The sequence below is a fragment of the Pseudoliparis swirei genome, chromosome 19 (genome assembly GCF_029220125.1).
Source record: "Pseudoliparis swirei isolate HS2019 ecotype Mariana Trench chromosome 19, NWPU_hadal_v1, whole genome shotgun sequence".
In the NCBI taxonomy this organism is placed as follows: Eukaryota; Metazoa; Chordata; class Actinopteri; order Perciformes; family Liparidae; genus Pseudoliparis; species Pseudoliparis swirei.
The window spans coordinates 4,693,385-4,756,538 of NC_079406.1; the positions used below are offsets into that span (position 1 = coordinate 4,693,385).

Below are 63,154 nucleotides of genomic sequence, written 5' to 3' on the forward strand. Positions count from 1 at the left end.
CGGCAGCCTGCCCGTGGTGCGTTCAGAGCGCCCCCTCGGATACCATGGGGTCGCTCTGACCACGTCGGTCTCAGGCTGCAGAGTCCACTTCGCATTTTGAGCGACGCCCCCAAATTCCGTGCAGAGTGTTTGCAGACCCTCCGGGACGGAGAGGTGGAGGAGGAATCGGCAGCTCCGCCGTCCATAGACGCCACAATCACCACGCCATTAGTTCATGACTTCATCATATGTTTGACAGGAGAGTTCGGCCCGCAATTCGGAAGGTAAGCCCAGACGCTTTTGACAAGACTTCCCGGTGGATTCGCGTCCGTTTTCGTGGGCTTTTTTTTTTTGTCGCCTTTTTTTCTCCCTTTTGCTGCGCGCGGCGCCGTGTCGCAGCGACCACTCGGACTGTGGTCAGCCCCGTCGTGGCGTCGCTCGAGCGAACCGTCTTCCTCCGGGTAAAAAAAAAAAAAAAAAAACTCTTCATCGCGGCGAAACGGATCGACCGAGGCGCAAAAAAACGATCGATCCGGAGAAAAAGGAGTCCGCGCCGCTGACGCGTATAACAACATATATGAGCCGCGTTGGAATCGCCGGGGGTACGTTTGCTACAAATGTGGACATGGAACACAGCCTGGTCTTTTTTTATCCACAGCAACCGCATCGTTGCGCACCTCGCTCACTCGTCGTCGATACCCAGACAAAAGACAGCCTGTGTTTTTTTTGACGGTCCTCTATTTAGTCCTTTCTCCGGTCGGCTTAGGCTTTAGCTGGCACACATAACAGCAGTCGTCAAAATGTATTTGAAAAGCGCGCTCCACATTTGACCTGCGCATATGCGCATATCTTTGCATATTGTTGTCGCTCTGTTATTGATTGCATTGATATACCGTGAAATTCTTAAAGGGATACCGCCTCCTGTATGCGGAAATCACGGGCAGAGCCATGCACTGTGTCTGATACATAGATCCGGTGGTCTCTATTCGAGCAGTTTGTTTAAAAAAAAATATATGTACATATAGGTATTGTTTATTTTTCTCTTTTTGAGCGGATTCGGCACACTGATTCTCTGACGGTGTTCTCGTGGCTCCGGCTGAGAAATATCCCAGAGTCTCAATCTCCTGTTTACTCTTCTTTCTGTATTCGTCCCTCCAACATTTCTATTCTTAACCTTCCTTCTCTTCATCCCCCATTCATTTCTCGCTCTCCAGGACTCTGAGGCTGCAGCAGAGAATGGGAATAGGGACACAGGCCAAGGCTTGCCATTTTGGCTGAAGTAACAGCAGGACGGTTGTCAACCCCGCATCGGCTTCAATCCCCTTCTCCCTCACCTCTCTTCCCACACAAACAGACACACACGGACAGACACCCCCCGCACACAGCCACTGCTATGTCCACTGCCGTAGACATCGCTGGCCCTTCCTCCCCAAATCAGGCCCATAGCAGCGCTAAAATCCCCAATGCGCCTCTCAGACCCAGCCTTAAGCGCTCCAACCACCCCTACAGCCTCTCCCATTACATCTCCACCCCTTCCCCGGCCGTGGACGTCAAAGGCCTGATCCAGCCCTCCCCGGAGCAGCAGCGGGCAGCCCAGCCCGCGCACGCTAAGCCCCGCCGGGCCCCCTCCTGGCCCGACATGTGGGAGTCGCCCAGCGGGCTCCACCTGGCCCACGCCGCCGAGCTGCTGATGCGCGCCGGGCTGCTGGCCCTGACCCCCGCCACCACAGAGCAGGCCGGCCTAGGTGCGCCGAGCAGCCAGCCGGTGAAACGGGAGGCTATAGAGGCGAAGGGGGACGTGGAGGGAGGCGCATCGGGGCCCGAGGAGGAGGAGGAGGACTCCGCCGGATGCGGCACCGACTTCCAACCCTTCCTGGGCGCCTGGTTCCCCTTCAGCCCCACTCTGTTCCCCCTGGCCGGCTTCCAGATGGGGGGAGGCCACTGGAGGAGCGCGGCCATGGGAGCGGAGGGCATCGAGGGGCTGGTGGCCGAGGGCTACTCACCCGGCTCTCTGGGCGGCGGCGGCGGCGGGAGGAGGAAGAGGAAGAGGTGCGGCGAGTGCGTACCGTGCCGGCGTCAGACGAACTGCGACCAGTGCAGCAGCTGCCGCAATCGCAAGAGGGGACACCAGATCTGTAAATACAGGAAGTGCGAGGAGCTGAAGAGGAAGCCAGGAGGTCCTGGGTTCGAGAGCAGAGTGTCCGGGTTTGATCTGAGGGGCTCAGACTTTACTTTGGGTCTTGCACAGGAGAGAAGCAACGGCGCTTTGGATGGATAGTAATGTACGTGGGGGGCAGCATTTGTCAGAGGATCCCGGTTGGATGATTGTTGAGGAGCTGCAGCTGATACAAACACACAGGACACCATGTGAACACACTGTGGTTCGGGAGGTCTTCGGATCTCGTGTTTTCAACGAGGAGCCGCAGCTCCGCTTGAGAATGTCCACACTCGTTTCCCCATCCTTTCTTTTGACAATCAGTGAATTGGAGAGGAGAGAAAGAAGGATACCAATGTGTGTCAATATTTAGATGACGACAAAAAAAAAATGCTGTAAATAGACTGTAAATATCTGGAAAACATTATGTCTTTTTTTACATCCCTTTCCAGTTTGGATGTATTGTGTTTCAAACTTTAAAAAAAAAAAAAAAAGAAGAGAAAAAAAAGGAGCCAAATGTTTTTGTTTCTAATGGGGAGTTTTTTTGTTTCTGTTGTTCTGACGTCACTGCATCAGTAAGAAATGAATGAGTTCAGCCGAGGCTAAATTATTTCATGTGCAACTTGTACTGTATAGCTCTGTTTGCTCTTTTGAAATAAAAGAAATTGGCCATGTGTAATTGTCTACAGGCTGGGTTTATACTAGTGTGTGTGTGTGTGTGTGTGTGTGTGTGTGTTTGTGTGTATGTGTCCGTTAGCCTCCGTGTTCCCTGGTTGTACACATGCACACGTGTGTTCATATGTGTGAGGTGTGGATTATGAGTCACCTCACCTAATGGTGTGGCTGAGAGCCTTATCGCAACCCCACAGACACACACACACACACACACACACACAAACGCACCTACACGCTGCCTTGGCAAGTCCGGTGCATGCGCTCAAACACACCAAAACCTGACACGCACACGCAACAACAAACACTCCTCTATTCACACACTGACGCAATTTCCCTTTTTATTCACAAGTGTAGATCACATGTAGACACACACACACACACACACACACACACACACACACACACACACTACCACGTTAAAAAACAAAATACACCGGCAGCTGCACTGTGGCTACAGGGTGGGTTTTTGCTTGTTGCCGTAACGATGGCTGATGTGATAAGACCTTCTTCCTCGGCGCCACACTCCAGGGGACCGCAGGGAAGACGTAACCATGGCAACGGCCGGCCCGAGGTGTCACGCTATAATTGGGCCACGGCTGCACTTCCTGTGTGCCTTCAGTCAGGGGGATCGCAGAGGGACCGTGTGTGTGTGTGTGTGCATCTGTGGGGGTTGAGTATGCGTGCGTGCATGTGCGTGCATGTGCGTGCATGTGTGTGTGTGTGTGTCAGGGAGGGAGGGAGCGAGAGAGAGAGAGAGAGAAAGCACAGCACGCCAGCCAACGCAGGACACTGCCAACTCATGGAGAAAAGCAGCGAGCTCCAGCATCATGCGAACGCAACGCTGCCACTGAGTGAGGAACACAGTCCTTTACTCAAAGTCCACAGTCTAGTGTTTCTTCATCTCCCAGACAAAGGGGGAATTTCAAATTCTTGGATCTGCAGCTTTTTCTCTCTTCTCTCTCTCTCTCTCCTCACTCCCCCTCTCTCTTCGGTGCCTTTCTAGTGATTTGGAGCTTAATCCCCCCTCCCTGTTCTCGTCACGCATGCACACACACACACACACACACACACACGCACACACACACACGCTAGCACACAAAAACACACACACCGGAAATCTGTGTCACCCGCTGCCCAGCAGGTCCAGTGACTCCCTGAACGCCTGCAGTCTGGCTCCACTGGCCTGCAAGATGGCAGGAGAGAAAGGGAGGAGGAGGGGAGGGTGGGTGTGGGGGGGGGGGCAGAAGGAGGGATTGAACGGAGGACAGAGAAGAGGAGGGGGGGGGGGAGGGGGTTTGAGAGGGAGAGAGAGTTGTGGGAGTGTGGGGGGCTTGAGGGGGTGAGTGTAGGGAGGAGGAGGAGGAGGAGGGGGTGGAAAGCGGATCTAGGGAGAGGGTGAAGGGAGGTGGGGGAGAAAAGAGACGTGGTGAAGGGCAGAGAGGGAGAAGAGGGGGGGGGGGTGAGAGAGAGGGAGAGGGGGTGAAAAACTGGGAGAGATGAAAAGCAGGCCACAGGGGGAGAGAAAAGAGAGAGAGAGAGAGAGAGGGGGAGAGAGAGATACGCAGGGAGGAGGCCGGGGAGATGGACAGCAGGGGATGAAGATAGCGTGGGCCAGACAAAGAAGGGAAGGAGAGACGAGAGGGAGAGAGAGCGGCGGCGGCGGAGGAGGCCGAACGAGGCGCAGCGAGACGGAGACGCAGGGAGGCGAGAGGTTAATGACGGATGCATTGTCCAGATAGCCGGTGTGTGCCGTCACAGACCCCTGTGGAGCTTACATATGTTAGCACCAGTGGCCCTGCCCACTCCGGAGGGAGAGAAAAAAGAGGAAGAGAAGAAAAAAAAAAGCTCCTCTCAAACACACTGCAGTGGAACAACCTGCCAGCCCAGAGGCGACCTGCGCTGGAGCCGGGCGAACCCGCGCTCACGAGCCAGCCCTTTGAAATGTTGGCCACTGCATCTGCCCGGAGACACTGTGTCTCATTGTGAATTTCCTTTTTTTCTTCCTCCTTTCCCCACCACTGGCCGGATCCCCAGTGTTAGAAAATGTGTAACAGCTTTGCAGAAACGAGCATCTTTCTGAGGCCACTCCTCACGACGCCCTCTGTAATCCATTTGCGTTGATATTTTCGTGCACGTGGGAAACACGGAAACCCCACGGCGGACACACAATGGGCTCTCACATCTCTGAGAAGCTCAGGCTCATCTGCCCTCAGGTTATATTTTGGTGACACTCGGGTCAAAGGGGACTCTTGACCTTTGACCCTTAAAGCTGTTAAAGGTGGATTGAGAATAGGCCGAGCCCGGCAGCATCTACTTCTGGTTTGGCCTCACGCTACCTCACAAAGACGATCCACCGGCGTCAACGTGTGACTTACTGGGACAAAGTTTCAGTCCATGAAGGGGAAATTAAAAAGGAAACTTTCTATCGGCCAAAACCCAGACGGAGAAAAGATTCTGACGTAATGAACTTCTGGCGGGTTCACACGGCGCTCGTTTTACGGAGGTAAACGTGGACACAAAATTCTGTTAATCTTTAGCCTGCTGCTGATTTTTAAAGCAAGGCACAGCGGATCCAGGAAGTTAGGCGGAGCGCGGCGATAACGTCTGCCTGCAGTGATATTTCATAACGGCTTCTCGTGATGTGGAATTGATCGTTGCCGGTGAGTATCGAGTTGCTAGAAATGCCTGCGACATTTAATTAGCATTATTCCCACCTTTAGCACATCGAGACCTGAGCAGTGACGTCAGTTACACGAGAGGTTTTTGACTTTGCGGTGAATCATTGACGACTCAAATAAATAATAATCAATAGTATTGAATTGCAGCAATGACTCACCATTTGGCACCAAAAAAAAAATGTCAGCCAGTATTGATTTGCCACATCATCTTAAATAATGCAGGCTAATGACATGATGTGAGCTAACCTAAGTATTTTTTCAGATTCAATCTCCTCTACAGATTCTCAATGTGTCCAGAGGGGATCCGCTCATTCACACTTCAGTAATTAATGTGTGTAAAGTAAACGCGCTAGGAGCGTTAGCGGTCCCAGTGGGGCTGTTAGCTGAATGCTAACGTCAGCATGCTAACACGCTCACAGTCACAACGCTAGTGTGCTAGCAGCGTTAGTTGGATCTCCCATTGGGGTTTTTAACTGAACGCTAACGTCAGCGGGCTAACACGCTCACAGTCACAACGCTATAGTGTGTTAGCAGCGTTAGCGCTCCCCGTGGGGTTTTTAACTGAATGCTAACGTCAGCATGCTAACACGCTCACAGTCACAACGCTATAGTGTGTTAGCAGCGTTAGCGCTCCCCGTGGGGTTTTTAACTGAACGCTAACGTCAGCATGCTAACACGCTCACAGTCACAAGGCTCGGCGGGGATAGTATGTAGTTCAGCATGTTAGCATGGTAGCATTGGCCTTACAGCGGAGGCTAAAGGGAGTGTCTGTAGTTTTGCAGGTGGGGGAGCATCAGACCATCGTCACCATCATCATCGTCATCAACAGAGCCTCATGAGGAGCTCAACATGTCTTGGCTGACTTTAAAACTGTTCTGGAGATGAAAATAGGAGAATAAAAACAGTAAAAATAACTCAATTTAAAAAAGGGTTTCCGTTATTTTGTGAATATCGAAATGCTAGTTTTTGTGTGCATTTTCTTCTTCATCCAAATGAGTTTTGGGTTTGGTTTGTTTAAAGGGGAACTCCACCCATTTTTACACATGAAAGCCCGGAAACATTTGCATGTCCTCTGTGTCTCTGGGGGAGATGAGTCCAGCCTGAGGGGCCATGGGATTTTCAAAGGAGGTGGGAAATCCTGCGTGTGGCATTCTGGGAAATGTAGGAGAATCAGTGTTTTTGGAATTCGACCCATATTGGTACTATAGTTTGATTTTGACCATTTCTCTTTCTTTTTTTCCACGATGTAATCTGTCTTTCAGAAGCCTCTACGTTAGGTGTATGTCAGGTTATTTGTTTAGATTTGGGCTGGTCATGATTGTTTTTTTACTAAACCCTAAAACTAACGTATTTTCACAATTTGTTGTATTACTTTTCTGTGAAACCAAACTCAGAGCTGATGCTACATGCTAAGCGATGTGCTTTGGGACCTTGGGTTTTATGTTCAAGTTTGATTTATTTGTGTGTCCACTTTCATATAACATCATGCATAAATGTTAATAATTTAACATTCACTACATTTTAGGGTGGTATAAGGACGCTGTACACCGGAATTAAACACAGCAACCGGTTCACCTTCACGGTTGCAACTTGACTGCCAAATCTAATGACATCACCACTTAGGTGTTGCTATTCATTAAGTACAGAGCTGCTAACTAACTGATCTCCTGACTCACTCATTCCTCTGCTGACTTCATTCTGAAGATGAGATAAGACACGATTCGGGATCTAATCCTTGTTGTTATGATTTTTGAAGTTTACTATCATAAACACACAGGAATAAAAAAAAAGGAAGAGGGCCAATAGAAGTAGCTTCTCGTGTCCTAACTTCCCCTCCAGACTTAACACCTCCAGCAAATAGAAGCGTCACATGCACTTTTCTTACGGGACAAAGACGAGCCGGGAAACCCAACACGGCCTCGACTATATATAGCGGGGGCCTTTCACTCTGTGCATGACTGCTCGTGTGAGTCACATGATTCAAGAAATATGGGTGGGCACACGCACACACACACGCGCGCTCTCACACACGCGCACGTATACGCTCTTCGCCCACGTATACCGAGAGGCGCGTCCACGCGGAGGCTGCGGGTGTGGGAGCCGGTTGAGGGGCGGGAGGGAGGGAATGAGAAGTTTTATTGAGTTGGCCGTGACGCGCTGCTTCCCGTGACCTGACTCCCCCATTCGCTGCGTCTCTCCCCCCTCGAGCGTCTCGCGCTCTGTCTCGCTCTGAACCACATGCTAATCAGCTCTGCGCGCCGCCGTTTGATCTGCGCCGGCCCTGTTTTCTGACGCATCCCACTGAATAGATAATCATTGTGTAAGTGACCGCCATCAGCCGCTCCTCTGTGTGTTCCCTCTATCAGCTAACCCCCTCTCTCACCCCCCCCTCGTGCTTATCGCACGCTATAAACATATGAAAAGACTCAACTGTGTTGTAAAAAAAAGAAGAGATCAGTTACCTTAATTTGTTATTTTTCACACTCAAAAAATAAATACATAGAAAGTCATTAGAGAAAATACCCAACATAAATACAAGTAAAAGGTGTATTACAAAAAAAGGTTTATCAGGGAATTAGTGACCATGTAAAGGGATCATGTGACCCAGTCGTTAGGTAGTATAACCTCAGCTCAAACCCTTTAAGATGAAGCACTGCCACATCTCTCACGGGTATCACGTGTCCTTACAAGAAGGATTTGCCTTTTTTTCCACGCATCTGATGTCCCTTTCGTGCTGCAGTGCAGTCGTTGGAATTTTGTGTCCAGTGAACGCCGTCACCGTTCTTTAAAGTCTGCACACTGGAGTCGAATTGAGACATTAGCCACGGGGTGAGAGTGTTGACTCCAAAAAAAAAATCTTTGTATACCCGTTCCAAATTCATGGCAATGCAGGTCGGTCAGCCCAAAAGATGTGTGCTTTTAAGGGCCAAAAAGTCAATTTTCTTACCCCAGCCAAGATTACCACGTGACCATGACCAGTCATGTGTTTCATTAACTGGAGACCTGACTGAAGGCAACAGGAAAGGCCCCAAAAACAAGCAGGAAGTGAGGATGTTGACGTCTGTGCGTCGCAGTAACGGATTACACGTATTAAAAAGACATTCTCATTAAAGCGTCACCTTCCTCGGTTTCCAGGGCCGTCGGCCGCCCGCGTGAGGCCGTCTGTTGTTTCCGTTGTCGTCGGAGATGATCGAGTTCTAATCGTGGGGCGTCGGTATGGATTCTTTTCCGTCACATGGTAGCGGTTGTGTGATGTGGCTGATAAAAAAAAAAGCCAAGTAGGCCTAAGTGGACCATGTGACCGGAATTTAGTCTCCAATGGCTATTTTCCAAGGTCGGGAATTAACCTTCGGGGTCAATTAACTTGTAAAACTTTATCAAAGCTCGCCTTAATCTGTCAAATTACTTTTGGTCTGCAAAGATCCCCCCCCGAGTGTCTGCAGCAGCGCCTCGAGCTAAATGCTCAAAGGTCAGCGCGCAGAACGCTCACAGGATGACCGCAACACATTTAGCTGCTGTCCATTTTTGCTACGTTCACCATCATTAGCATGTTGGAATGGTAATATTTGCTCATTAGCCATGAACACAAAGTACAGGGTGGGTCTGCCAACAGTTATTTGGCCATAAACAACAATATTGGGCCACATGTTGGTGCTAGAGGTCAAGCAGAGTCATCTCATCCGGTCGAGATATTTCAGCCTGGATCCAAGTATGAATATGATAAAGAGTGAAAAGGAGTCAGCTAATTAACCTCATAGTTATTGTTTCTCACTAATTCCACCAAATCACCATCAGTTGGTGTCATTGTGCCAACATGACAATAATTACCCACGACCTTGGTGGATTGTATCCTGTTGATTCCTTCGCATGTTTAAAAAAAGCATTGAAAGCAGACTTTTAAAGGGCTGGTTCAGGTGTGTGTGTGTGTACATGAGGGATTGCACACTGTTTTTGAAAACCAGTCAGTTTATTATTTATCATAAATTCAGTTCTTTAAATTTTGTCCCTCAAAGAAACGCTTCACCCTTGTGATTGATGAACAGAAGGATACGACTTTTATCAAACACATGTAGCCTCTGCTTACCGTGAGGAGGAACATTTACCACGAGCACTCATTCATCAAGTACAGCACAGTGTTTAGCCACCTGTATTCAACAGTGTGTGTGTGTGTGTCTCTAGACATCTCTGTGTCTGCCTGTCAATCACACAAACGATGTGAAGCTTATTTGAACTCGGCAACACTAAAGATGCTTCATTTTCTCATTCAGGTCGACTTTTCGGTGGGGAAAAAGCTTCACGAGTCTTTCTCTCTTCCCCACACCCCTCCATCCTCCTCCATCCTCCTCCATCCTCCTCCATCCTCCTCCATCCTCCTCCGCCTGGACGCCTCTCCGTCTGCGGGTCGGTCCGGCTCATCGCGGCCTTACAAAAAGCGTCTCTCAGGCTCAAGGGAGGATTCCTTCTCTCCCGGTCCGGCGGGTGTCCGGCGGAGCCCTCGGCTCTGCCTCCGCGTCGCCTTCAGTTCGAGGGGATCGAGGGGGCGACGCTTTTCTGGAGGTGGGCCGGCTTGGTGGGCACGGGAGGTTTGGCGTTGGCCGGCGCGCTGCGAGGATCCTCCGCGAACGCCTTCCTCAGCTGCGCCACGCGGCCGCCGTAGTGCGACGTCTCTGAGGGAGGAGGAGGAGAGGAAGGGGAACGTTAATATCAAATCAATGTTCTCCATGCAGTATTAACACGACGCACTCGCTCCCGCGGTGTTCGGCGTCGCTGCACTTTGTGCTCCGCTGCGCTCGGAGGGAAATATCGCACCGCACGACATTTATGTGACAGCGTCACAAACACAACATGGGAAACGAGCTCCAACAGCAACATTCAATTACGTGCAGATGCTGATGCATTCGTGATAATAATCCAATAATAAAATGTAGATTATAACACTGCAAAGGAGGAATATGCCTTGCATAGTGCCATGGGAAATCTTAATGGGCATGGGACACAAGCTAAGGCTTGATCACCCTTTAGCTGGCCACCTTTGATGAGGGTGTTTAGGGATTAAAGGCCGAAACACACTACTGAGGATGGGTCCCAAAATTGACATCTTAACCCAGTCTAAGAAATAAACCTCCCATGCCACTCTCAACATCATGGTAAATCTCATGCGAGTGCATCCCATCTATTGGCACAATGGACAGTTTTTAACATCTCGTCCCGTGTTTTATGATTCTGCCGCTGTTGTGCATTGCATGGAATCTATATTCATTTAGTTTTTGTTCTTGCTTCGATTATGTTAGAATGCGTGCGGCTTAATACAACGGTGCGTATCCACAGCGTGGCAGTGCTTCCACCTTCACATAGTCCGTGAGCGAGTCCCGTTACCTGCGTCCTGTGGGCCGGCCCCCTCCGTCTCTGACAGCTGGGCCCTGAGCGGGGGTCGCTCGCCGCGGTCGCAGAGATGGGGCTCGCTGAGCGGCGTCCAGTCGCCGTGGTTGTCCGAGCTGCCGCCCGATTCGCCGTCGCTGTCCTCGGCGGGGTCCTCCTCGGACAGCTCCTGGGCCTCTCTGCCTGACAGCGAGTCCGCCGTCTGGACTCTGGGAAGACGAAGACGACCATGTTTCAGACCCTCAGACAGCCTTAGAATCAACCCCACACACACAGCTAGTTATATGGAGGATAACAGATAACTTCCATAATCCGATCAGCACGTATAGAGACACTCTTTAGACATCACGTTTCAATATAAATAAAGAAAATTTAACAAACAGACACAAGTTTTGCATTTGATTTGCACATTTTGGATTTTATAAGTCGATTCTCATTATCTGCTCTCACTTATTAATTAATCAACCTCCTGCTGCAGAAATAAGTGCTTTTAGTAGAAGTCTGTATGCCTCCTCATTTACGTCGATGACAGTTTAAAGTTTTGTTGTTGTTGCCTACCTGTCGTTCATGAGCCTCTGGAGGAGTTTGGAGGACCTGAACTCGTCCACCTCTCCGATCACAATGACGCTCACGTCTCCGTCCCGACCCAGCAGCCACCTCACGTGTTTGTTGTCGGCCGCTGCAGAAAGAAGACGAAAAGAAGAAGAAAAAGGATAAAAAGAGGAAAAAGAAAGCTCATTGTTATTCTGGCTTTCATCCAGCAGGTGGTGCTGTCCTATCAGAATTGAGCTCGAGAACCTCACACAGCATCAGCAGTGGATTCGCTGTTCCACATTTGTGTCTCCAATCTTTTAATTGGAGCAAATTATTTCTGACATCATTTCACAAAATTGCCGATTGATAAACCACGTTTAAATACCGGGATCATTACAGAGGGAAAGGTTACTAACAGGCTACGTGGTGCAGAAACTAACTCAAAAGTTGGATTCGGAAACAGTCAAAATCGTGTTTATTTTTGTGTGACACGTCTTCTCTTTCACTCTCTCTTATAATTCACAATGCCTTGTAAAAGTACAACATATGTCATGATGTAATTCACTGCATCTTGTTGTTGTTTACTCATCTTCAGATCATAATAATCAGTCATCAAGACGTTTTCCGTGACACCCACACAGAGCGTCTTTCTTGTGACTTCGTCCTAAAAACAACCCCTAAGGTGCTTTACCCATGACACCTGCTAAAAAAATTAATTAAAAAAAAGAAGGTAAAAACACCTGTCATGACATCACCGATGGGGGGTGTGGTCTGAAAGGTCAAACCTCGGAGAGCTGCACAGCAGCACGCTCCCAGCCAATAGGACCTCGATGCAGATTTGACCTTTAAAGACGCGGTCGCCTCCTGACAGTGGACCGACTACACAGATTTCTAAGAAACCAACGCAAACAAAGGCCGCTCTGTTCCCTCTCCATATTTTTGGGGGCAATGACTCGTGCTAGCCGACAGTCACGCAGCACACAAGGGGACATTGTGCGGACGCCTCTGATGTCACCTGACCGACAAGAGACCGTCTCTGACATCACGACTTGTGTTTAATAGCTGTGTGTCATTTCTGGGGCCGCGTGGCCTCTTCCCGACATCGGCACAGCGCACGGTGAAAGAGGACAAACTGGATTGTGTGTTGTGTAACACGCAGACGACACACACTCTCCGGTGACATGGGGCACAGATTGAGTCAACAAAGACGGAAACCTAATATGCAATTTAAAGCGCGGCGACGCCCCAAACCGCAGGGCCTCACTCAATCTTATTCAGCTTTCAGCCTGCAGAACATTTCGACAGGCGGGAATAGAAGCTGTCTGTCACACACACACACACACACACACACAGACAAACACAGAGGCGATAGGGGCTCAGTGAGTCAGAGAAACACCTGAACTAGAGGAAGGATAATGGTGATACAGGTGAGACTGGAAGGTATAGAGGCTCTGGACGCGATCACTGTGTGTGTGTAATTTACACACATTAATCAGATTGGTAACACAAGAGGGTGTCACTCCGCCGCCGGTGTGTCGTGTGCACCACTCACTCATTAATTAGTTGTGAAATGGGATTGAGTGTACGTTCTTACGACATCTGTAATAAATAACTCAAATTAAAGGGAGTGCGTGTTTGCAGACCCTTCGACGTTAGCCGTCGATGTAGAAATAGTAGTAATGGTGATTGATTGTAGTTCCAGAGCAGCTACTCTTCATGTGGACTTGTTTTAAATGTGCGTGTGTTACTTGTGTACGGATTAAATGGGACTAGGATTAAGTAAAATACAGGTAATATATGTTGAAAATGGATAATTTAAAGATGTATTTATTTATATGACATATATTTGGCCAAAATGGACCAGTGTGTAGCATTTAGGAGGATCTAATAATAGAAATGGAATATTAGCGTCTTTGAGTATAATGAAAAGCGCGATAGAATTTTTATGTATTATTATGTCGTTATGTATTATTGCAGCTACTCTTCATGTGGACTTGTTTTAAATGTGTGTGTTACTTGTGTACGGATTAAATGGGACTAGGATTAAGTAAAATACAGGTAATACATGTTGAAAATGGATAATTGAAAGCTGTATTTATTTATATGATATATATATATGACCTACAATGGACCAGTGTGTAGCATTTAGGAGGATTTAATAACAGAAATGGAATAAAGCGTCTTTGAGTATTATGAAAAGCGCTATAGAAATATTATGTATTATTATTATTAATATAATGTTGAAAAAATGTCTTTTCATTAGTGTGAAACTAAAACAATCGGTTGATTCGGCCATGTTTCTACGGTAGCCCAGAGCGGACAAACCAAACACTGCTTCTAGAGAGAGCCTTTCTGGGTTTTTTCCGTGGCCTGAAGGCCTCAAAAACTCCCCAACACGCTTGGAAGAGAGGAGTGAGCAGAGGAGTGAGCAGAGGAGTGAGCAGAGGAGTGAGCAGAGGGGCTTTGAGTTGGTCCCATTCTCAGTCCTAAACCCTCCACACTGTCCCTTTAATTATGCCGTTTCATGCATTTGTCTCAAAGCAATCCATTTGAAATATCTTTGATCGAAACATGTCTTCTTCAATGGTCGTTCCAGCCCTTATGCTGACACTTGAAAACAAAAAGGTTCAAATTTGACATTTTGGGAAATATATGTCTATTAAATACTAAGCTCCAGCCAGCAGCCGCTTAGCTTAGCTTAGCATGAAGACTGGAAACGGGCTAAAAGCTAGCCGGGCCTCATCTCAGAGACTCAAGGAAGGAAGGCATTGTCACCGGAAAGGGGAGGGGCATAGCTATGACTAGGAGGTGCTTTACTTATTTAACACTCTCTATTGTTTGTCAGGTGTTACAGTCCTTGGTCTTTTGTCACCGAGACATGAATAAACTACAAGCGAGCTCCAGATTAGCCCTCCGGTGTTCAATAAGAACGGACACAGCACATATCTCAAATATCATATTTCTCAGTGGAAATCAAACTTCACGATCGCCTTTTCATGATTTTCAGAAAGGTAATATATTCAATCACCTGAATATTTCTTCAATCAGTTACAATATACATGTGACAGACCCAACCATCACACAAGGAACGCGATAGGTCACTTGATACCTGACACTTACTGCTTGGAGTTTACCACCTCATCATATATCTCATACAGGTGATCATTTGTCATTTAAAAACAATTAAAAGCACATCTCGGGGCATCAACTACTTGACGTTATCACTTTTGTAGCTATTGGATCTTTCTTTTGCATAAATTACTGACGTACTGCACGATATACATCCTCCTCCTCGACTGCACTTTAATTATGTTTTATTATCCTGTTTGTGCTATTTTTACTGTTTCTTTCACGTCATGTTTTGTATGTATTACATGTCGTTCTTTCTGTGGATTCCAGGAATATTAGCGGCCGCTAAGGCGTTAGCTAACGGGGATCCAGCTAACAAACTAAACTAAACTCTAGAAAGACAGCTTCCACCCAAGAAAAATATGCCTAGTTAGTAAGATAGGTAAGACAGCAATGTATTGTTTTACACTAAACTAATAAATCATATTAATTAGTGAGCTTTAGCGGTGCTCAAACAGGGCTAAGCTAGTTAGATGCCTCCAGTTGTTATGCTAAAGCTAAGCTAACCCAGCTGGAGAGTGTCATTAATCCTACGATCTAAATCTGAGCAAAATAAATCAGAGGCATATTTCCCAACAATCGACCTCGCAGGCGACAGATTTAACGTTTAATCTTAAATCTTGTGTATGCTGAGATGTGAGATGTGTGTGTTCTCCGTGTTCCAGCGTGTCGCTCTACCTTTCTTTGGCCCGTCGCCGTTCTCTCTCTCCTCCTTCTCCTCCGTCTCCTCCGTCTCCTCCGTCTCCTCCTTCTCCTCGCGCTCTCTCCAGCGGCGTACCTGCTCCTCTCTCATCTTCAGGAAGAGGATCCTCTTCTGCTCCTCACTGAGGGCCTCCAGCACCTCGGGCTCCACCCACATGTCCTCCAGGATTTTGGCCAGCATCTCTCCTCCTTGTCGGAGACGGTCGGTCACCCCACCCTCCTCCTTCTGTCTCTCCGTCCGGCGGGGTCGAGTTTCAGCGGTGGGGTACGATCGCTCCTTTTTCCTGTCCCAGAGTCAGGTTCCCCTTTTCTCTGAGGGATGTGGGATCGGGTGCGGTCTAACTGCTGGAGGTCACTGCTGTGTCCTTTTGTCAAGTCCCCTTCCTCTGTGCTGGAGGAGGTGAAGGCCCAGTGGGTCTGGATTGACTGAGCTCTGAAGATTGCTGTTGTGGTTTTCCCACACAGAGAGAGAGAGAGGGAGAGAGAGAGATTATATCTACAGTATTGTTCCTTTCAAATCCTGTTCTGGCTGGCACATCACAAATAAGCCACAATACCAAATGTAGTGTGTGTGTGTGTGTGTGTGTGTGTGTGTGTGTGTTCATGCAGTGTTTACTCTGCATACAGTTGGCAGAGAGAATACCTCTGTGCTTTCAAATACTGAAATGCAAACAGGTTCAGTATGTCAACACACACACAAATACACACACACACACACTGGGCGTTAATGACTTGCATAACAGACCCAGATATATATATATATATAAAACACAGATTTGCACTTCAGTGGCACTTAAATAGCTCTTACTTATGGTACTTTTGTAGTTCGACTATGTTGAGGAAATGTTACTTCCTGTATTCTTGTTGTTCTTAGTTTATACTCTAGGTTGATGCACTTATTGTAAGTCGCTTTGGATAAAAGCGTCTGCTAAATGACATGTAATGTAATATATATATTTTACATATATGTATATATTTATACATATATATAAATACATTTCATTGTGACTAAACTAAAACAGCAAGCTCTTTTCATGATACAGAGAAAGAGATGTCAGTAGAGATAATACACGATAGCTAACACAATAGATAACACAATCTACTGTAAATAAGAAGAAACAAGAGATGTTAAAGTGAATCAAAGAGATGTTACAGTAACAGTAGGAATAATACAAGACATACACTAACCTCTCTCTCTCACACACACACACACACACACACACACACTCACCACTCTGTTTAGTCCTCAAAGAGAAAAATAAATCCCAGAGAGCCACCTTGCCCGTGAACTGTGTGTGGAACCTGAAGGCAGCCTCCACCCCGTGCACACAATTTGAAAGAAGTGACACGGCGGAGTAGCTGAGATAAGAGCCAATGGGATCGTGCGTCCGTGATAACGAGAGCACCAATCTGCACCGGAGGGCGGTGCGGCGTCCCAGTTTATCAATAGAGGCAGACGAGAGAAGAAGTAGCACAAGAGTCAAGTTTTGAGGTGTGGCACTAAGTTGAGTTCCACTGCAGACTCGCTCTGCGGTTTGGCTTCATTCAAACTGAGCCGCCAAACTTTTGGAGTTTTGAAATGAACGCAAACAAATTTAATTTGTTTTTCTTCCCCCCCTCTCTCTTCCTTTAATCTTTTTTTAAACCAAGCCAAACGTTAGCCGAACTCTGAGGCCGGATCAACAACAAAAAAAGGCTGATGATGACCCCCCCCCCCCCCCCAGCCAGTGTAGGGGGAACAACAACAACAGGGCACGAGGGACGAGGAGGAGGCTCGTCCACAATGCACAGACGGCTTTACCGTTTAGCATCCATTCATTAACTCTGTCTTCACTTCTCAAGCCTCTTTCAACTGTGCTGTGTGTGTGTGAGGCCTTTTGTGATGCGCTGCGTTCACTGTCTGCCGGGCGTGTTTTCATTCACCCCGCCACGATGTATGGAGGAGCAGCGAGGCCCTTTAAGGCCGTGTGATTCAAAGCAACACAAAGAAACTTGAGGATTCACCTCAAGCCCACACAGCCCACGCTGGCACACAAACTGGTCCGTTTATTAAAAATATAAATGAATCACACCACCGAGCAGACTGATATCGGTGCAACAGCTCCTCCTCCGAACTGTAGCCTACATACATTTGAACGAGTGCCTGGCAGCACGGCAGACACACTGTGCCAATTTACACGCAGACGACAACAACAACAACAACGTGCCCTCACAGGAATACCACGATCACAAGATGAGGATACGGCGGATCAACATCCACATTTTTTTTTTTTTTTTTTAAAGGCACGCAGGTCTGGCTCTTGGCCCGGGATTCGCCTCGGCCTTCGCTCGCATGCATAGCAAAGGAGGAAAAATAAGGGAGACGAGAGGAGAGGAAGTGTGCGTCGCATACTGAGAGAAAAGTTTGAAAAGTCTCTCAGTTTGAGAGAAACACTGGCCGTTCTCACACACGACAAGAGGAGAGACGTGCGGAGACAAATGAGCTCAGACGGGCCGTGGAATGGCAATCACAACGCAGACAGGCAGGGGAAGAGAGAGAGAGAGAGGGAGAGCAGTGAAGGAGAGGAAAGTGGAACTCACTCAGTGGCTGCCAGCCGGTTGCTTCTTCCAGCGCTGCTCTGAGCTCCGGCGCCTCTGTGAGAGCGGTATGATGAGTGTGTGACGTGAGCAAAGTGTGCCCTTGTGTGTGTGTGTGTGTGTGGGATCAGAAAGCGGTCGTCAGCAGCAGTGGTATGCAGGCTGAGCTCCGCTCGGCTGCATTTTGTACTGAGGAGTGGGCCGGACTGACATCACTGCATCTATCTCCTCCTTCCTGCACTTTCTTTTCTTATCTCCTCCACATGCCCCGTGACGCTGTGAGGAAATAGAATCCAACAGCAGTTTATATATTACCATGTGAAAAGAGAAGAAGCCCCCCCCCCCACACACACACACACCCGCCATCTATATACTTTGCATTCATTGCTATTAAAAGCGTGATAGCTTCATGTTTCTAATTTGCCCCCCGGTGACTTTTAAGCTGCGTTCAAGGACGCGAGGAGTTTAATTTCTCCCGACAGGCTGCGCGACATTTCCACATGTAGTGGCAACAGGAAATGGGATTTATCCTCAAGTCTCTTCCTGTTTTAACTTCATCTCACTGAGTATAGCTGTGTGTTTACCACCACTCTTTTCTTTTTGTGTATGACTCCAGGAAGTCCTGCACGGCTTTTGTATGAAACAATGAATCACAACATCACCTGCGGGAATCTGGAGCTGTATTCAATGTGTTTGTTTTCTTTTTTTCATTTTTTTTTCGCCAACAGGTTGTTGACCCACATATCACGCCAGAGGACTCATTGAGTTTGTGGTTGCCAAATATCAGATGAGGCCAGCCGATTGGCGGCAATGTCAGTCACAAGCATGTGAGCAATTATGTCTAATAATATACAAGTGGAGTCGGTTCATATTCCGATGACTCAGCACGTCTCTGACTGGTCGAGGCTGTCTGGGTGTGACGTGGCAAGTTCACCTTTACGGTAAGTGGGTGGTAAATATCGGGCGCTCCCTCTCTCCGATTGACTTGCGGTGTGTTTTCTCTTCGGGTTCATTGAGGCGCTTTTACGACAGTTACGTAACAGCGGCGTGACACAAGAGCAGCACAAGTGGGGAAAAGGGGTTTGGTTTTTTACGTGGTTGTAATTTATGAGGATTTTTTAATGATGGTTTCCGAGAAAGAACTTTGAATAAAAAAACCTGAGGATGTTTGTCGTCATAAATAAATCAGTAAAACTATTTTAATGTATGATGTCTGAAATCAGAATACCCAAATCTTTAAAGGCTTTTCTCTTGTAAAAAGTTATCTAAATAAATGTTATTGAGCACAACTAGTGCAATAATCTAGTATTATTACTATTATTGTTATAAAGAGTCAACTGCAACACATTTAGTTTGAACACACATTTAGAATTTTAAAAATGGTTTCGGAGAAAGATCTTTTGTCGTTTGGCACTAATTACCAGAAACAAAACATGAATAACTATTATTTAAAACTTTCTTTTCCAAACCTTTGGTGCTATAAAGACTCCCGAGGTCACACTAGTTTACACCTTTCCTTTTATAATGACTCTACAAGTCATTTTCTGGGGAAATACTAGACCAGTGAATTGGAACATTATCAAGTTCTGAGTTAGTAATGTCCGTTAGCAAAGAAGTTAGCTCACGGTAGCTAACATAAGGCTACTAAATCAAACTTTTCATAAGAAAGAGTGCAACTGTTGCAACTTTATCCCCGTGTTAAGTTGAAGACTAAGCTTTATATTCGCGATATTAGCAATAAAACTACATTTTAAAATGTGTAAGAGTGAGTATGAATATAATAAATTGTCTTAAAAACATAACTTCTGCTGTGAAACAATAACAAACAAATGCATGATTTAGAAAAGCCTTTTCCTTACAACAACAAAAACAACAACAACAACAACAACCATGAAAGACTTCTGGTTGGTTTCCGTTGCCGTGAAGTTCACAGGATGCCATCAGTTCAGTGAGATTGACCCCATTATGCAAAATGCAACCAGCCCCTCCGGATTTCCACCAAAACCTGTGTTTCAGTGAAACCAGACACCCGTGTGTTTGTCCCTCAGTCTGTCTCTGGTATCAGGGCAGAAGGCTCAAGGTCTATACTCACTCTACACAAACACACGGACATGTTCTGCTACTCTTATGAGGACCATTATTTAGTAAGTTTACACTGCTTAAATCCTGGAAGATCACTTTTAACCCCAAATCTGAAGCTTAATTCAGCTGTAAGAGCACACCTCTTACCTTGTGGTGAAGACATCTCTGTTGATTTTCAACCTACTCTTTTCCTTATCTTAATATATTTCTGATGACATGCGGCTCTCTAAAAGATAATAGGACATATAAGCAAAAACACACACTCTGCTGTTCTTCTCTTTGCTTCTGGGGCCAAGGGCAGCATGTGGGTGAAACATCAACATATAAATCATATTTCAACACGAATCTTTCTTTAAAGTCAGAAATCTTCTGACCCTAAAGTGTCATGCTGAAATGTGATTTATGTGTTTATTTTTCACCCACATCCGTGTTGTTTTTTTACCGTGCCCATATAGGGCATACTTGCTGCAATTAGCAGGAATTGTTAAGTACCAGGAAATCTTTTCGTACACAGGTCCACTTTCCAGTGTGTCACTGTCTTTACTCTTTATAATTTCCACGCGTTGAACACCTTGGGAAAGTCCCGGCAGCCCTCAAGGCCTTGTCACTCTATCCGGATGCACGTGGAGCGGATTAGACCTCCGGTGGCGTTCACACGTGGTAAATGTACATGCGCAGCACCCTCTGCTGGAAAAAGAGGGGATTGCAGGTCAACGAGGATCCCAGAGGAGCAATGAATAATAAACCTGAGGATGTTTGTCGTCATAAATAAATCAGTAAAACTATTTTAATGTATTGATTATACTGTATGAAATCAGAATATCCTAATCTTTAAACAAATAATCTTTAAAGGCTTTTCTCTTGTGAATAGTTATCTAAATAAAACATGTTATATAGTCAAATTAGTGCTGTGTAAATCCAATAGTCTTCTATTATTACTACTATTGTTATAAAGAGTCAACTCCAACACCTTTAGTTTGAAAGATGGTTGAAATAAAACTACATTTGGTGATTTAATTAATATTATTAAAGTCAAGTTGATTTTTGAATTCAGGGCGCGCTATTCCTTTAAAAGCTTCCTTATTTTGTTACCTTTTAATTGTGTTAATGTCTTAGCCCCTAGCTTAATTCTGGCCATGCTCTTCAGGTTACCAAAAAACCCAGAGTCAACATCATTTTCAATGACCTTTGACCTCGACTATTGAACATGCATCATAGGACAGAAATCGAAGGTGTCCAATAAGTCTCCGTTCTCTGCATAATCTTTTTATCAGTGCTTGCATATGGTGTTTTAACACAAAGATTATAATTACACTTAAAGCAATACTTCGTAAATCATGAATCGACAACACGACGAGGCATATTTACCATGTCAAAAGTATTGGTGTTTCAACACAGCCCCATGTTTAATGCATGGGCCGCTGATATGGAGCCGGCTCTGTGAGGAGGACGTGCATTAGCATGGATTCACATGAGAGATGCATGCGGTTAAACAGAGCGCAGCGCTTTGCTTTGGTCTCAAAAAGTAATTTAGCTGGCAGTCCAAGCTGCACGGGGAGCGTGCACCCTCGGGTGGTCGATGTAACGTGCTACCATGTTGACTATTTTTGCATGATTTACATAATGTGTTTAAAAAGAGTTTTTCAGCTCACTTCAACATCATTGTGCCACGTTGGCAGCGATACAAGCAGTGATGGAATGTTTCTGAATTATCTTAAGATAACATTTTAATGGAATTTCATTGTAAATAAACTGTATTGTAGCATCAGGGGAGCACGATTGATATACATTGGAAAGGCCATTCCTATCAGTAAAAATGTTCTGTTTTGCAGCTGGTGTGCAAAGCTAGTATAAAGCTACACACAGAGAAATTAAGGTGGCACCTGGAACCTAAAATGGTTCTTCAGAGTGATGCTGTAGAAGAACCATTTTTGGTTCCACAAAGAACCTTTAAAACGATGGTTCTTTAGAGAATCATTTCCTTAAATAGTTCTCCAAATAACGTATAAAGGTCTCTCAAAGAACCTTAACAAAATGGTTCTTTAAGCCACCATTTCTGGTTCCACAAAGAACCTTTCAAACCAGGGTTCTTTAAAGAACCATTTCCTTAAATAGTTCTTCAAAGAACCTATAATAGTGCCTCAAACGAAAAAAGTTTTCTTCAGTCGGTGATGTTCTTTGTAGAAGAAAGCCTTTTAAAGAACAAAGCCTTTTAAAGAACCATTCCCCCAGGCTCAAAGAGGAATGCAGGCCATGCCGTCGTAACTTGACGGACTTGTTTTCTCGAGCGTTGTCTCCGCTGACGGCCGTGACACAGGTGAGCCGCGCAGAGGGCCGAGCACCAGAGAGAGAGGAGACACGTTTACTTCCCCACCGACGTCAGGAGAGCAGGACGTCTCTACAGCTTCACCGGAAACTCAAAACATATCTTATCCAACTATAACTTCATTAAAAACAGATTAGCACTTCAGTGACACTTGAATAGCACTTAGTTATGGTATTACTTATGGTATTACTCATGGTATTACTTATGGCATTACTCATGGTATTACTCATGGTATTACTTATGGTATTACTCATGGTATTACTTATGGCATTACTCATGGTATTACTCATGGTATTACTTATGGTATTACTCGTGGTATTACTCATGGTATTACTCATGGTATTACTTATGGTATTACTCATGGTATTACTTATGGTATTACTCATGGTATTACTTATGGTATTACTTATGGTATTACTCATGGTATTACTTATGGTATTACTCATGGTATTACTTTTGGTATTACTCATGGTATTACTCATGGTATTACTTATTGTATTACTTATGGTATTTTAGTATTTATGGTATTACTTATGGTATTTTTGTCGTTTGGCTTTCTTGAAGAAATGTTACTTTCTTGATTCTTGTTGTTCTGAGTTTGTACTCGTGGTTGAATTCACTTATTTCAAGTCACTTTGGATAAAAGTGTCAGCTCAATGACATGAAATGTAATGTTATGTAATGTAATGCAATGTAATGTAATGAGCGAGAGAAAATCCGCCTGTTTATTTCTCCTGTGAAATCGGGCAGCTCGTTGAGTTCACAGAAGTCTTTGGTGCCTTATATTTCTCGTCTACCATCTCAGGCCGGCGGCATGGCGCACGTGCCGTAATATAATCCTTCAAATGGCACGTTACAGTTCATCGGAGGGCAGCGCTCAGATGGACCACCTATGGAACAAGAGACTCCTGTGTGTCTACCTGCTGAAACTTTTCAACAGTCAGTCGGCCATGTTTTTATACAATTTCCCTATTTACAACTTGGCACAGAGGGGATGAATGTGGCACTGTTGCTATGGTGACCGGCCTGTCTGTTGACCCGGCTGGCCAGCAGACTTATAGTTGGCAAACGCATACACCACACACACAACACACACACACACACACAGTGTTTCAAACACACATGGCACATTCTGTCACCATGTTGGCGAGACCCCCAGTGTGTTCCTTGTATTCTTCTGCCTGTCTCTCTCTCTCTCTCTCTCTCTCACACACACACACACAAGCACACAGGTGAATGCAAATAAAACTGATGGTGAAATTCTTTGGAATCTGGTGGCGACCAATTCTCCATCCCCACTTTACATTTTCCAGCAGCATACACACACACACACACACACACACACACACACACACACACACACACACACACACACACACACACACACACACACACACCTCTTGTACCTTTGTATTCCAGCTCAGCTTGATAATGACAAGTGTTCACAGGTGGAAGTGACTGATGCTCAAACGATTACCCTCCCCCTCTCTATTTGTCACGTGGAGGGATCTGTGTCACTGAAACACACTTTTGCATGCCTCTGGATGTAATGACCCAGATTAGAGCCACACTCATACCGACACGTTTTTGTACACACGCACACACCTCCACACGCTCACACATATACACGTGCACACGCATGTGCTGACATGTCATGTTGGTGGTAATGAATGCTGATGAGGTAGTCAAGGGAACCGCTGGAGTCCAACGCGAAGCTGAGCAGCTAAACAATGATGTCCATATACTGACGGTAAGAAAAGATGTTTTTACTGAACGTGTTCCTTTCAGGTGAGACCAGAGAAAGATAGATGTTGGAGAACAAAGCCATTGTGCCATTAATGATGCCTCAGTGCTACAATGTCTTCTGCTATTCAAAATAACAGAATAAACTAGGATATATAGGTGATTTTAAAAAATATTTTTTTAATGGTTGCATATTTGAAGGCACGAGTGAATAGTGACATCCATTGGTAAGCATTTAACAACTTCACAGCCCTCTACTATCACAATTAAAGAAAAACATTGCACATTTAGCGAATTTACATTGCTTCTGGGAGATTAATGAGAAGATTGACACCACTGTCACGTCTGTGCATTAAGCCCTGAGCTCACAGCAGGAGTGTCTCAGCTTAGTGGAGCATAACACTGGAGGAAGGGGGAAATATAGAAAAAAATACACCGTACACCTCAATAACCCGCACCAAATAACCCGTTGTACACAACCAGTGACGTAAATAAGGACAATTTATGGTTTGAGAGGAAATTACAATGGACAGATAAAGTAGTGACTTTTTCTTTGCTCGGTCCCGATGCGCGCAAACCGGTGTCGGAGCTCTGTGGCTTTGGGTTTAAATCAACAGTTTTTTTCTCCACTCCCTCTGAATATCTTTGCTAAGTTTGCTCTTCATACATAGTATTAGCAAAAGCATTTTTGTATGTGACTCTTTAAAGATTGAACTGGTAAACATATTGTACCTTTGCTGCAACACTTACAGGAAGCAACTCCTTAAATGTTGTCACGGGAGGTTTAATTGGTGATTAGTGAAACCAGCTCGTAAAGATTCTAAAGCAATGCGTGTTCTTTTGTTTTCACACACCCATACACACCCATACACACACAGACACACACACACACACACATTTTAATTAAATATCAAATACCAGAGACATACGCATGCTTTTCACTCTAAAGCACATTCTGCTGTGAAGTCCTCTGATCAAAATCAAAGACCTACACACATTCAGTGTGTGTGTATTGTAGTGTGCCCACAATGCTTTCTGCCTGTATGTGTGTGTGTGTGTGTGTGTGCACGCCCCATCTGTCTCACTGAGCTCCCTGTCGTTTGGCCTGCTATTGCAGACGGAGCCAACGCTGTAAACTCTGTGGATCGATGCTCGTTTGGAGGATTTCTCTATTTAATTCTGCCTCAGTCAGCAGCCCTTCATCCTTCTGTGGGTGTGTGCGTGGGTGTGTATGTGTGTGTGTCTGCACACTGGGATTCGTGACGGTGTGTCCTTGTGTGTGCACATTTGTATCTGTATCTTCATATTGAATTGTCTGTGTGAGCACGTGCAGAGGAATTCTGCAGGAGCTTTGTGTGGCTAACATCTATGTGTGCACTTCTGTCGCCCACGCACACTCACACACACACACACACACACAAAGAGGTAGTCTCGCAGGAGAGGCCAAAGACACACACCATCGGGTTGTCTAGCACCTCCCCCTCGTTTTGATTACACTCATAATGATATTACTCCGTAGCACACCAACATCAGCATATTGGTTTATCTTCCCCACTTTCAATTACAATGCTAACAGACATATACACTCCTCATGAAAGCACATCTTGAGATTGCTCATTAGAACACACACACACACACACAGGTAAATACATGCATGAGGGCACACACACACATATACACACTCTGACACATTAACGCACCGTGTGCACCATCACAGGAGACCACCCACCCCAACAAACCAAAACGCAAGCTGTTAGCTTTTTTCTCCTCACCATCTCCCTCGAACCCCCCCCCCCCCCCACACACACAGACACACACACCCCCCCCATTGTCACATCAGGGATTTCCAGTGTCCCCAACACATTGCAGCCATCCCGACCGTGCAGATGTCACTTATCTGGCAGAACCTCCTCATTTCTGCATCCATCCATCCCTCCGCCTCTCCTGGGACACGGAGGAGGATACGGAGCAGGGGGCAGTGAGTCCATGTGAGTGTGTGTGTGTGTACGTGCGGTTGCACACACACACACACACACAGAGGGGGAAGGGGGACGGGCAGGTTAATGAATTAGTAATTAGGATTGGCATTGCGTCTGCAGTGGGCTTCCCCCAAACTCTCCGGGCATCTGTGTATCCTCTGAACTCTCTTTGTCATCTTCAAACCCTCTGCCCCCCCCCCCCCCCCCCCCGAGCCTCCTTGCATAACCCCCCTCTACCTGTCTCACTTCAGGCCTCGCCTCTCTAACCTTCTCTTTTTCCCTTGTCTTCAAACGCACACCAGACTCTTTTGTTCCCGGCCACATCCTCTCTCTCTCTTGCTTTTTCTTGCATCTTTCTCTTCTTCTCATCCGTCCTTTTTCTCTCTTCCTCTCCTCTCCTCTCCTTGTCTCTTCTTCTTCTTCTTCTTCTTCTTCTTCTTCTTCTGTCTCCTGCTAATGTGCTATATTGATCACTGGAGATCAACTGGATTGGAGGTTCTCAATCCATGCAGCCGATTGAAGCTCGGCTCCGCTCTGGATTATAAAGGCTGCGTCTGAGATCCCCCAAGAAAAGGTCGTTAAAAAACAAACAACTTGGCAGCAGACAATGCGGTGTGTGTGTGTGTGTGTGTGTGTGTGTGTGTGGTTGTCTATATACAGCTGTTGGGCTTCTGTTTATGACCTTGAGGTGCACAAGTAAAGAGGGTAATCTCAAAGCACTATACTGTATATTTTAAAGACAACACGGATGCTTTGCACTTTGGCTCTCGGCTTGATTTAACTGAGAGCAGGTGGAAAGGGAGTGAGGAACGGGTGGCGGTAGATTGGAAGGAAACGTCCTCTATGCTTTGTCAAGGGCAGAGTGGACACAGGCGAATTAATGTGGTATATCTTGGCAGATAACAAAAACTGCACGTCCGACATCGAGGAAAAGAATTTTACAATTTTGTGTTAGATCCTCTGACATCCAACAGCAAAAAAAACAAAACATGACAACATCATCTCGGGCGGAGAGCAGACATCTCAGACCGTTCTTTCTTTATCTCTGTCTTTCAGCCTATGTAATACTTGAGGGGGGGGGGGGAATCATGCAACTTGATGTATGTATATACATTTGGACACATAAGAATTCACACTAGTTTTCTAAGTGTCCGTTACCATCAACATTTCCCCATCTTTGTTCTCCAGCCTACATAACTGATTGTCATCTTTCCAGTGGTTGACTGGGTGGTGTTTTCCTTTGGTGTGGGCTGTAATTATAGTCCCGCCACCAAGAAAGGAGTATTGACAGTTTCCAGAAGGACTGGCATCTTTTTGGAAGAAGAGGAATGCCAAGTAAATCTGACCTCTCCATCATTTGTCTTGGATTATGTTTCTTACAGAAAATAACTCATAACGCACCAACTAAGTCTCTGCAATTCTATGTTGATTTGACCTCATGTGTTTGGCAATAGTTTGTTTTATTGAGTAGCATATCTAACAATCTATACAAGATATTGACCGTTTCATGGGTCATGTTTTCCCTCGCAGATATCAAATTCCTATCTTAATCAAACTGCAGCATGACCGACGCTACATCCTGGATATGACAGCTGCAGGACTTTAGACCTTGGACCACGGGACTATTTGACTGTCTGTAAATCATCAGCATATGGGCTGTTTTTAAACTTTCCCCCCAGTTGACATGTTTTCCCAAATACGTCTGGGGAAATAAATAGATGCCAAGTCGACCAACCCATTCTCCTGAGAACATACTGGAACCCTCCCCAGGGTCCTGCTGGACCTCATGTCTGGGAACTACTTTTACACCCTTGGCTCCCCCTGCATCCAGCTCCTAAAGTTAAAGCCTAACCCATTTTTATGATATCTAGGTCTCTGCGGTTATATCACCGGTTGTCCGAGAGGAGAAGGACGCGTGTCAACACAACTATCGGTGCTAATCTTCACTGCGGGCTAAAGTGTCCAGATACCAACAGGCCCTCGAGATGCGTTCACGTTCACACCGCGCGGTGACCACGGGAGAGTGATGCTGGTCCCGAGCGGTCCGAGGAGCACAACTACAATCCCCCAGCTGCCATTCAAACACGCCGAGGCTCCGCGAAGAGGAGGAGGAGAAAGAGGAGGAGGAGAAAGAGGAGGAGGAGGAGGAGGACGCCTCCGTTCATCAGTCCGCGCAGTATAGTCGCCGCTGCCTGGAATCTCCCGCGAGTCTTCGAACCAGCCTGCCGCGGAGGCGCGAGACACCGCCACGAGCTTCAAGCAAACCGCCGCGACCAACGGTCGCACGCGCACACGGGTGAGAGAGTGGGCAGTTGGGAAGAGAGAGAGAGAGAGGGGGAGAGAGAGCCCGTCTGTCAGTGTTATTCTCCCGGTGTGGATGTAGAGACAGCGGGGAGAGAGAGGACCACCGAGAAGGCGTCTGACCGCACGTACTTTCCCGGTGAGTGAGGAAACCTCCGTTATGGTGTTTAAAGTGTTGTCGTTTGTTTTTTATTAAGCTAGTGCCGCGTTAGCGCTAAATGCTCCGTTTGAGTCGTAACGCAGTCCGGTGCCAGGTAGTTTATGAGAGCATATTTTCTCAGAGAAAGAGAGCCGCGTGTGTAACAGAGTTTTTTATTTTCTTTGCTAAATCTGTGACCAAAACAAAAGAAGCCCTCACAGCCCGCAGCCTCCTCGCACCGGCGGGCTGGAGGGCAGCTAATACGGGCTGAGAGATACGTGGGCCGTGGGGTTCTATGGAGGTGTGTGTGTGTGTGTTCTCTCTGTACCCCGGGAAGAGAAAGAGAAAAGCGTTTCCCTTCCGCTTCTAGGAAGCCAAGTCGGTCTTGAAACGCCAACAAGGTCTATTTGGGAGGAAAAGAAAAGGCACCGGCCCTCAATTTGAGCTCGAGCCGTGTCTCCCAGCCATCCTGTTGTCATGGTTACTGGCTCGAGGAGGCTGGGAGAGCAGGGCTGTCTCGCGCTGTGCTCTCTCTTTCACACGCACGCGCGTGCGCAGAGAGAGAGACAATAAGCTTATAGTCTCTCCGGTGTTTGTTTATGTCTTTTTAAGTGTATTGGGAGAACGCTGTGGGAGAAGACCGACACACATTTCTGAGGGTATTATATATATATTATATATATATATATGCACATTTTAAAGGTCAATATAAGCCCCCACATGTGTGTGAATTAAAACAGATGACTATAATGAACCATAAAATTACCGTGAGCCCAACATGGACTTCCAGTCACAGAATATTATAGAAAAATACACAGTGATTTATTTTGTTCACGGTGTATAAGATAGAGCTTCTGGACTATCTTTTCCTCAGGATGTGGGTGGTTTCTTTATAACAGGTGTTTGATAGCAGCTTATTTATCATCCCCAAAGCACTGCAGTCACTATTATCTTAATTATAGACATTTACATGTCTCGTCTAGAGCCATTGCAATTCATTCCTCCAAAACCAACGTGGGCTCTCGCAGGCAAAAGTGCAGCTCCGCTTTCTCCAATGTAATCATCATGAACTCGAGGTGTCAGACATGCAGCCGAACCAGCAGCAGCTCCTCCACGCCAAACTGTTTCTTGTTTCCTCTTCTCCCAGTTGAGTACTTTATGGAGACAATGGTGGAGCAGAATAAACAATACCGAAAAACCCTTAAGGAATATATTAAGAAAGCCAATTCCAATATGAGAAAGGGAGGAGGCAATTTTACAAATCATTCAGATGCCATAATGGGTATGCTGTGTGCATGTGTGTGTGTGTGTTTGTGATAAAGTGAATTTGCATGGCGAAATGGAAATGTCTAGGGAAAAACAAGATAAATCACCACATTACTGTGAGCATATTGAGATATAAGTGTTTAGAGTGACACAACGTGAGGGGATGGTTGACCTTGACAGCACAGAAGTGACATATTATGGTGATTTTGGAGCCGGCTCACTGATATGCTCCAGTAGGCTGATGGGGCGGCTGTAGTCGGAGGCTCTGTGGTCCTAATGGTGTGACTTGCAGGCAGGCAAAAGGAAAACACCCTGGACGACTTCCAAATCCGTATTTTCCTGCTTTCCTGTCCGGGCTAATGACCAGGAAATATGTGTTCTTCCCTCTCAGCCTGCATCTGCGCTTGCGACACAACAGCATTTTTAAAAGGTGACTCTTAACTCTGCACCACGTGTGTGTGTGTGTGTGTGTGTGTGTGCATGTTGGCTGCTGTATAAGTGCCTCGCTGCATGTCATGAAGGGTCAGTAGGTCGTTTATAGGGTGAGACCGCAGTGTTTCTCTCTGAGAGACGGAATGAAGAGAGGAGGAGGGAAGTCCTCAGTATATTCAAATGTGATTAGCACCATCAGTATTCAGTGATTGCTCTGTCAATTAATTTTGATTGCTGATTAGCTCTTTATGAAAAGTAGTTAGACGGTTGTCCTGGTGGTTATGGTGTCTATTAAGATTTTATTTCTACGGATGTGGAAGATTTTTGTTCATTGTGTTTCCCATCCTCTGAACAGAAACTTAAATAGTGCAAGCAATATAGATATATATATATTATATAAATTTATATATATATATAATCTCTGTGTGGGACGCTTTTTTTCGCAGACAGAAGAACTACACACTTTTTGTTGTTGCTGTTGCTAAAAAATTAAATCGGGCACAGCACTTTAAACATAATGAGGTCAGACAAGTTACAAATGGTCAATTGGCTGCATGTTCAATCACCGTTTAGCTGTTTTTCACTATATACACCAAGTGGAGATATTGTAGCTGTCAGAAATTCTCGATATAACGAATTTATTTATACATCTCAAATTATTTTCCGACATGTAGAAGCGAGCGTTTCTGAAACTCACCGGGGTCGCGTGGTCAGGACTTCTTTAGCTCTGCTGCTTTGATTGCTAAACGCATCTCCCAAATATATTGAATATACCCTTTAAAAATGAGCAAAATGACATGTTGAGCGGTTCAAGCCCCTCGCATCTTTCTGCCTATGCAGAGCAGTCGTGCTTATCACCCCAGAGTCCCTGTGGACTGCAGTTCAAATCAATAAGTATCACTACGGTGAGTGTCCCTGTGTGTGTGTGTGTATCAGAGAGTGTGTGCCTCTGTCTGAGTGAGACAGGAAGACAGGCGGAGAGATAGTGAGCGATTTATAAAAGGCTCCAGGAGACAGAAGAGCGCTTTTTAATGGCAACTTGGCCTTTCATCCGTAGCGTCATCCTCCCTGGATTGGTGGTTGATGCCCGGATGGGCGTGTTGTCGTGATGTGAGTTTGTGTGTTTGTGTGCGGCTTGATTGGCAGACGGTCTGATCGCAATCACAGGACATTGATCAGGTTTTAAGAGGCCCAGTGTTCTGCTGACGTAAGCGGAATGCAAGACGTCTCTCCCGATAGCTGCGTCGTACCACATAGAAGACACAACGACTGAGACACACACACATTGTCTCAGAGCCCCCCCCCCCCCCCCCCACACACACACACACACACTCCTTTCTCCATCATCGGCTGTGTTTGTCTCAATCCGTCGATGCGGGGCGTCTGAGCACCTCCTCTTCCTCCTCTTCCTCCTCAGCCGGCCGGGTTTCATGCTGCTCGCTTCCCCAGTCGTCGTCGTTTTGTTGTTGTTTTTTTCCTGTTTTTTTCCCCTCCTGGCTAAGATCCATTTACCTCAATTACTGCAAAAATGAGAGGCGGAGACGGAGAAAAGAGAGAGCGGAGAGTTAGACTGTGAAAAAAAACCCATAATGTCGAACAGATGAAGAAGAGAGAGTGGGAGAAAAACACTGGAGACGTCTGGTTTCATAACGGTTCCACTCTTTCCATTTATGGAGATGTTTTGTTTGTGTCTGACTGTGCACACTAATGTGTGCAAATGCATCGTTATGTAATTGAATGAGCGGATGCAAATTGTGCCCGGCTGCATGTGCCCAGTGCGAGGAGTGAATATCAGCTCCAGATGGAAACGTTCCAGCTCTATTCAGTTGTTATATTGATAAAGTAGGTAAGAAAATACTCATATATCCATGACATATACAGTTATGACAGTCTCTCCGATTTTTCATCAGTCTATGAACCTTTCTGGGTGTGTCCTAATGAAGTTAATAAATCATATGCGGTCCATTCTGGAGAGTGGCACGTGATTGATGGTTCCGCAGATAGAGATAAACTACCCGGTATCATGCAAACCATTCCCACGCTACATGAAAAATGAAGAACAAGAAGTAAAAGAAAGAGGAGGCCGATCACTGAACGCGTAGAATATTTTGAGGTATTCTCAGAGTGAGAAGGATTGAGCAGAAAACACACAAAAACTAGAACGGGCACTCGGTAGAGCGCATACCTTCACATATCACAAGATTGGGCATTGAATTATGAACATGTTGGCATTAGTTGCATGCCAATTGGATAAAAATTGACCGCGCTATGGTAAAAAGAAGATGTTGACCTTTTCATGACATTGACCTTTGACCCGATCAATCCCAAAATCTAATCAAATGGTCCCCGGATAATAACCAATCATCCCACAGTTGTGTTTACGGGGGTTCAGTGTGATCATTTCTGCCTAACTAGGCCCCCCCCCCCTCGCACCTGCATTTACATGCCTTCATAAGAGCTTTGAGTCATAAGTCTCCAGCTCGGGATGATTAAGCAGAGCAGATATCTCCTGACTGTCTGCACCCGGCAGACGGGGCCGCACTCAAATGTGCATTATTTGTTTGGTTAATCACTTCATTTACCGTCTAAATTATTACAGAATTACTCTTTTTTTAATTTGTATTTCAAGCCTCTTTGACATTTCAACGTCACACAAAGACAAGTTAAGACGATGGAGATGTGAAACAATACACCTTATAATTACTAATTGGGAAATCAATGGATTTATGTTAATACTACTATTTCGATGATAGTGATAGATAGATAGCTTGTATGTAAAAATCAACAGGAATATTTTCTAATTGATTGAGATTGAATGTTTGTTATTGACCTTGGAAACATCAGTTTGACGAAACAGCTGCAGCACAAGGTGCAGGAATAGCTCTTCCGGAGCTTTCCATCCCATGATGTCACAGTTGATCCATGTTCTTTTGGTCCATGTTCGCTCACAGATGGAAAGTTCATCCATGACCTTGAGGATTGCATAATTCAAACGATAAAGACAAATACTTATCGATTAATCTATAATCCAAATTGTCGGGTGATCCGTTTTTTCCCTGTTGATTCATCAGCTGATTGTTTTTCCCACAAATCCCACTCTTCATCATCCGATTATATCCATAACATTGGGAATTCTAATCTTGTTTTTCACGGAAAAAGAAAAAAAAACATATTTTTTTCCATAAAAACACAAATATATCCTCCTTCTTTAATTAGAACATTAGCCGCTCTCTGCAGAGCCGTAATGAAGAGCTGCTCGTTAGCGTTCGCCCGTGAGCCTGCAGTGAGGATGAGGAGGAGGGCCGGCGGTGCAAGTGAGAGTCACAGTAGTTTAAACCTCAGGTTACCGTCACGCATTTACACAACGTGTGGAAAACAGACCGTGATTCAGCCGGGACATCTCCACGCAGACCGAGAGCGGGACGAGCCGGAGGGATCGTTCTGACAGGAATCAGTCGAGCTGCATTGAACAGATCCCTCTCGGTGGCCTGTCCTCTGCTTCATCTCCACCTCTTCATGCCCTCCTTTCAGAGGTGGTTTCTGTGGTGCAGAGGACAAAGCGCATCTAAACACACACAAATACACCCAGATACACACTGCAACACACACACAGGCTGTTCTTTTACTGAAGGTGACCCCTCCGACTAATTAAGGCTAGAAATAATGAAATGGCTGTATCAGTATCTCCCTGTTATTACAGTAATTTAATAGCACGGCCTCCTCCTCCTCCTCATTTTTGTCTTCCTTTCATGCTGAGTTTCCTCTCTCTCTCTCTTCTGTCTCCTTTTCTCTGCAGAGTGTCCTCCCCTGATCGGAAAGCCCCGGTCCTCATCCCTGGCAGAAGTGGACAGCAGCCCCCTCCCCATCCCCTCCCATCAGCGAAAGAGCATCATGACCCAGGAGGGGCAGGCTCTGCCAGAGAGCCCAGTGGAGCCCGACGCCGCCGCAACCACCGGCGCCGCTGACCCCCCCGCAGAGACACACAGCCAGGCGGAGACGGAGAAGCTGGGGGCGAAGGACGACAGCGAGGAGGGAGAACAACAAGACATCAGACGGGGAGAGGAGGAGGCCCAGGGGGAGACGCACGGGGAGGGGAGGGAGGACGTAAAGGATGAGGGCGGAGAGGGCGAGTTGGAAGAGGAGAGTGCAGGAGGGGAACGACGTGCAGATGGAGGGGCGGAGGGAGAGAGGGGAGGGGCGAGAGGGGGAGTGCGCATGAGGAGGTGAGCTCGGCAGGTGAGGAGGAGGCAACGCATGAGGAGGAGGGGATGGAAGAGGAAGAGGAGGGGAAGGAAAGTGAAGAGATGCAACCGTCTGCTGAAGAGGAGGCAGCTCACCCTGAACCAGCCGGCCGGTCAGTGCACTAAATCCTCATCCTGTGTAAAGATATATATATATATACATATAGATATACATATATACTGTACATATACATATATATATATACATATAGATATAGATATACATATACATATATATACTATACATATAGATATACATATATATATATAGATATACATATACATATATAATATTCATGTATATGTATATCTATATGTATATATAGATATACATATACATATATATATACATATATATACATATAAAGATATACATCGCCGGTGGAGTGAGGAGATCTTCTGACCTTTCGGTGTCAAAGTATGACATCACATTAAAGAATAATCAATACACACACACACACACACACACACACACTGTCTTAAGGGAAAGAATAAAAAAACTACACAAACACACACACACACTGTCTTAAGGCAAAGAATAATCAAAACCACACCCACATACCCACATACACACATACACACGCACACACACATGTGTTAAGCTGAATCTGCCCTCTGTGCTCTGGGTGTTTACGTTTCACGTATCATAATAGAATGCCACTTTGCCTTTCCGAATGTTTTTTAATGATACATTTTTTTCCGGATCGGAATTAACCTAATTTGCATTTGACAAAAAACGAACGGACAAAAGGCGACTCGACTAAATGAGCCGAAAGGACAACAGACGTCTAGTTTTCAAGGAGGCGTTTCACTCTCTGATTGAGATATTTCTCTCCATCTGCAGCAAACCACAATATATTCATATCGTCATAAATGAAAGGGGATGAAATAGTGGAGGTGTGACGGACCGGGGGGGGGGGGGGGGGGGCTTCCAGCGAATCACGCAAGGGCAAATTGGACAGTGCGTTTTCATCTTTCATCTATAGCTTCAATTGCCACTGTGGCCGTTCAAGCTGAAATATTTCCCCATTTTGCATATTTCCCCTGAATGAAGAATGATTTCAGCGCTGAGAATGAACGATCTGCTTTTGCATCCGTGCCGACCTCAACAAAGCAACCGCAGTGTGTTTGAGTCATACGCTAATGGTCATTTCCCACTCTCTCTTTTGCCTCTGCTCTCTCTCCACGATGACACAGACTGGCTAATGGCATAGGTGGGAATGAAGACGACGGCGAAGAGGCGGGCGAGGAGGACGAGGGAGGAGATGAAGTGGGCACTCACACGCACTTGGACACTTTCAGCTCCAACTTCGAGACGACTGTAGAACAGGCCGACGCGGAAGTGGAGGAGGAGGAGGAGGAGGAGGAGGAAGAGGGCCAGAAGGAGGGAGATGGGAGAGCGAATCAGGACAGCTTCAGCTCGACGTTCGAGCAGATCGTTGAGCAGGTTGACGTCCAGGAGGAGGAGGATGAGGAAGAGGCGAGGGAGCTAAAGGAGGAGAGCGACAAGGGCAAGGTGGACAACAAAGACGGCTTCAGCTCCACGTTCGAGCGCATCGTGGAGTCCGCCCTCCTGAGGGGCGGGACCTGCTACAGCAGCCTGGACTCTCTGGACGTGCTGTCGCTCACCGACGAGACGGACAGCTGCGTCAGCTTCGAGGCGCCACTGACGCCGCTCATCCAGCAGAGGTCGCTGCTCCAGGGCCCCGAACCCCTGGAGCTGGAGCTGGAGACCGTTCAGGAGCTCGAAGGGGCCGAGGCCGGACCGGAGTCCCCGAGCGACCTCGCCGCCGGGGGGAGCGCCGTCTGCGGAGCGATGGCCGGAGTCGGAGGAAGCCCGCTGAGGACCACCATACCGGGAAGCAGGTCCGAGTTTATGCTGAGCCAACCGGCACGCTGGGGCATCCCGAATGGTTACCATGGAGCCGTGGAGGATCGTGGAGCCATGATCAAGTCTGTCAGGTGAGAAGAACCCAATCGTTATTTAAGCATTTACAGCATCCTTTAACTTATTTTGAGCGAGGGGATGGGTTTTGCTTGAACCGGGATTGGGCAATATATCAATATTGTCTCAATATTATATAAATATTCTATCAATATTGTGATGCGACACTAGATATCGTATGATGGCATGAGTGTTGTCTTTTCCTGGTTATTACAGTAAAGTATAAAAAAAATTGAAATTTCCCCACTGTGGGACAAATAAAGGAATATCATCATCATCATCAAAGGGACGTAGCTTGCCAGACCGTTTTGAACTGTTCTATGAATTCCCATCACCCACTTGGGCATTATAGCCGCATTCCTGATAATTATTCATAGAAAATCTGATATTGTAAATATTTTTGTAAAAGCACCAACTATCATCTCGACGATATTTGTCTCAATATATCAATATTAAGGTATATTAGACATTTTTTAAATCGCTCAGCCCTGATCCTGGTAAGAATTGGTGCTTCACATGGTCGGGTGTGACGCCGTGTTTCAGTATATTACCACGAGCAGTTACCAAAGTTATCTGAATGTTTCTAATCTTATGCCTAAGGGGTTTTAAAGTAAACACAACGATATAACTATTTCCCTGTTGCCACTCACAACTGAAAACCTGACATGTAATAACTGTTCCACCATAATCAAACTGTCCATGCAGAAACACAACATCGGATGGCCATGTCTTTGCAGCATATCAAGATTCAAGGTTCAAGGTTCAAGGTTATTTATTTGCCATCTGTGCCGAGACCAGCAGTCCAGACACATCGGGATTATTTTTGCAGGGCTCTCCGAGTCAACAGAGGTACAAAAACAAACACATTATAATAATAATAATAATAATAATAACAGTAATAACTAGAACGGGCACTCGGTAGAGCGCATACCTTCCCATATCACAAGATTGGGTATTGAATTATGAACATTTTGGCATTAGTTGCATGCCAATTGGATAGAAATTGACCGCGCTATGGTAAAAAGAAGATGTTGACCTTTTCATGACCTTGACATTGACCTTTGACCCGATTGATCCCAAAATCTAATCAAATGGTCCCCGGAGAATAATCATCCCATCAAATTTCATGCGATTCGGTTTAATACTTTTTGCGTTATGCGAGTACAAATACTCGTACTGCATACAAATAAATAAATAAATAAATACACGGCGATCAAAACATAACCTTCCGCATTTTCAATGCGAAGGTAATAATATAAATATGAAAAGTATATAAAAAAAACACTGTACAAAAACACACTGTACATAGTGTGGTAAAAGTATATACAGTATTAAGTACAGGAACAGGTTATCAACATAAAAAAGGAGATACATAAATAATAAATAGGTTATATATAACATATAGGTTACTCTGGATGTTTAACACATTATAAGTGTGTTGTGTCTCAGCCCGGCAGCGCAGGCTTGGTGTGTATCACCGCTGCCGTCCTGGAGTATAATCCGTGCAATATGCTGTGACCTTGGTTTAACCAGCAGGTGGCGTGAGCACGGTGAGACCCAGCTGTGAGGGGGGCAGGGCGGTGGGGGGCAGTGTGGTGGTCTGGTGGTTCAAAAGGAAGCGATTTGTCCACACGTGTAAACTCCGTTGGCAGGCAAACCCGTGCCAACCATCTCAAACAGCCTTCCCATCTCTTGGTAGAGGAGAGAAAGAGACCAGTTGCTGCACTCGGTTGGAAACGTTTCAAATGCAGGAACGCGGCAACAAGCAGACGGAAAGGCAGCACTGACAAATATTCAGGAGGAGCTTTTGAAAACAAAAAAATGATGCAGTCAGTGGGACTGTTGGAGCAGAATTGCTGCATTTCAAAGGAAACGTCTCCTTCCCCCCGGTCCGAGCGACTGAGCGTGGTGAACTCAGGGCGGCGAGTTCACGTGACGCTGACGTTCGCATGGCAGTCGGGCTGTTTGCCTTCCTCCGCCAGTCTGCTGAAAGCGTACTTGCACAGCGGAGGAGCGATAACCTCGGCGCTGCCAGAGCACACAGTGCGTACGCACGACAGAGGACCTCCTTAGAGTGGACACAGAATGTGCAGGGCTGCTTTTATATGGGAGATTAACGCTTGACATGTTTACTGCGACACGTAAATAAGACACAGGGCGGCCGCAGAAAGGATCCCTTGGATGAGCCGAGCAGCGGGGGCTTCCTTCTCTCAGCCGGCTGATATTCATGACAGCGCTGAGACGATGTACTCTAACTCATCCGCTCCGTCCATCATTTGCATAGACCCCGAGGAATTGTGGGGGATATACGGCAACAGCTGACAGTACTAGCCTTACGTTTTAATTACCTTAATAGCACTAAGGAGGGTTGAGGACGACAGGGGCGGAGCCACTGAAGGGGGGAGGGGCTAACGGGAACCATACGGGAGAAGCCGTGTAACCTGAACTATAGGTCTGGCTTGGAGTCAATCCCCGTGGCTTGTTCTCCAGCTCGGCCCTCCGCTGCACACGGTCTCATTTACACTGGAAAGCCAAATAGATGCAGCCAGACCTCCAACAGCTCAGCTCACTGCTGGGATTTGTTCACAGACTCTCCCCCCGTGCTTTCGTAGCTCAGTACGAGTTATGGGATGAACTGAGGATTTAAGATGTCGTCTCTCTCTCTTTCTCTCTCTCCCCCTCTCTCTCTTCTCTGTGTGTATACAGATGTTGTCCAGGTCTTGTTTCCTGACCACCAGCGCCAAACTGAATGAGCTATTGTTTATGTCATGACATCATCGTCTTCGGCTTTCCTCTGCCCAGCAGGGTCTTAAAGTGTGTGTGTGTGTGTGTGTGTGTGTTCGTGTGTGCATGTGATTTTTGCTCCAAGCTTGCCAGACATTTGAGCACTTACATCTCGAGTGGATACATCTGCTAGTCGGTCTTTAAGGGATATGTTTAAGCTTTAAAGACACTCCCAGTAACTAGAGGTCATTGACTTTAGTTCTTCAGGAGATACAAGAATTGGCAATTCAAGGCAAACCATTGGAGGTGAAAGCCATCGCTCTGACAGTTGAAGTTTGCTGTAATATTCTCCAGGGATTTTCAAATAATTGCTTTTCGGCCCAATTGAATCGAAGTAGTTTGAAGTAGCGCGGCAAAAAAATAAATGCTAATGATGAAAACTCCATAGCACCATTTCTTTTTTAATGGACTCTCGAGAACACGCAGCCCACAGGGAATAGAACCGACGGGCTATTCTCGTTTTAAAATTCACATCTTAAAAGCTTTTTTTATGATTCACAACGTCTCCAAAACGGCAGCGCGTCAAAGCAAAAACAATTATTTGCCCGAGCTATGAAGCCTGCTGCGTTATCTCATCCATTTCTTCTTCTCTCTCTCTCTCTCTTTCACTCTGTCACTCCCTCTCTTTGTTAGCTCCATCTCACCTCCCGTCTCTTTATTCATTTCCCCCACTTTATCCGTCCTCGACGACTTTATCTCATCTCCTGTCCTCCTCCTTTCTTCTCCGCATCACCTCCTCTTCCTTTTCGCCTCCGGCGCTCTCCTCCTCCTCCTCCTCCTGTTGCTTCTTATCTTTCATTCCTCTGCCACTCCCTACCTCCATTCTTCCCTGTGGGGAGCCTCGGAATTGGCGCAGTGACATATTTTGGCACTTCTGGCGTCATGGACAACTAGTCCTTTTCACTGCAGGGCCGAGCAGCTGCAAAGCAATGAAAAAACCCCCCAAAAAGGCGAGGTAATCAGTCAGTCGGCCCGTCAACTTGGCAGACGTTGAGTTTTTACATGGCCGGGTCATTTTCTATTCCCTAGTGGATTGAACCGCTCAAATAGACTTTCCATTCACGAGCTGCAGAGCGCAACACGACGAGACATCAGCATCACTCCCTCCAGGAAACACACGACACCGTCGTTCTACGGTTACTGATGGATTTATTCGTCTCACGTCCTCCTCAGTCAACACCACCGCCACCGATCCACCCAACAACCGTATAAATACATTTCGACATACGTTGGCGTTTCCATTACGCACAAACCTGTTTGCACGTAAATATGCGCGATGAAACATAAAGAACTAGAACGGGCACTCGGTAGAGCGCATACCTTCGCATATCACAAGATTGAGCATTGAATTATGAACGTTTTGGCATTAGTCGCATGCCAATTGGATAGAAATTGACCGCGCTATTGTTAAAATGAAGATTTTGACCTTTTCATGGACTTAACCTTGACATTTGACCCGATCAATCGCAAAATCTAATCAAATGGTCCCCGGATAATAACCAATCATCCCCCCAAAGTTCATGCGATTCGGTTTAATACTTTTTGAGTTATGCGAGTAACACGCATACAAATAAATAAATAAATACAAGGCGATCAAAACATAACCTTCCGCATTTTCAATGCGAAGGTAATGTTAAACCTCGCTGGCTACACACAACCGAGAGGGAAATGGGTCCACTCAGAAAACAATGATCTTTGAGAAACCAACACTTTGTTGTCACTTAAACTTCTTTAACTTTAATCTTTTAGCGCAGTACAAAACTTCTACCGCTGCACGTGTCTTCAGGAGATGGTCGCACCTAAATATGTCACAACATAGGACGTTAAAATGGTTCCTATCAGGTGTACAAACAGAATCAATATTCAAGAAACAGGTTGTACGAATAATAATCTGTAAACAAGCCCATTAAATAATTACATCAATTGAACAATTTCCCCATTTTAGGACAGATTAGCTAATGTTAGCATGTTAGCATGCTAACATGAGCTAATCAGTAAGGGCAGCTGAGGCGGACGGTGATGTCATAGATGTTGCCGGTATTTAGCCAAACTCCTTCAGATTCATTCTCTGGACATCCTTCATTTAGTCGTCCCTGATCTATTTCAGTCCCGCCCAAAGTGTGTGTGTGTGGGGGGGGGGGGGGGGGACCTAAAGGCCGACATTTCTAACGTGGCTGAAGACTAACAAGCCATTCTTTCCCTCTGAACAAAGAGCTCTGAACACGGCCACGCAGCAAGGGCGTTCGTTATTACTGGCGACGCACAGAACGAGCCGGCGGAATAAAGAGTCGTGTGTCTTTTCCGGAAATCATTGTCGTGCAGCACAAAGCGGTCGGACCCCCGTCGCTGCGTCTCAATCCGCTGCGTGAGTCACGAATCAGTCGGACATGCGTCTGACACGCCTTTCACGAATTCATCGTCTTTGTTAACGTGATCCTATTTTACAGATCATATACAGTCATCTTGCAGCGCATCAGTGCAAAGAAACACCAACCGGCTCACAGACTTCCAACGCGTGAAAAGATATTCAAATTGATTCCGATGGCTTTCAGAGCCTCGCATCAACGTTGGCGACAGCTTCAGCGCGTACAGACTGCGCCCGAATTTCAGGCGTCAACTCCCATAACCCGACGGGGCTTTGATGACGCCCCGGGCGGAGAGACGCCGCCTCATCTCACCTCGGCCCAAACTCTCCCCGGAGATCTCCTCCCTGCTACCGACGATTCTTCTGACATCAGTGGCTGGAGGAAGTGGAGTCGGCGGCCGGCCACGGGGATTATAGGAAACACAGGGAAACAAGGAGTGAAGGCTTCATGCAGTCAGCTGTCGTCTGTGAGCATGCTTGTTATTTCAGTCAATTAGGTCGTATTTCAGATTGCGCTGTCAGCCACATGTGGTCATTTGATTAGTTAGCCAATCAATCTGTTCCTCTAACAGTGGAGACCAACATTGAGGTTCAAGCTTAACCTTAATCCATAGAGGCTGCTGAGAAAATACACATTCTCTCTTGACTCCTTCACTTTGCTCTATCTCTCCTCTCTCTTTCTGTCTGTCTCTCTCTCTCTTTTGCTCTCTCTGTGTCTCTCCTCCTCTCTCTCTCTCTCTCTCTCTGTGTCTCTCTCTCTCTCTCTCTCTCTCTCTCTCTCTGTGTCTCTCCTCTCTCTCTCCTCTCTCTTTCTGTCTGTCTCTCTCTCTCTCTTTTTCTCTCTCTGGCTGTCTCTCTCTGTGTCTCTCCTCCTCTCTCTCCTCTCTCTTTCTGGCTGTCTCTCTCTCTCTCTTTTTCTCTCTCTGGCTGTCTCTCTCTCTGTGTTTCCCCTCCCCTCTCTCTCCTCTCTCTTTCTGTCTCTCTCTCTCTCTCTCTCTTTTTCTCTCTCTGGCTGTCTCTCTCTCCCTCTCTCTCTCCTCTCTCTTTCTGTGTCTCTCCTCCTCTCTCTCTCTCTCTCTCTCTCCTCTCTCTTTCTGTCTCTCTCTCTCTCTTTTTCTCTCTCTCTGTGTCTCTCCTCTCTCTCTTTCTGTCTGTCTCTCTCTCTTTTTCTCTCTGTCTGTCTCTCTCTGTGTCTCTCCTTCTCTCTCTCTCTCCCCCTCTCTCTCTGTCAGTCTGTCTGTCAAGCAGCTAACTAGTGTCAATAGCCAGCTAGAGCTACACAGTGGAACTGACTAGTTGAATGCTGCTTATGCGTTAAGGCAACATGTAGTATTCACGCACAAGAACACGCACACACACACACACACACACACACACACACTCTCACTCACACACGCAGTGAAACCCTTCTGACTGATATGGATATGCCACTTGAGGCCAAGAGTCGCATCAAAGCACAAACGCACATTCAACAGGAGTGCGATGGAAAGTGTCGAACAAGGGGGTCTTGTTCACTCGTGCATACTTAATAAAACCTGAGGAGGACGTGTGCAGCGTCTCCGGCTCAACGCGAGCGCGCGCGGATACGATCCTGCGCGCGTATCCGTTTGGGAAACGTGCAGCCGGCTGCGCGTTCCTCCCCCCTGGTACGCGAGCCCACGAGATCTAAGCGCGAGCAGGGCAGATAAAAGCCAGGCGCAGTTGTTTCCATATCAGAGACGGGGCTCTGCCGCGTGGACCGTAATCTCTTTCATACACACACCGTGGCGTGCAGAGACGCACACACACACGCGCGCAAATAAAAGACACGCGGGCCGAGCGGCTTGCAGAAATGTGCATAATGCTCGTGCATCCTAAGCCAGAGCTTTCATATCTTACACACTCTGAATCTTTCCCTCTTCCTGTTTCTCACTCATGCACACATACACACACACAGACCCACACACACAGACCCACACACACAGACCCACACACACATCTTTCAGGATGTGATTTTGGGTATAAAACCCTTCCCTTGGTTCTTTAGTGCTGCTGAAACATCCTGCAGATTATCCTTTCCTGGCTCTCAGTCAGGCAGTGTTATGGACACACACACTCACACACACACACACACACAGTCGCACTTTTGCAACACACGCAGTAATACATACACATTCAAATAGACACACTAACTGAATCATTTCAGCACCGACAGATTTATCCCCCGTCTAAATATAGCTGGACTCAGTTTTATGACACACCCTGCAGTCTTACTGTACCAATGGCGGTTTTGTCTGAATGGGGTTCTTCTGACCACAGGCTTCTCTCCTCCGAGGCGTCTGTCAACACTTCCTGAATGATGGGTTTAGTGGAAAGAGAGCCAGGCTCTACAGAATAGTTATGGCCCTTTTTAGTTTTTCAACTTTCTACACAAGTAAGTTCTACAAGCCATTTCAAAATACAGTGATTTAGTTGTCATTATGTAATTGTTACTTAACCCTCCTGTTTCCTTCACATTTACTAACATATTTTACCCTCGGGGTCAATTTGACCCCAGCAATTAAAACCTCCAGAAAATTATTAGAATTAATATTGTTTCCCAAGTTTAAGTGTGAGGTACTTTATGTTTGTATGTTGACTACCTATATAGCCCTTTAAATATATAACAAAGTTGATATTTCTTATATGTTTGACACAGTGAAAAACAGCCTGGGGTCAAATTGACCCCAAAGAACACCGACATTAAACATTGAATGGGGTCAAATTGACCCTAAAGGTAACAGGAGGGTTAAATTGACGATTTTTGAGGCTGTAGTTTAAACTATAGCGTGATGTTTGTTAATACATTTTATCATCAATAGTGGTTGATGATATCACAATTACAAATCTTTCCATCCACCCATATTGCGACCCTTAACCAGGTCGTGGTGGCAGCCGGCTAAGCAAGGTGTCCACGCGTTCCCAGATCGGATATATGCTGTAGTTCTATCCAGTGGGTTCCCTGAAGAACCTTCAAACAGAAGGCCTCCGTGAGGCAACCCGATCAGATGCCTGAACCATCTCCGAGAGCAGCGGCTCTCCCTCCAGCTCATGATGCCTGAGCTCCCGACAGAGATCCACCGCTCCATTTTACCTCTCTCCTCCGAATCGTGACGAGGGAAAGCCTAAATGGAGCTCTCTGAAAACATGTACCTCTGTACCCCCCCCCCCCCCACACACGACTCCCAGGTGGACTCGGTCAAAATCCCACAAAACACATACACACCTTGTACAACATTTCTTTTTATGTTTTGAGTGAAGCGCAAAAAAGAAGGACTCCTTTGGGGCTGCATGTGTTCGTGAGGAGCACATGGCTGTGGCTAACTACTCAAAGTACTTAATCCGTTTGTCCGACGCACTGGCCGCCGTGAGAACCTCACTTCTGTGCTCCAGCAGGTCTGTAACTCTGCTGTCTGTGAAACTGAATCCACGGTGTGTAAATGACAAAGTGTATATATGAGTCACTGCTTTTGGCTGCACAAAGAAACCCACACAGCTGGTTCCAGTGATGACTGACCCTCGGCGTTATTGCTGTTGTCAAGGAATTGTACTCATTGTTGTCTGTACCTAATAATGCGCAGGGCCCGGCTGCAGCGAACCTCGTGGAGTGGTCGCCGGTCCAAAGAGCAATCGAGCTACCTCCAGGGGGTTGTCTCTTTTCCCGTCTTCCATCTCCCAAAATGTTGTACTTTTGACGCTGCGGCTGCCTCTCTGTCCCCGGAGTGTTTTATTGTTCTTCTTTCCACCAGATGAGAAAGAGGAAGGAGGGAATTAGATCGTGAGGCTGGCAGGCAGGGATGTGTCAGTGTGTGTTGTAAAGATGTCTGTGTGTGTGTGTGTGTGTGTGTGTGTGTGTGTCTCGTCGTTGCATAACCCATCACATAGGGTGAGGGTGAGTCCCTCATATTACTGTGCTTATGGACCTCCATTCAGTGACCTTGATCAAGTACTTTCATGCTTTTTTAACTATTTATATCCTGCTCTCCAACACATAATATGGCATCCTCCTTTTATAAATAAAAATAAAAAAACAATAAAAACAGGACCTTTATAAAAACTTTGGGACACGATCGTGGGTGAATTGAGTTTTTCTGCTGAGCCACATGGAAACAATACACTGGAGGAACATACAGAACCCCCACACACACACAAGGCCATTGTGGAGCCGCCACCAGGAACCGTAATTCATTGGGACAAGGCAGCCCTACTCGTTGGCTCCGCCCCCAACATCGTTGGCCCCGCCCCCAACATCCTCTCCTCCGCGGAGCTCCAACAAACTTCAAGGAAAGAGAAAGAAACCCCTCCAAACACACATTCCTGGTGTGTTGACACTACGGCGAAGTGACGCTTCAGTCTAACTCATCACCAGAAGCAGCCGTAATCATCGATGACCCGACTTCCGCTTTGAAGAAATCGGATTGTTTGGCAAATTAGAAAACAAAACCGCGGGGCCGATGCGGATTCCACCGACGACCGGACGATGAGGCGGTCGGACCTCCGCGCGCCGTTAACCGCTGATTTCCAAAGTTCCGAGGGACGATGTGGAAAGAGGAATATGACGTTCACTTCGACTTTTTGCTGCAAATCCTGTAAGTTCGACATTGCTCCAGGTCACAGACTGTATTTAAAGATTTGGGTGGGAAGGGTAACATTATGCTGCGTGGCAACATGGACATCGTGAGGTAGTTTGACTCTATACACACACACACACACACACACACACACACACACACACACACACACACATACACACTATTGTACTTGTATTGTGTTTCTGCAGGGGCTTCTCTATGATACTAAAATTAGGATGACAATTATTTTTTTCGTTTTTAAATCTCACGTGGTGTGTTCCCTTTAATGACTTTTTAAGTAGAATGTAGTGGATTTAGAGAATCTAGCAGGAGTGTACCCTCAATTAAGATATTATCTCTATCAGGATTTATCATTTTAAATGGAAGGCAAGAGATATGATATGTATCTAGTTGCTATGGATACAAGGTGGTATTAACGATAGTCGGGTGGCAACAAAAAAATATCCAGTTTACAATTCATATAAAAAGAAGACATGAGAAACACTCATGATGCTCATGTTAAAGACCCTGGAAACAGTCATTTATACTTTGACTGAAATTAATCACAGCAAAAAGAAAAATTCCAGCGACTAAACTAGTCTCTGGAGGTATTACATCGATATTTGTTGCTCTCGCCCACTTGAGGGATGCCTAACTGCTCTAAATGGTTATTTCCACAGTTTTAAAAACAGCAACTGGTCACTCTTCGTGGCCTCAGTTGATGACCCGACCGTGTCAATAATAGTGTGAAAAACAAAACGCAAAAGCTGTGGCTGTACACGGATGTAACTTTGGGTCATTTCTTGCGTCCAGAGATGTCTTCGTTGCTTGTTTTACATGTAAGAGTCTTAATAATGCGACAGCATGTTTTGATGAGACGGTGTAAAAAAATCCCCAGCAGATGACCTCGCTGACGCACAAACACACACACACACAATATGTGTGCGTGCCCGTAATGTGTCTGCCTCGGTTAGCCATCCATCAGAGCGATGTGAAAATATAATAAAAGTCCACTGTATGCCATTATAGACGATTACCCTCATGGATGATGCCATTAGCAGTAATATGCCCCCACCCCAAACACAGACACACACCGTACACGCAAAACACACCTCTAGGTGTGGGTTTGGGTGGTGCACAGCCAAAGAGCTTAGCATGTGAGTCACAGGCATGCACCATCACGCTCCGTGTGTCTCTGACACAGAGCGACTGCATGGCGGTCACACACGATGAATGTGCGGCCTGGGGATACACAATCGAGCCTTCAGATAGACAAATAGGTTTTACTGTGTGCCACTTGGCCCTCGGTGACGCCAAGTATCCCGGAGCAAAAAGGTCTGTGCTAGATATCTGACACATCATGTTGTGTCTCTCTCACTGGTGTGTGTGTGTGTTTTTTTGCCAGACACCAGTGAATCGGGGAGCCTGCCGTCGTTTTGGCCCCATGACTGAAATGAGCTCTGAATGATTTATGAGGTCCCTCTGCGTGGAGTGAATTAATACGGTCAGACAAGCGGAAGCAATTTCAGGCTGGATATTGTTTTGATGGCTTCCCGCAGACTCATTTTTATCGTGTGTCTATATGCGCGTCTGTGTATTTATCTTCTATCTTTATGTCTATATATTTCCATCCATCCACTTTTCCATTATTAAAGGGGGGGGGTACAGGGTTTCTGTGACTTTCCCCAGGCTACGTGGGATTTGTAGTCCATCCAGCAAAATCTGTGTTTCCTCCAGAAGGATCCGTACAGGAAGCATTTTAATCACATCGCCAAACGACCTCGACGGGTTTCACTCCATCCGGATACACCCTGTCCCTCAGGGTGAGCCCTGGCACCCTGCGCATGAAAACTGCTTTCATCCGACTCTATATCTGCAATCTCGTTGTCATTCATGCGGCGATGATGCTCCCCCGAGATACGGTGGAGGAGTTTGCACGACCCGCCTCATCATGGCGGAGGGTTTATGTGCTCCCGTGGCCCAGGGAGGCAGCAGCTCCTTGTCGTGTCTCCCAAAGGCAAACTGGTCCCAGGTCAGAGGTCAGATGAAGAGGGGTACTCGGTGCCTAATGAATCAGTCGAAGACAGAGGACAGTGCGACCTTGCCCGGGGGAGAGAAACCAGGCAGGGCACCGGTGGGTTAGATAGCCTGCAATCTCTTTACTAGCACAGGACACTCTGCTTCCGCCGTCACCACGGTAACCAGCAAATCCCCAACGACATCAGCGCGTAATGTATTGAATTTGTGCGCGGTAATGCAATTGGGCCGATCTGATTATGTAAAAAAAAAAAAACACACACATCGGAATCATCTGGCGAGAACGCTGACGGAGCCGCGCAGATGCAAACACGGACAGGAAATGAGGAGACGTCATTTAGACGGAGGTAATTTACCGTTTCTTTTTGCAGATTTCTACAATAATTGAGTGCAATTTGCATTTTGTTCCTTTTTAGCTTTGGAGATATCGAATGTCGTGCCGTTTCAAATCGGCTCCCCGCCGACGACTGGTAGTGCGTCGCAAAGCAGACTCAAAATCTTCAATACACTACCTCGCTACGTTCATGAATAAATAAGTAGGGTACGAATTAATCATCCAAACTTCTCCTGACGACACTAACGGTGACACAGAGTGTGTGTCCTTGGCTTGATGGGTTCATCGCTCTCTGTTTTTCTTCTTCACTTTAAATACAGGGTTCGTACGGTCATGGAAAACCTGGAAAAGTCATGGAATTTTAAAATGGTCATTTCCAGGCCTGGAGAAGTCATGGAAAAAACTTAAATCATAAAAGTTTTGGAAAAGTCCTGGAAATGTGTTATAATCACGTGTTCATTTACGCCGAGTTTGAAATAATTAATATGTTTTTTTAAAGAAAGACGCTCAAAATATAAGCCAGCGATAGCTCTCAATATCGCACAATTTTCTAAATTTTTCGTGTTTATACCGAGATTTCAGTTTGGTCATGGAAATTTGGTTTAAAGTCCTGGAAAAGTCATGAAAATCCATTGGTTAAAATGTGTAAGAACCCTGTAAATACGACCGAGTCCATCCAGCCTCCTGCGGGAACACCCTGCCTCACAGCCACACGCATACACCCAATCACAGCTGGGCCGGGCGGGACGCTGATGATCATGGGACGGACGGCTCACTCGTTCAGTCGGGTGTTTCAAGGTCACGGCAGATGTTCTGGCTCTACCGGCCCTTTTTTATAAAATAAAAAGCCCCTTTCTCTAACGTCCAGGCTGCATGTGCCTGAAACGGAGGGAAAGAAGAGCAGAGTCGAGCTTTTAGTTTGTACATGTCACCACTTGCATTCAAATCATGTTCGAGGTCAACGGTCTGGAGCTTCATAAGAAGAGACTCTCGGCATTATAATCTACCGTTGGTCGTTAAGTGGCGGCGTATCTGGGTCAGTGTCGTCACGAGGCATTTAAACATCATTTGACTTTGTGTCTATGTGAGCATATGTTTACATAATTGAGTTTTTCCACTTTCCTCTGTCTAGTTTGAAGTGAGTGGGCGTGCAACGACGGACATGTGCTCCATTCATTAACCTAAGCACCTGTGTGTGTGTGTGTGTGTGTGTTCTCTCCAACAGCGATGCCAACCTCACAGACTCGGAGGAGTGCGATTTGGGCAGCCAGGAGCGCTTGGAGCGCGGCAGCACCGACACGCTGGCCAACGGCTGCCGAGCCGACTTCGGGGCCGCCAAGAGGCTCGCCAAGCGCCTCTATCACCTCGAGGGCTTCAAACGCTGCGACGTGGCCAGACACCTGGGCAAGAAGTGAGCACGCACACACACACACACACACACACACACACACACACATACACACACATACACAGTCGCACATGTGTGCACATGATGACTAATAAATGACCCGAAACACAAGAAATCATGTTTGCATAGTTGCATATGTTCTGTATTAGTGCATGGATGACACATGTGCTCAGGCTCACTTCATTCGTCACGTGACACATTCGTACGCCCGCCGCGTTGCCGTGCCGACGCTCTCTTCCCGTCTCCCCCCGCAGTAACGAGTTCAGCCAGCTGGTGGCGTCGGAGTACCTGAGCTTCTTCGATTTCTCCGGCCTGTCGCTGGATCGAGCCCTGAGGTAAACGCACCCGTCAGCACCTGGGTCTGATGAGGTACACACACACACATAGGTGTGTGTGTGTGTGTGTGTGTGTGTGTGTGTGTTAACCCCCGTCACGAGGCGTCAGCTTTGTGCTAATCAAGCTGTCGTGTTCAGTGCAGTTGGCCGGTGGAGCTGACGGCGGTGGAGTTCGTCGCTGCTCTGTCCCCGACATGTCGCCGTCTCAAACGGCGGCCTTCAGTCGAAGCCTCGAGTCGGAACCAGAATAGCAAAATGTCCCCGCCAAACATTAACATACTAACATTTCTGCGTTCATATTGTTTGGATCTGGGATTTCATTTGGTTTACACTAAAGTCAGCTCATGATAAAAGAGGGTGAAAATTAATTTAATTAAGTTTTCTGTCGTTCCCTGCATTCATTTTGACCTCATAGAAATACTTTTCAATACATTTTCTGTTGCACATTTCATATCGGGGGCAATAATGTTGGGCTGCATCGAAAGATCATTTTAGTTATTGACTAAATCTGCCCTGTTTTTAAAAATAGATTTCTCGTTGAAATGAAGGAAGTCCAATGGGGACGTCTCGTCATGTCCAACCAAAAGTAAAACTCCCCAAAAGAATCAATCGACACATGATATACAACAAAAACACATTTGAGAAGCTGGAACCAGCAAATGTGACCGAAACGCTCATGTGATTATCATTTTCTGTCGATAGACCAGTTGATTAATATCGAGACCCTCCTCTACAAAGTCTATGCACTTTCAGAAGTAACAATATCTCGATTTTTAAAAATTGAATTTGACCTCCGTTGACCTCGTGGTGTCATTCCTGTGCGACAGGACCTTCTTGAAGGCCTTTCCGCTCATGGGAGAGACCCAGGAGAGGGAGAGGGTCCTCGTGCATTTCTCCAGACGCTTCTGCCACTGCAACCCACGGATACTTATCCCCGAGGGTCAGAGCCCAGAGGAGAAGGAGGAGGAGGAGAAAGACGGCGATGACGACGACGACGACGGTATGAAGAATAAAAGTCGTAGCAGCTGTACAAAATAACACACCGCTAGTAATAATAGATGTTATAGTAATAACACTGAGCCAACAGAGGCACTCGCTGAAGTTATTGCAACATGCAGCTCTGCAGATGTCTATTAACAGTACATTGTGTGTGTGTGTGTGTGTGTGTGTGTGTGTGTGTGTGTGTGTGTGTGTGTGTGTGTGTGTGTGTGTGTGTGTGTGTGTGTGTGTGTGTGTGTGTGTGTGTGTGTGTGTGTGTGTGTGTGTGTGTGTGTGTGTGTGTGTGTGTGTGTGTGTCATCCCGCTGCAGATGGAGCCCACACGTTAACCTGCGCCCTCATGCTGCTCAACACCGACCTCCACGGACACGTACGTACCGCACTTTGTCTCGTTACAGGATTGCCTTTCCCTCTAATCCCTCTTCAACCCCCCCGCCCGGCCCCAAAGCATTAAGACGGCGTTGGCACGACTCCTCTCTCCTCATCTTTTTCTGTATCTTGTTCGTTCGCTCCCTTCTCCGCTCTCTCTCCGCTGCGCGGCGGCGGCCTACATTCTGACCCGTTTCTGTCTCTCGTCTCCTCCCATCGCCTCATGCATTCAGTAAACTGGAGCACTGGGGTCTGGGCAGCATAACACGATCAGTGTCACAGGTCCCGTGCTTTGCTTTTCCTCGACCCCCCCTGCTCTACTCCACTTCCTGCTTCTAGATCTTTCAGTGAATATCCCTCCTCTTAACCAAACTAACGAAACTTTCCCTTTCCTCCTTTTTATCCCCCGCTAACCAAATCTGCCCCCCTGGTCTCTGTCCACCCCTGCAGGTGGTAAGTATATTGATAGTACTAACACCTCCCATTAGGGTCATAATAACGGATGATGCACACACTCATGCATTCATTTGAGTTATTCAGTGGCACAAAAACAAATCCAGGTGCTGAAATGTGTTTCACCAAAGAGAAATGGTCAGTAGCTATTTTTGCTTTTACATATAATAAATGCAATATTGGGAACAAGCAATTAGAAATGCAATTGATCTGCAGCATTGCACATTTGCATGAAAATTAAACACTATAAACTGAGAAGTTCATCCAGTTTGTTTTTGGCTCTGGAGTATAAGATGTTACCTATTTGCTGGATATCGTGAATAAATGGAGCGTAACACATTTTGTGACGCATCGATCCACACGGAGCGCTGAATCCTGGGTATTTTGAACTCTTCCTAGAAAAGGGAGCCGGGTTGTCTTTGTCGGTTACGTGGCCTTCTCAGAGGGGAAATAAGAATAAAAAGCCACGGACAATTATATATATTTCTTTTTTTTCTCCTTTTTGTTGTTGCAACAGCAGTGAGTCAGCTTTAGTCCCACGTCTGTTTAGCTTCCAGGCAGAAAGAGGCAGTAATACACAAACACCTCCCTGTGTTTCATCCTCTAATGACGCATCATAATTAGAGGTTAAAACATGAGGACATGTATGGATGCTCCATACAGGAACCTTCTCATTGCTAGTCGAACCAGCAGCACACCACTGCCACCCGGTGGATGGTTGCGCAACTGCATTCAGGTTGGAGGCGATAAAGAAAATAAAGCTGAAGATTGTACAAATTTGCCTCCAGAAAAATACAAATGTGATCTTAAACTGTTGTGTTTCTGTGTGTGTGTTCGCCTCTCCTCAGAATATTGGGAAGAAGATGTCGTGCCAACAGTTCATCAGTAACCTCGACGGCCTCAACAATGGCAAAGACTACCCGAAAGACTTATTAAAGGTACAGGACGCCCCGTGACGAAGTAGAGCCGTCTCAGTATCTGGCGGCGTGATGTTTATTTTGTCTGAGCACGTCTTTACAGTTCCTCTCCTTCGTTGCTTCGTCCACGCAGGTCTTGTATAACTCGATCAGGAATGAGAAGCTGGAGTGGGCAGTGTGAGTACACATTTTGTGTTCGTCAGTAGCAAAAGGTATTTGGGGTATGCACGTTTTGGTGGAAGCAAGCCCACTTGAATATCTACTGCTCAGCTTGGTCTGAATGTGTGTGTCTGTGTGTGTGTCTGTGTGTGTGTGTGTGCGCGCAGTGAGGAGGAGGAGTTGAGGAAGAGTCTGTCGGAGCTGGTGGAAGAGCAGTGCGAGGGCGGGTGTAAGCGCGTTGCCAGGGTAACGGACGGCAGTAACCCCTTCATCGCCATCCCCATCCTCTTGAACGCCGTCACCTACAAACACGGAGTGCTGAGCCGCAAGAGCCACGCCGACATGGACGGCAAGCGCAGTGAGTGATCGTATACACACACACACACACACACACAGACACACACACACACACACACACAGACATACTTAAAGGGTACCTGTAGTGCAAAACAACAACGTGCTACATCCATTCGGCGCATCAAATAAATCATATTTTCCCTGCCGCTATTGTCAACAAGTCACGCATAGCCCGAGGATTTACATTTCTTTGTCAACATTCCGAGTCCGTGAACGCTTCAGGGCGCAGCCATTTTGCTAGTTATTTACTCATGTCAAAGCTAACTATGACGTTGAGTCGTTGAAAGGAATTCAGCCAATCCGGAGCCACTTTGTGACAAAACAGCGGATAGCCTATAACAAACAAACTGAGCTATAAAGGTGTACCAAATATAATGTCTTTCCCTCTATCGTGAAACATTCGTAGCGAAGAATTACACAATCTATATGGTCAAAATCAATGGAGATACTGCGAATGCCACGATACACGGGCAGCGGACGCGCCTTATTCGATATACCGCGGCCTCCATGGTGCGCGGCCTACTGAGACCGCTATATAAAGTATGGGCTTCTTAGTCTATGCTAAAGGATCATCATAATCATGGGCGATAGTATGCAGGCAAATGTTAGGCCTCTCGCTTATGGGAGAATAAAGGTGAATATATTCAGAATATTAGTAATAATCACACCAACTCTGGTGATCGCAAATTAGCCTACATGAAACAACTGGCAAACTTACCGATTTGACAGTTCTCCCTCGGGTGCAGACCCCGAACATGTGGGCCGAACATTGCATCAATGAAAGACATCTCCAGCGCTGGCTTATGCGCGATGTAGCTATCAAGCTCACGCTTTTGTGTGAAGCAGATGAGGTCTAATGACACGATATCATCGGACATAAGTTCGTGCTCTTTACAACAAATGCACTCTATGTCTGTTTTTTGTGGCACACATTTCCCACAACTGCACCAAACGTCCGCCGACTTGCGTGCACGGTCCGCACGGTGAAGCATCTGTACCGGCGGTCCTTCGGCATCAACTTCATCAGAATCATCGCTATCATCGCTGTCACAATTCACTAAATGGGGATAGTCTGCTTTTAAAGGTTCAAACAAGTATCCAGTTGCTGAATCAGACAATCTTTCATCGTCCATATTATCAATCTCTCAGCATTTGTTTGCGAGCGCTCGACGTTGTTTATATTGGTATCTGAACACATCCGCTGTGGCTGGCTGTCGATCTCTCAACGATTTGACGTCACACCACCCGCGCCATATTCAAGCTCCAGTGCAATGTCGCATGTCGGAGTTGAGGACTTTGAACAGCCTAAACTACGTATTGTTATTGAATACTGGACCGTCAGTGCATGAATAACCTTTAGAAACACATTATCTTTTGATCTGGCTACATATTCGCTTTCACTACAGGTACCCTTTAACCTGAATGAAATACATTCAAAGAAGTTACTGTAAAACAACATGACATACTTAAAAAAAATGTTTTCCCTTTTCCAGCCTTAATAACCTCCTGTTTTTCCCTTTTCCCTGCTCCAGCCCCGAGGGGTCGGCGCGGTTGGAAGAAGTTCTATGCGGTACTGAAGGGGATGATCTTGTATCTCCAGAAGGTACCGCTTCTTGTCCTCTGCCCCGTTACCATAGAAACACAGCGGTGGCGGATGCTCCTTGCTGCTCGGCCCTGTGTGTGTGTGTGTGTGTGTGTGTGTGTGTGTGTGTGTGTGTGTGTGTGTGTAATGGAGAGAGAGTGAGATAGAAGAGAGGAAGTGAGGCATGGCTGCTCTACTGTGTGTGTTGTCTCCCCCTGCTGGTAGGAAGCGTGTACTCGCTAATACGCTTGTGAAATGTTCAAACGAAAGAGTTGCTCGTTTTAAGTTTATTATGTAATTTAATAAAGGTTAATCCTCAAGATGAAGTAGATTTTAATACAGTACCAGTTTATGCTACTCTTAGATTATGTGGGAGACAGAGTGACTGAAACATAACCCCCCCCGTGACCTTACCCAGGATGAGTACAAGCCTGACGCTGACATTTCGGAGGTGGACCTGAAGAACGCAGTGCGGATCCACCACGCTTTAGCCACTCGTGCCACCGACTACAGCAAGAGATCCTTCGTGCTGAAGCTGAAAACCTCCGACTGGAGAGTCTTTCTGCTGCACGCCTCGTAAGTCACCAGTCAGATGTGAGATGCAAAAAAAACAAAAAAACAGGAAATGAGAAAATAATGAGATGGGATGTTCCTTTTTCATGCACGTGCATGTTTTAGAAAATGTTTTCACGTGTTTTCATTGGACGGTACCATCCAAAGATCCTGACACATTCGGACCATCTTGTAACAATGTCTCATACAGGGTGAGCTGGTGCAGAAAAGGCATGGATGGACTGTGATGATGATGATGATGATGAACTGTTAGTAGCTGTCTGTTTGTATTCGTCCTATTTTCAGTCATTCTCTGCAGCCACCCCTCACTCTCTCTCTCTCTCTCTCCTTCCAGGAGCGAGGAGGAGATGATGTCTTGGATCTTCCGCATCAACCTGGTGGCGGCGCTGTTCTCCGCCCCGGCCTTCCCGGCCGCCATCGGCTCCATGAAGAAATTCTGTCGGCCCATCTTGCCGTCTTCATCCACCCGACTGAAACAGGTACATGAGGAGGACGACACACGCACATCGGGGACAAGAACTGCTTCCCTTCCCCACCAGATGCATCATACATTATTATCAAACGCAATATTATGATTGATATTTTTTGCACGGTACATAATATACAGCGTATCAACCCTAGCACACACAAGCCTTCTGCAACAAAGGTCTGCACACAGGGGTTTGGCTTTTTGTTTTTTTATTTACACATTCTATTTGTGTCCGCTCGCATCCGATTGGCTGTGTCTGGCTTTTTTTCTCCGTCCCGGCTGTGATTGGTGCAGGAGGAGCAGCTGCTGAGTCACGAGAGCAAGCTGAAGCAGATGAGCCTGGAGCTGGAGGAGCACCGGAAAAACTCGCCCTCGGTCGACCCCAAAAGCCGCGAGTGGGAGGAGCACCGGCTCAAAGAGCACTACCTCACGTACGAGGTACCGGCTCCGGCTCATTCGGCCGCTTCTTTATGCGCGTCTGTTTTCATGGGCTTTTATGGGGATGTTTTTCAAGAGAGCAGAAAGCATGACAGACGGCCTCTTCCCGGCCTTCTTCTTTTTATGTCCATTCTATATATATTTGAGGTACATCATATTATCATTTTGTTTTATTAGTAGTGGTCGTGAGCAAGTACAGGGTTTGTATGGTCATGGAAAACCTGGAAAAGTCATGGAATTTTCAAAAAATTGTTATTTCCAGTCCTGGAAAAGTCCTTGAAAGAAATTTAATTTCCAGAAGTTTTGGAAAAATCATGGAATTGTGTTATATTCATATATTAAGCAGTTTGATAAAAAGAATAAACATTTATATCAATATTTATTCTTTTAATCAAACTATTGTCTCTCATTCATTTGTGTTATTTAAGGGTATATACTCGTGTCTACACCGAGATTTCATAAAATGTTTGATATGGAAATTTGGTTTAAAGTCCTGGAGATCGATTGGTCAACATGTGTATGAACCCTGTAAGTAAATATTTAGTTAGCACAGCTCAAAAAGTCGTCACGATGTTAGTGAAAAGAGATGGAGCTCGTGTTTATTAAAGGGATAGTTTGGGTATTTTGAAGTGGGGTTGTACGGGGTAACATCATAGTCAGTGTAGTACCTACAGTAGATGGAGACAGACTCTAAACATCCATAATTCATCTATCTACTGTTTTTGTCAGCTGAGTGTGATGGCTTCGAAAGGGAGCATTAATAAGTTTCACTTTTAGTTCAGTTTTCCTCCAAAAGAGCTGATGTGGCGAATATGTTAAAAGAATAACGTATTCCACAAACTCCATGTATTGTAGTTATGTAATACGCTCGACGGTGAATACGTCCCGCATTCAACCCGACTTCAAAACCCCCCGAACTGTCCCTTTAAGGCCTCTGTCAGCGCGGTCAGGAAAACTAACGCGCATTCTTTTTTGGTCGTGTCCCTTTAATAGTTTATTTTATTGCAGAACGGCGACAGAAACATAAATTAAACTCATATTAAACAGGAAAACCCCGCTTTGTCTTCATATGCCATCTTAATATGCGGTTGAAAACTAGTTTGCTTTTTAATTTTTTTTTATTTATTAGTTGTGTTTATTCTAATTTGCTCTACCTTCCTGTCACTTTATGCAGTACTACTGCAAACAGAACAACACACACACACAAAAAATACTTGTTCGCTGATCCCTGTCGCTATATTGTGCACATTCTCTAATAAAGTATATTTTAAAAAATATATATATATATTAAAGAGAAAAATAAAATTGACACTGTCGATGTGCTGTAGATCAAAAAAAAAAAGAAGAAAAAGAAAACTAGTTTGCTCTTCCGCTCTCTGGCCAAACGCACCTGGCTGCACTCAGGTGAGGTCCGCATACAGTTAACGCCCCCTGACGTCATAATAATAATAATAATAAAAACTTTTATAGCGGTTTTGTGAATACAGAAAGACGCTTTACACGGGGACAAGAGACAGGGACAAATGGAACAAAACAAAAATGTCATCATTGCATCATCATCAACATCATCATCATCATCCTTTCAGCAATACGTCAACATGACCAACATTATATCAGCATCATTTGATCTATGAGCAGCAGCATGATTATAATAATCTTTTTAATTTATACAGCGCTTTTTAAGACACTTAACATGTCACATTCATGCACAGCTACGGGGAGCAATTCAGGGTTAAGTGTCTTGCTCAAGGACACATCGACTAGGGCGGGGATTGAACCACCAACCCCCTGATTGATAGAAGGACCTGCTGACCACCAACACACAGTCACCTCATCCTAATTGACCAACATGGATGAGATACGGCATATGTAATCACAAATCAGTGGAGTGGCTTCTACACGCTCAATCAACCTGAACCTTTAGGACCATTACAGTCTTGTTTCATCATCTTTTTAATCTCACGTTCCTCCTCCTCCTCCTCCTCTCTGAGCAGAAGAGCCGCTACGAGACGTACATCAGCCTCCTGGGGGCCAAGATCAGCGCGGAAACGGACGACCTTGAGAAGATCGAGGCCGGCGTGATGGGGGGCCTGATCATGGACGGGGTCATGGCCGGCCGCGAGGGCCACCTCCGCAAGACGCAGTCCTCCCCGTCCATCAGTCAGGCTCACGGCGGCGCCCAAGGACAGAGGAGCTGAGGTCGAGGAAGGAGGAGCGAGTGGCCTCGGCCCAAAAGAACGGCGAGCTTAAATCCTCCGACTCCTTCGTGGGCGTTCCTGTTCGTATTTTGTGTTTTCGGGCACTTCCTGTCGTCCGTACAGCGAGAAACCGGAGAGAAGTCGCTCTCTCCTCCCCAGAATGTATCCGCCCTGGTGATAAGTGTCTGTCCTTAGCAATAGACGGAGAGGGCCGCGGGCCCCTCCGCTTGAAACCCAAGTGACCCCGCCGGACCTCAGCCCTTTGGAACTCTTAAGTATTGCACATTCAAAACGATCATACCCGTGATCACTATTTATACCACGACGTCATCAGTATTATTTTGAGAAATGAATCTCGGATCTCTTTAGATGAAATGTGTTTTTAGTTGTGATTCATAATGTATTTTATTGAAGGGCCAGAGAACGAAGGAGGAGCCGCTTCTCCCGGTCCTCTCTGGAGATGGAGATGGTACTAATGTAGCATTGTGGAAAGTTCTTCATCCCCCGCCCATGTTGACGCACCCAGCCGCTCACACAGGTGTGTGTGTGTGTGTGTGTACGGACCTTTACGTGTTAAGTCACAGCAGAGACTCTCAAAAAAGAACTTCTCAGAAGGATCAAGTCCCTGCCATGTATAGCATATATTTATTTATTTAATTCTCCAAACCTTTATTATTCACCCCGGGGACCTTTTTACAGCGATTACGCTCGCTCTGTCCCCCCCCCCCCTCTCTCTTTCTCGACATTCGTGCAGTTGCATCACGTACACACACGTCGCATCCGCTACATTCGTGAGCGCTTTGAAGGAGCGGTGTTTGAACTCCGCCAGAGGAGCTGGAGGTCGAGTGCCTTACTCACGGGCACCTTGACACGAGCTGTGGTTTAGAGAGTCGGTCAGAGAGATCCCAAACACTGACATGCCTTCAGTTATCCCGTTTATAACCAGTCAAACCCGAACTGAGGAAGATGAAGATGACGGTGTGTGTGAGCACCTTAATCCATCCCAACCAGCCCAAACACGCTCGCACACACGCACACACGGACACGCACGCACACACGCACCTTTTCTCGCTCTTGGTAATTTGCTTATATGACACAACTGTAGTGAGCTCAGCGGTCACTCAGAACCAGAGCTGTGACTCTGGCCATTAATAATAATACATATATATATATACATATTAATATATATATACATATATATATAGACACATATATATGTATATATTAATATATATATATATAAAACATGTATATGTGTATATATATGTATGTATATATTACTATATATATATTAATATATACACATGTATATATATTAATATATATACGCGTGTGTATATATATATATATACACACACATATATATATATACATTTAATATACATATATATATACATGTATATATTCATAGATATATATATAATATATATATATGAATATATACATGTATATATATATGTGTATATTAAATGTATATATATGTATATACACATGTATATATTAATATAATGGTGACCAACAGGATCTGAGATCCTTTTTGGAGACTTGGCCAGAAACCTGGGAGTCACAGCTGGATCCTGGTCTTGGATCCTGGTTTTGGATCCTGGTCTTGGATCCTGGTGCAGACCGAGATGCTGAAGTGGAGGTTTCCAGACAGGAAGTAGCGTTTTATAAAGCTGTGTTGTGAGGACGAATAACTGCTTTCTTACCGGGAGACTTCCCCTCGTCGTCACGTTGGCTGTCGTGCTAACCTTTGTTCCCCAATGTTCTAGGGTAGCCTGTGCTTTAGGATCGTAGACAAAATATTGTTGATTGTTATGTTTTATTTTTTTTAAATGACAACTTCGGCACCTTGATGTCAGCATTGGAGCCGTCTCTCGTTTTGTTTGTATATCGGGACTGTTTTTTTCGACAGGATGCTTATACTATGTAAAGGACATATTTACTGAATATTTAGTCTGTGCTTCATAAAGTAAGCTTTTATACAGATAATCGTGCTTGTGATTCATTCATCTCGTCCACTCCGACCGGCATCCAGGATATGATGTCAACGTTAACTCTATATGTATTATATATTTATAATAATGCAAACGCATTGGGTTCAGCACCGTCCAACATTCACAACACGGGTGAACGCACAATGTTTCAGCTGCAGTGAAGAGCTCGATTAAAAAGGTGGCAGGCAAGTTTAAATGTGTGTAAATCATCTGTCAACTAGGCCAAAGACACGGGAATAAATCAATAAAGACAATAAACAGTTCATACGTCTACAGCCGGCATCCAAGGTTATATATCGAACCGATCTGGGCCGGTTTGGCTCGGTTGAGAAAGATAAACATTTTTAATTTTGAGCGGTCACTACTCCATTTACCATTTTCATTAAATGGACGTACTGTCATCACTCGGCAGTGTATCTCAGGCCATAATAGCACTCTTCTCAAAAATAAATAAATACATATAATCATTTTAATTTGTCCACATTATAAAAAATAGGTTTTCGATGTCAGTCCTCTCCTAAATGGTGATGTCACTGATTGTTAAAAGCTTTTTGAGTGCGCTGTCCCCCTGTTATGAATGACCCCGGACTGTAAGCTAGGTTACATGTCTGCGTAATGAATAATCACGTTTACATTGTTTACTGCATTTAGTTTTGTTGTTGCGCTGCGTGTGTTTAAAGGCGAGTGCAGAGTGTTTTCTCCTTTTAAAGCTTATAACATCCCAAATAATAGAAATGACCAACATGATGTAATTACATCAGTTTGATATAACTCAGATGGGCTGTACATTTTAAATAAAAGGATTCCTTCAAATCTTTGCTATATGTCAGAAAGGTTCCCGCTTTAACTGTTAGATTCATTAAGCATCGTCTAGTTAATAATATGAACCATCAAATGATATTCATGGGTACTGTGTCACGATCCGAGCCCAATCTATTCGCACAACTTTCACTATTCTTCACATTTGTTCGTTGCCACAAACCGAGTGAGCTCTTCAGCCTCACAGGCCTCCGAGTTAGAGGAGTTATACAAATCCACTGAAAGGGGCTTAAAGTCGCAGGTTTACGTCACGTTTTTGATGTAGAATCTGGAAGATAAACATTAGTCTTGTATTCGAACGGACATTCAACCCAGGGCGAGTAGAATCGCTTCGCCCTGGGCTGAGTTTAAACGTGGGCTAAAAGCCTCATTCTGTGACTGAGGAGCTGAAATACATTTAATTCCCTTGTTTCCAAAGCGACTTATATTCATGTCACACAGGCGCGTGCACAGACATTTTGGGGGGCAGGTGCTCAAACCCCCAAAAAAGGGCACCCATCGGCAAAATGATTTTTCTATTGATCGCTCGTGAGCGCCGCGGAGCAGGTCGAGGCGAAATTCTCACAATAACTCAAATAAATGCCCCGACAGATATCCAAACACATTTGGGGGGACTTGACAGAGAGAGTAACTTTTATTATTAAATACTGATAACTAGAATGGGCACTCGGTAGAGCGCATACCTTCGCATATCACAAGATTGGGCATTGAATTATGAACATTTTGGCATTTAGTTGCATGCCAATTGGATAAAAATTGACCGCACTATGGTAAAAAGAAGATTTTGACCTTTTCATGACCTTGACCTTTGACCCGATCGATCCCAAAATCTAATCAAATGGTCCCCGGATAATAACCAATCATCCCACCAAATGTCATGCGATTCGGTTTAATACTTTTTTAGTTATGCGAGTAACACGCATACAAATAAATAAATACACGGCCATCAAAACATAACCTTCCGCATTTTCAATGCAAAGGTAATTAGCATTCAGATTGGAGCAATTATTTTAATATTTTAACATTTCAACGTGTTTCTGTTGGACGTCTGTAGTGTTGAGACAGGTGTGCAGAGACGGGGACGTGTGGAATTACTTTTTATTGCGCGATTAGTCATTTTTCAGACGACAAGGCTCCCCAACATCAAAACAAACAGCAATGTACAAAACAGCACACCTTTTTTTTGTTTTTGTTTTTTTGTTGCCATCAATGAAAATTTAATAAAAGGTAGTGATAGTACAGAACAGAAAGTAATGAAGTGTAAGAGGACGCAAGTTATGATGTTGAGATGTATAGGATGAGCTCGATGTCAAAGCCAAAAGTAAGCACCATCGTCATGTAGTCAGGAAAGGCCATATTTCAGTTAGAAATATTCTAGAAGGGGTGAGGAGAGGATAAACATGATACAAGAGGGTCGTTATCACAGTTTTCAGACATTTTTACCAACTAATAAAAGAACAATATCGGTGTAGCACTACTTTATCATGCAATTTACTTTAGTAAACCTTCTGACACAGACAAAATATACTTCAATAAGTAGAACTCAATACATCTCTGTCCAGCAATAGTCACAAAGCCTGTAATTTATATTCTTTGAATGTGAGATCCCTATCAAAAATAATATGCAGATTTTTTTTATACCTTTCTTAATATATCTAAAGTGCAAGTATTTATCCATTTTTATTTAATGCTTTCTGTAAGTATAAAATAC

At 45.7% G+C, this 63,154-nt stretch overlaps 4 protein-coding genes across 4 annotated transcripts in view; 2 read left to right on the plus strand and 2 right to left on the minus strand.

Annotated features, from left to right (window-relative positions):
• The first annotated feature begins 69 nt into the window (after positions 1–69).
• On the plus strand, positions 70–2,813 carry LOC130209210 (CXXC-type zinc finger protein 5-like). Its single transcript, XM_056438719.1, has 2 exons — positions 70–263; positions 1,194–2,813. The coding sequence occupies exon 2, from the start codon at positions 1,373–1,375 to the stop codon at positions 2,255–2,257; it is 885 nt and encodes a 294-aa protein (XP_056294694.1). The 5' UTR covers positions 70–263; positions 1,194–1,372; the 3' UTR covers positions 2,258–2,813.
• A 5,207-nt stretch (positions 2,814–8,020) lies between these two features.
• On the minus strand, positions 8,021–18,076 carry zgc:92242 (uncharacterized protein LOC436899 homolog). Its single transcript, XM_056440126.1, has 5 exons — positions 17,812–18,076; positions 15,208–15,674; positions 11,425–11,545; positions 10,864–11,075; positions 8,021–10,154 (listed from the first exon to the last, which is right to left on the minus strand). The coding sequence occupies exons 2-5, from the start codon at positions 15,410–15,412 to the stop codon at positions 10,006–10,008; spliced, it is 687 nt and encodes a 228-aa protein (XP_056296101.1). The 5' UTR covers positions 15,413–15,674; positions 17,812–18,076; the 3' UTR covers positions 8,021–10,005.
• Positions 18,077–27,700: 9,624 nt separating this feature from the next.
• Positions 27,701–60,619, plus strand: psd2 (pleckstrin and Sec7 domain containing 2). Its single transcript, XM_056439534.1, is given in 16 exon segments — positions 27,701–28,378; positions 33,873–34,277; positions 34,280–34,430; positions 35,515–36,279; positions 49,597–49,782; positions 50,034–50,114; positions 50,942–51,114; positions 51,424–51,482; positions 52,783–52,872; positions 52,985–53,028; positions 53,178–53,368; positions 54,900–54,970; positions 55,368–55,525; positions 55,857–56,001; positions 56,286–56,429; positions 58,424–60,619. Coding segments are annotated over 15 exon segments (2,772 nt in total). The 5' UTR covers positions 27,701–28,378; positions 33,873–33,967; the 3' UTR covers positions 58,628–60,619.
• A 1,905-nt stretch (positions 60,620–62,524) lies between these two features.
• The window catches only part of purab (purine-rich element binding protein Ab), a 5,619-nt gene continuing 4,989 nt past the window's right edge, over positions 62,525–63,154 (minus strand). Inside the window, exon 2 of the mRNA XM_056439753.1 lies at positions 62,525–62,817. The gene's annotated coding sequence lies outside the window, so the exon portion shown is untranslated. The remainder of the gene's footprint in view (positions 62,818–63,154) is intronic.

Excerpts from the sequence above, each read along its gene's own strand:
- LOC130209210 (XM_056438719.1), top strand. The coding sequence starts at position 1,373 with ATGTCCACTGCCGTAGACATCGCTGGCCCTTCCTCCCCAAATCAGGCC.
- zgc:92242 (XM_056440126.1), bottom strand. The coding sequence starts at position 15,412 with ATGCTGGCCAAAATCCTGGAGGACATGTGGGTGGAGCCCGAGGTGCTG. Across the intron at positions 11,546-15,207 it reads CGGCGACGGGCCAAAGAAAG|CGGCCGACAACAAACACGTG; the intron begins GTAGAGCGACAC and ends TTCTTTCTGCAG. Across the intron at positions 10,155-10,863 it reads GGCCGGCCCACAGGACGCAG|AGACGTCGCACTACGGCGGC; the intron begins GTAACGGGACTC and ends CTCCTCCCTCAG.